General features: G+C 66.6%; 5 protein-coding genes across 5 annotated transcripts in view; 2 read left to right on the top strand and 3 right to left on the bottom strand.

Moving 5' to 3' along the window:
- Sin3a (SIN3 transcription regulator family member A) overlaps positions 1–23,981 on the top strand; it is a 39,372-nt gene extending 15,391 nt beyond the window's left edge. Inside the window, 18 exon segments of the mRNA XM_048369357.1 lie at positions 367–649; positions 2,656–2,907; positions 4,385–4,537; positions 4,658–4,816; positions 5,895–5,984; positions 7,490–7,608; positions 8,127–8,337; positions 9,747–9,863; positions 11,210–11,448; positions 12,417–12,600; positions 13,463–13,676; positions 13,679–14,035; positions 16,307–16,476; positions 18,993–19,166; positions 20,885–20,977; positions 21,418–21,512; positions 23,005–23,212; positions 23,468–23,981. Of these exon segments, the coding sequence (XP_048225314.1) occupies positions 367–649; positions 2,656–2,907; positions 4,385–4,537; positions 4,658–4,816; positions 5,895–5,984; positions 7,490–7,608; positions 8,127–8,337; positions 9,747–9,863; positions 11,210–11,448; positions 12,417–12,600; positions 13,463–13,676; positions 13,679–14,035; positions 16,307–16,476; positions 18,993–19,166; positions 20,885–20,977; positions 21,418–21,512; positions 23,005–23,212; positions 23,468–23,698 (3,349 nt within the window). The 3' untranslated portion in view covers positions 23,699–23,981.
- A 1,335-nt stretch (positions 23,982–25,316) lies between these two features.
- On the top strand, positions 25,317–35,904 carry Man2c1 (mannosidase alpha class 2C member 1). The gene is given in 27 exon segments (XM_048369306.1): positions 25,317–25,447; positions 25,522–25,647; positions 26,183–26,306; positions 27,896–27,966; positions 28,181–28,358; positions 28,444–28,633; positions 28,896–29,002; positions 29,114–29,224; positions 29,473–29,565; positions 29,663–29,779; positions 30,077–30,172; positions 30,328–30,473; positions 32,261–32,384; positions 32,470–32,591; positions 32,860–32,945; positions 33,027–33,182; positions 33,272–33,363; positions 33,449–33,543; positions 33,629–33,693; positions 33,696–33,732; positions 33,813–33,969; positions 34,048–34,191; positions 34,412–34,521; positions 34,635–34,714; positions 34,944–35,089; positions 35,506–35,612; positions 35,694–35,904. Coding segments are annotated over 27 exon segments (3,168 nt in total). The 5' UTR covers positions 25,317–25,346; the 3' UTR covers positions 35,881–35,904.
- A 400-nt stretch (positions 35,905–36,304) lies between these two features.
- On the bottom strand, positions 36,305–40,667 carry Neil1 (nei like DNA glycosylase 1). Its single transcript, XM_048369307.1, has 10 exons — positions 40,644–40,667; positions 38,856–39,290; positions 38,153–38,272; positions 38,010–38,073; positions 37,802–37,901; positions 37,488–37,615; positions 37,139–37,166; positions 36,937–36,995; positions 36,666–36,846; positions 36,305–36,565 (listed from the first exon to the last, which is right to left on the bottom strand). The coding sequence occupies exons 2-10, from the start codon at positions 39,287–39,289 to the stop codon at positions 36,471–36,473; spliced, it is 1,209 nt and encodes a 402-aa protein (XP_048225264.1). The 5' UTR covers position 39,290; positions 40,644–40,667; the 3' UTR covers positions 36,305–36,470.
- A 3,111-nt stretch (positions 40,668–43,778) lies between these two features.
- Positions 43,779–46,938, bottom strand: Commd4 (COMM domain containing 4). Its single transcript, XM_048369308.1, has 8 exons — positions 46,838–46,938; positions 45,495–45,566; positions 45,337–45,402; positions 45,183–45,222; positions 44,926–45,045; positions 44,678–44,758; positions 44,098–44,274; positions 43,779–43,997 (listed from the first exon to the last, which is right to left on the bottom strand). The coding sequence occupies exons 1-8, from the start codon at positions 46,838–46,840 to the stop codon at positions 43,957–43,959; spliced, it is 600 nt and encodes a 199-aa protein (XP_048225265.1). The 5' UTR covers positions 46,841–46,938; the 3' UTR covers positions 43,779–43,956.
- Positions 46,939–53,805: 6,867 nt separating this feature from the next.
- C20H15orf39 (chromosome 20 C15orf39 homolog) lies at positions 53,806–61,154 on the bottom strand. Its single transcript, XM_048369074.1, is given in 7 exon segments — positions 53,806–54,179; positions 56,171–56,700; positions 56,702–57,185; positions 57,188–58,037; positions 58,039–58,578; positions 58,580–58,734; positions 61,100–61,154. Coding segments are annotated over 6 exon segments (2,886 nt in total). The 5' UTR covers positions 58,688–58,734; positions 61,100–61,154.
- Positions 61,155–65,869: the final 4,715 nt, after the last annotated feature.

Raw genomic sequence — 65,869 nt, 5'->3', positions numbered from 1 at the left:
AAAGCAAACATGCTAAGATGCGTGTTAAGTTAAAAGAAATAATAACAGCTCCCTGTATTCTGGCATGGTTCGCCAGTGTAGACCATGAACTAATTTGAACCATGTAAGCCCATGCCAGCAAATGATTTATGCTGGTGGATGGAAGATGGGTCTCGTTTGAGAATCGCACCTTTAGCCTCACGGTTGGTATGGGTTTCATGGCATAGTGGCTGTGAATGTATATCCTGTTCAAAATAGTGACTAAGCCTGTGGCTCTAAAGCTGAGTAACTTTGATGTGGTGTTAATTATAACAATAGGCAGGTGGTCCTTGGAGGACCTTGTTCTTGTTAAGCCTGCCACTTCTCACTTCTCTCCCTGCTCGTCAGCATCGACACTCCGGGCGTGATCAGTCGCGTGTCACAGCTGTTCAAAGGCCATCCTGACCTGATCATGGGCTTCAACACCTTCCTGCCTCCTGGCTATAAAATCGAGGTGCAGACCAACGACATGGTGAACGTGACAACTCCCGGGCAGGTGCACCAGATCCCCACCCACGGCCTGCAGCCCCAGCCCCCGCCGCCGCCCCAGCACCCCTCCCAGGCTTCCGCACAGGCCGCCCCGGCCCCGGCCCAGCCGAGCCCTCAGCCCCCGGCCACCAAGGTCAGCAAGGTGAGCACGCATGCGGGCACGCACACACACACGCGCATGCGCATGCGCGCGGAGCGAATCCCCAAGAAAGCCACCCTGTACACCCCGCTTGGTAACGGGTCACAGGGCAGAAGGCTTCACAGAGAAGGTGCAGACACGGCGGGATCACGTGGCGCACACGCACTGCATATATATGGATACCCACGAGAGCTTTACCCACCAAGCGCCATCTGCGGTCCCCAGCTCTCCTGTCGTTACTAGTTCACACACATCCCAGCAGGTGGCGATGGGCCTGGTGTGTAGTGCTTTGACACCACAGCCAGGTTTTGTTCTTGTCCATTTAAAACAGGAAAGATTTACTTAGCTTGTGTTTCAGCCTAAGGTCTGGTCCACAGTCTTTGGGCCTGAAACAAACAAGGCATGACATCATAGTGAGGAGGGATGGCGTGTGTGTGTGTGTGTGTGTGTGTGTGTGTGTGTGTGTGTGTGTGTGTGCACGCAGGCACGTGTGTCCTTTTGTGTATGTATATGTGCTGGTCCTGGTGCTAGAGCTCGGGCCCTGACCATTTAGCTTTCTCCGCTCCAAACACTCTACCACTTGAGCTACGGTTCCCTCCACTCCGGCTCTACCCGAAGGTAGTTATTGAGAGAAAAGACTCTCATGGGCTTTCCAGCCCCGGCCTCACCCACGACCTGCAGATAGAATCTTAGCCAGCAGCCAAGGTTTCTTACCTATTATTCTCCTCAGGAAATTTGAGAATTATGGTTCCCAACCTGCCTCTAGGCAGACAAATGTGAGATTCTTATCTCCAATTAATCAACAAAAAGCCAGAAATAGAGCTGTGGCTCTGGTAGTAGGGTACCAGGTGAGCAGAAAAACTTGAATGAGTGCTTAAGGCCTGATCTTATCATGGTCCAATTAGGCTACTACCCATGTGACCTTCGTTTTTATATAAAAGTTATTCCATTTGTCGGGTCGGGACATACCAAATAAAGTAGAAAATGTGACGATGGGATGTTCTTAACTAAGAACTACGTTATGTGGTGTGGTAGGTACGAGAAGGATTAGGTTCTTTGAGTGCACTGTCTCATTGGCTCTGCATTTTGTGTGCTGGGCCCCAGCCGCTGGCGGCCGTGGCCCGATTGGCCGGTGGAGGAGCGCGCCTCCAGCCGCATTGCAGGAGCCGGCCTAGAGCTCCTAACACGAAGGGACTGCAACCATGGAGGTGTCCTCACCTTTGGCATTAAAAACCTCTGTAGAATATGACTGTTCCTGTTGAGCTAGTGAGCTCAAAAAGTGAACGTGAAAAATTCTTGCCTATTGTTAGAGGTGGTACTAGTTTTAAGGTGTTATATGGACTTTTTTTTTTTTTGGTCAGTCGTGGGCCTTGAACTCAGGGTCTGGGTGCTGTCCCTGAGTTCTTTTGCTCAAGGCTAGCCCTCTACCAATTGAGCCACAGCTCCACTTGTAGCTTTTTGAGTCGTTAATTGGAAATAAGAGTCTCAGGGGGCCTTTTTTCCCCCGGGCTGGCTTCAAACTGCAGTCCTCAGATCTCAGCCATCTGAGTAGCTAGGATGACACATGTGAGCCACTGGTACCCGGCAGTATTTTGACATTTTAACACTGAGATTTTCCTGTCAATGGCTGGGCCTTCTACATCTGCTCTCAGGCAATGTGATTTGAATTGGGCTAAAATTGTAGGCCTTCCAGGTGCCGGTGGCTCACACCTGTAATTCTCACTACGCAGGAGGCTTAGGTTTGAGAATCGTGGTTTGAAGCCAGCCTGGGCAGAGAAGACCAAGACCCTGAGACCCTTAGCTCCAGTGGTAGAACACTAGCCTTGAGCGGGGGAGAAATCTTGGACAGAGCCCAAGCCCTGAGTTCAAGCCCGGGAATGACAAGGAAAAAAAAACAAAAACGTGGGATTCCCTCAGTGAATAAAGGGAATCAGTTCAGCAGACACCCTGTTCCTTTTTAGTGTGAATTTTCTGTGCTTTGGAAGAAAATAAGACTTTTTCCTTCTTAGCCTTCCCAACTCCAAGCTCATCCTCCAGCCAGCCAGCAGACGCCCCCACTGCCGCCGTACGCCTCCCCCCGCTCCCCGCCCGTCCAGCCCCACACACCAGTGACAATCTCCCTGGGCTCGGCGCCATCCTTGCAGAACAATCAGCCTGTGGAGTTTAATCACGCCATCAACTATGTCAATAAGATTAAGAACCGATTCCAGGGCCAGCCAGACATCTACAAAGCCTTCCTGGAGATTCTGCACACGTACCAGGTAAGCGCGGTGCCGCTTCCGCCTCTCTCCAACCGTGCCACCCCTGAGCACAGCTGGCCCGAGAACGTGACCGTCCACGGAGATGAGCCGCGGTCTGGCCAGCGAGGCCGGCGGGACATGCACCCCTTGTGGCAGTCGGGAAGGATTCTTTTGGTGTGAGCATGCCCGTCTTGGGGCTGGGGCCGAAGGCCTGTGCTCCTGGCGTTGTCCTTCTGAAGGCTCAACCACTTGATCCACGCCTTCACGCAGAGCTTCTGCTGGATAACTGGAGATTGTGTCTTCAGTTTGTGTGTCCAGGCTGGCTTTGAACTGAGAACCTTTGGAGCACAGCTTCCTGAGTCGAAGGATCGCAGGTGTCAGCCAGCAGCCCCCAGCTTCCAGTTCTGTGACACGAAGGCCTTGTCTTATCTAGGAAGTTAAAGGACAATTTGTGTACTTGGGTTGTTTTACAGTTGAGAAATTTTCCTAATTTCATTTTATCAGTTGAGGTTCTCATATTCTATAGGGTTTTGTTTTTGCCAGTCCTAGGGCTTGAACTCAGAGCCTGGGCACTGTCCTTAAGCTTCTTTGGTCAAGGCTATAGCACTCTTACCACTTGAGCCACAGCGCCACTTCGGGCTTTTGTGGTAGTTTGTTGGTGATAAGAGTCTCATGGACTTGCCCTTCCTGGCTGGCTTCGAACCGTGATCCTCATGTCTCAGCCTGCTCCATTAGCTAAGAGTACAGGTGTGATGGGCCACCAGCACCTGGCCATTTCTGTAGTTTCAAAAGGAGTTAATTGTCCCCTGTCGTCTTCTTTTTCAACTTAAAAGTGGGATTTGGGGGGTGTGGTCCTCCTTAGGGTCTGGGGGTGCGTGGCTCAGGGGAAGCGAGTTTTGGGGGGTGTGGTCCTCCTTAGGGTCTGGGGGTGCGTGGCTCAGGGGAAGCAAGTTTTGGGGAGTGTGGTCCTCCTTAGGGTCTGGGGGTGCGTGGCTCGGGTGTGAGGTCCTGAGTTCCATCCCGGGCAGAAAAGAAGAATAAAAGAGAGAGAAGGTTAGCCTTCCCTTTTTGTGTTGGTTTTGTTTCGCTGTGTGCACTGACCCCTTGGTGGTGGCTGGGGACACCTCGCCGTGGCGCCTCTGCTGGTTCCTCCGTTCCCGCCGTCTCAATGGCAGGTGCGACTGGAGTGGCGCTGCGTCCACGCAGCGACCACAGCGCCACGTGCCCACAGCCCGCCTCTCCATCCTGGTCTTGCCACAGACATACATGGCGGGTGGGCTGGCTGACTTCAGCTTTTTCTCCGTCTTCCGGAGTGAGGCACCGTAACCAGTGCCAGATTTACCAGCCACGCCGACCTTCGTGGTGTGTTTGGCCATTGCCACAACTTGGGTCCAGGCCCAGAGGGTAGACTTGGTTAGTGCAGCCCAAGTAGGTAGCAGCCCCCGGGGCGTCTGCCCCGGTGCCCGCTGACGCCGTCTTCCTGTGTGTGGCTCCCCAGAAGGAGCAGCGGAACGCCAAGGAGGCGGGCGGGGGCTACACGCCAGCCCTGACCGAGCAGGAGGTCTACGCCCAGGTGGCCCGGCTCTTCAAGAACCAGGAAGACCTGCTGTCCGAGTTCGGACAGTTCCTTCCCGACGCCAACAGCTCGGTGGTAAGTCCGCCCCGCAGCGAGAGCTGTGGTCCCGCTGGGCCGGAGGCCGGGCGCGCGGGGCCGCTGGGGGCCGCTGGGGGCCACGCGCTGCTCAGAGCTCCCCCCCGCACGTCTCCGCAGCTTCTGAGCAAAACCACGGCTGAGAAGGTGGACTCGGTGAGGAACGACCACGGGGGCACCGTGAAGAAGCCCCAGCTGAACAACAAGCCCCAGAGGCCCAGCCAGAACGGCTGCCAGATTCGCAGGCACTCCGGGACGGGCGCCACCCCTCCCGTGAAGGTGAGGGGGCCCTGGGTGACCCTGGGTGTGGACGCCCGGCGCGGGCCAGCTTCTCGGCATCCCAAAGACTCGGCCAAAGCTGCTCACGTAGCTGCCTCCCAGGAGAGCGGCCGCCCAAGCCCCCACTCCTGCCAACGCCTCCCGCCACTTGCCTGACTGGGTTTCTCTCCTTGCCAACAGGTCATCTTACTGTGTCCACTTACCAAAGCGCTCTGGCTTGGTAATTTTTCCCTCCTTGTTTGCTGGAATTTTCTTTTTCTGTTTTTTTTTGTTTTGTTTTGTTTTGTTTTGTTTGGCCATTCATGGGCCTTGGACTCAGGGCCTGAGCACTGTCCCTGGCTTCTTTATGCTCAAGGCTAGCACTCTGCCACTTGAGCCACAGCGCCCCTTCCGGCCTTTTCTGTCGATGTGGTGCTGAGGACCCAGGGCTTCATGTATGCAAGGCGCTCTAGCACTAAGCCACATTCCCAGCCGTGTCTGCTGGATTTTTAAAGTTCTTGCCTGCTGGAGTCATACCATGGACCCTATTTCATCCCCTTTTCAAAGCAGTACCTAGTCTGTTTGGATATGCTAATAATAACATAGTTATTTTGTATATTAGGAAAATAATACTTCTTTTTTTTTTGGCCAGTCCTGGGCCTTGGACTCAGGGCCTGAGCACTGTCCCTGGCTTCTTCCCGCTCAAGGCTAGCACTCTGCCACTTGAGCCACAGCGCCGCTTCTGGCCGTTTTCTGTATATGTGGTGCTGGGGAATTGAACCTAGGGCCTCGTGTATCCGAGGCAGGCACTCTTGCCGCTAGGCTATATCCCCAGCCCTAGGAAAATAATACTTCTTTGAATGTTTCTGAATGAAAATGTTATTAAAGGCTCAAGGGTGGGGGAATGGAGTGATCCGTGAGCGTCGGGTGAGGAAAAATGGGGAGGAAAGCTTAAGTAGAGGGGAAAGTAGGAATTGTGTGGGGCGTGAGGTGGGCGGGTGGCTTGGATTCTCATCGGTGGTGGGCTCCCCCAGCTGCAGAATAAAAGCCAGGGAAAGCCATTCTCCGACGCTCACGTGCTTATACCTCTCCTTTGCAGAAGAAACCCAAACTCCTCAGTCTGAAGGATTCCTCCATGGTGGACGCCAGCAAGCACGGGGTTGGAACAGAGTCGTTGTTTTTTGATAAGGTGAGTAATGGATGGAGATTGCTGTTGATGTAAATGACAGAAACAAAGAAAAGCTCCAAACCTCCTCCAAGAAGGGTTTGTTTCAACAAGATCAAGCTGCTTACGTACGTGTGTGTGTGCGTGCGTGTGTGTGTGCGTGCGTGTGTGTGTGCGTGTGTACGTGTGTGCACGCGTGCTGGCCCTGGGGCTTGAACTCAGGGCCTGAGCTCTGTCCCATTGCTTTTTTGCTCAAGGCCAGTGCTCTACTGCTTGAGTCATCACTTCAGCTTTTTGGTGGTGAAGTGGAGTTAGTCTCATGGACTTTCTGGGTTGGCTTTGGACCTTAAACTATTAGACCAGTCGAAACCCCTTGTGACATGCTGGCATTTTCCATGGTGGGACAGAAGATGTTTCCCGCTGTGCTTATCTGGACGAGCTGAGTGCTGATTTACTTCTGCACACTGTGGAGGCTCCGTGGTGTTGTTTTTTGTCGTTCTTTTGAGTAGGTGTGGGGTGTGTATCTGGTACTGTGGTTTGAATGCTGGACCTCGTGGTTGCCAGGCAGAGGCTCCACCATTTGCGTCACTCTGCCAGCCCTTTTGGCCTTGGTAGTTTTCAAGATGGCGTCTCTCCGGTGCGCAGGCTGGCTGGACTGCAGTCCTCGGGGGCCGCGCCTTCCCGCGTGGCCAAGGTGGCCGGCGAGGGCCGCTCTGCCTGGTCTGTCCACTAAGCTGAGCTCGCCTCCCAAGCCGCCAGGATGCAGGTTCGCACCACCGTTGTGGAAGAAATGTTGCTTTTCGTGCTCTATCAGGACTTGAACTCAGTTCTGTCTACCACTTGAGCCATGGCCTCCAGTCTGCTGCTTTGCCGGTTAGTTGGAGATAGGAGTCTCTTGGGTTTTTCTGCCTCCAACTGTGATCTTTACCTCTCAGCCTCCTGAGTAGCTAGGATGTGGGTGCAGCGCTCAGGTCCATTTTCCTGATGTTTAAAAGTTACCTAGGGGCTGGGGATATAGCCTAGTGGCAAGAGTGCCTGCCTCGGATACACGAGGCCCTAGGTTCGATTCCCCAGCACCACATATACAGAAAACGGCCAGAAGCGGTGCTGTGGCTCAAGTGGCAGAGTGCTAGCCTTGAGCGGGAAGAAGCCAGGGACAGCGCTCAGGCCCTGAGTCCAAGGCCCAGGACTGGCCAAAAAAAAAAAAAGTTACCTAGGTCGGGCACCAGTGGCTTACACCTGTCATCCTAGCTTCTCAGGAGGCTCCGACCGGAGGATCACAGTTCAAAGCCGGCCCAGGCAGGAAAGTCCATGAGACTGTCATCTCCAATGAGTCACCAGAAAACCAGAAGCAGCACTGTGGCTCGAAGTGACAGAACACTAGCCTTGAGCTGAAGAGCTCAGGGACAGCACCCAGGCCCTGACTTCAAGCCCCACGACTGATGGGGGAGGTGGGGGGAGAGAGAGAGAGAGAGAAAAGGACCTCAGTTAGTTTTCCATGAAACCATTTTCCTGTGTTGTCTCCGAAGGTCCGAAAAGCTCTGCGCAGCGCCGAGGCCTACGAGAACTTCCTGCGCTGCCTCGTCATCTTCAACCAGGAGGTCATCTCCCGAGCTGAACTCGTGCAGCTGGTCTCTCCGTTCCTGGGGTACGTGAACTGCGGGCCTCGGACCTAGTTCTCCTGTGGACATGAGGTAGTCGCCGATGTGTAACAACATGTAATAGGCAACTTTAATTGAGATAACGTCAGCTGACTCAGAGCCAGAGTAAATAGAAACTAGTCTTAACTCTGGAAGACGGAAACGGTTGGCCCAGTGTAGGTATTGCAGTGTCACGGTTGACTGATGGCCAGGAATAATGGTCTTTTGATCATCTGGCCAGTTCTGGATGGTTTGAGACAAATCTCTCCCAGGGTTCTAGAATCTTGACTGTGCTTGACAACCTGAGAATTAGGTCGGCACAGAAGCGATTCTCTAGATCCAAAGAAGGGCTGGTTCCCCCTAATCTGCGGACGGGGCTCATCACCCCTTGACTGAGCCTTGTGCAGGGAGCGGGACCCAGACGCCGCGGTCCAGGCCCCAGTGCCCAGCGGCGTGGCGCCCGCACGCGGACATACCGAGCCGCATCCCACCACGCCGCTCACGTGGTTTTCGCTTGATTCTTCAGGAAATTCCCCGAATTGTTTAATTGGTTTAAAAACTTCCTGGGCTACAAGGAGTCTGTCCACCTGGAGAGCTACCCAAAGGAGCGCGCCACCGAGGGCATCGCCATGGAGATCGACTACGCGTCCTGCAAGCGCCTGGGCTCCAGCTACCGCGCCCTGCCCAAGAGCTACCAGCAGCCCAAGTGCACGGGCCGCACGCCGCTCTGCAAAGAGGTGGGTGGGGCGGCGCAGGCCGGGGCCCAGTGTGAGCCGTGGCGTCAGGCCGGGGCCCTGTGTGAGCCGTGGCGTCAGGCCGGGGCCCTGTGTGAGCGGTGGCGTCAGGCCGGGGCACAGTGTGAGCAGCACCATCAGGCCGGGGCCCTGTGTGAGCGGTGGCGTCAGGCTGGGGCCCTGTGTGAGCGGTGGCGTCAGGCCGGGGCCCAATGTGAGCCGTGGCGTCAGGCCGGGGCCCTGTGTGAGCAGCACCATCAGGCCGGGGCCCTGTGTGAGCGGCACCATCAGGCCGGGGCCCTGTGTGAGCAGCACCATCAGGCCGGGGCCCTGTGTGAGCAGCACCATCAGGCCGGGGCCCTGTGTGAGCAGCACCATCAGGCCGGGGCCCTGTGTGAGCGGCACCATCAGGCCGGGGCCCTGTGTGAGCCGTGGCGTCAGGCCGGGGCCCTGTGTGAGCAGCACCATCAGGCCGGGGCCCAGTGTGAGCCGTGGCGTCAGGCCGGGGCCCAGTGTGAGCCGTGGCGTCAGGCCGGGGCCCCAGTGTGAGCCGTGGCGTCAGGCCGGGGCCCAGTGTGAGCCGTGGCATCAGGCCGGGGCCCCAGTGTGAGCCGTGGTGTCAGGCCGGGGCCCCAGTGTGAGCCGTGGCGTCAGGCCGGGGCCCCAGTGTGAGCCATGGCGTCAGGCCGGGGCCCCAGTGTGAGCCGTGGCGTCAGGCCGGGGCCCCAGTGTGAGCCGTGGCGTCAGGCCGGGGCCCCAGTGTGAGCCGTGGCGTCAGGCCGGGGCCCAGTGTGAGCCGTGGCGTCAGGCCGGGGCCCAGTGTGAGCCGTGGCGTCAGGCCGGGGCCCAGTGTGAGCCGTGGCGTCAGGCCGGGGCCCCAGTGTGAGCCGTGGTGTCAGGCCGGGGCCCCAGTGTGAGCCGTGGCGTCAGGCCGGGGCCCCAGTGTGAGCCATGGCGTCAGGCCGGGGCCCCAGTGTGAGCCGTGGCGTCAGGCCGGGGCCCCAGTGTGAGCCGTGGCGTCAGGCCGGGGCCCCAGTGTGAGCCGTGGCGTCAGGACCCAGCCTCTGTTCTTCCAGAGAAAGGGTTTTCAGCCTATGGTGGAAACCTTTGCTTCCTGGCATCCTTTAAAGTAGTCAGCGCCTGGGCGCTGTCCCCTGAGCTCTTGCGCTCGAGGCTAGCAGTCTACCACTGTGGGCCGCAGCTCCACCTCCGACGTGGGATTAATTGGGGCTAAGGGGCTTGAGCACTTTCCTGCCTGGGCTGGCTTTGAACTGTGATCCTCAGTTCTCAGCCTCCTGAGTAGCTCGGATGGCAGGTGTGAGCCACCGGTGCCCAGTTTCTTGTTTATCTCTCTAGTGAGAGCTGATGAAGCATTTGTAGGCTTTCAGTTCAGTCTCTTTTTCTACCCCAAGGTTTTGAACGATACCTGGGTTTCCTTCCCCTCCTGGTCTGAGGACTCCACCTTTGTCAGCTCTAAGAAGACGCAGTACGAGGAGCACATTTACCGGTGCGAAGACGAGCGCTTTGAGGTGGGGCTCCTGGGTCCTTTGAGGTTGGGAGAATGGGAGGTGATGCCATGAAGGAAAGGGGATCTTAATACAGTTTGTGAGCGGGGCCCGTGGAAGATTAACGAACCAAAGGCTCACGTTCTAGTGTTCTTCTTTTATTTATTTTTATTTTATTTTATTTTTTTGCCAGTCCTGGGTCTTGAACTCGGGGCCTGAGCACTGTCCCTGGCTTCTTTTGCTCAAGTCTAGCACTCTGCCACTTGAGCCACAGTGCCACTTCTGGCCATTTTCTGTATATGTGGTGCTGAGGAATTGAACCCAGGGCCTCATGTATACGAGGCAACCACTCTTGCCACTAGGCCATATTCCCAGCCCTGTTCTTCTTTTATATATCCATCAAACATGTTACCAAAATATTTCATAGCAAATATCCCTTGTCTAGGCCGCGTTAGCCCCTTTCCTCCTCTTACTGGTGGTACTGGGGGTTGAACAGAAGGCCTAACACTTGCTCCGCTGGCACTTCTCCACTTGCCCATGGGGCCAGCTTCTACACCTTTGTTTTTTGGGGGGATTTTTTTGCCATCCTGGGGCTTGAACTCAGGGCCTTGGCACTGTCCTTGAGCTCTTTTTGCTGAAGGCTAGCACTACCACGTGAGCCACAGCACCACTTCTAACTTTTCCTGTGTGTATTGTACCAAGGAATCGAACCCAGGGCGTTGTGCATGCTAGGCAAGCACTCTACCGCCAGGCCACCCTCCTGGCCGCTGTTGCCTTTTGAGTCAGGTCTTGTGTGTACGCCGGCTGGCTTGGCCTGCCCTCTGCTGTTGGTGGGTGAGGCTGGGTCCGGCCACCCTCGTGTCTGCCTGATTCTCCTCATGTCCCTCGAGCAGCTAGAAGACAGGCGTGAGCTCTCACGCTTGCTAGAACAAGCACGTCACTCAGGATAGAGTAATACTCCTTGGGGTTTCCATTGGTTTTTGTTTGTCTGTGTATCTGAGCTGGTGTAGCTCTACCAGTTTTGTCCCTTTGGCTGTTCCTGTGTGTGTTGGAGGGAGAATCCTCGGTTGCTTGTTCGGCCACTGTGGGTGCTTAGCTGTGGCTGCCCACCACATCCACGAGCGTTTCAGCCCCGTCATAAGAAGCCACCCCCACCCCCCAGCTTAGCCCTGCTGGCTGGGCTCATCGTCCTAGCTGCTCGCCTGCCTTCCGTGGCGGTTCTCCCGTCGCGGTTCTCCCGTCGCGTGGCCTCCCCAGCGGGACTGCTAAGTCTTCCCTGGCCTCTGTGGCCAAGCTGGGTCCCTACCTTGTTCTAAGTGCTGCTCTCTTCTGGTCTGGGTCCCAAGTGCTGTTCTTTTCTTCCTCCCTAGCTTGACGTCGTCTTAGAGACCAATCTGGCAACAATCCGAGTTCTGGAAGCAATACAGAAAAAGCTCTCGCGCCTGTCTGCTGAGGAGCAAGCCAAGTTCCGCCTGGATAACACCCTCGGGGGCACGTCGGAGGTCATCCACCGCAAAGCGCTGCAGAGGATATACGCCGACAAGGCGGCCGACATCATCGACGGGCTGAGGAAGAACCCCTCCATCGCGGTTCCGATTGTTCTGAAAAGGTGCGTGAGCGGTGTGAGCTCCGGCGGCGGCGTGCCGTGCTGCGGTCTCAGGCGGGCCCGGCCCTTCGCTGCCTCTTGCTCCCGTCAGCACTCTTAACCGCTGCACCACAACGGAGATCCTCCGAGCTCAGCCTCCTGAGTGGCGGGGTGAGAGGCGCCTGGCTGGTGTTGGTTTTTTAGTGTGGTCTTCGGAGCATCGGCATCAGCTGTGATCAAAGCCTCTTGGGAGGGAGGCTAAGAGGCGACTCGTTCATGCTCTCGGACTTTGCGCTTCCAGAGTGCTTTTTTTTTTTCTTTCTTTTGGTCAGTCCTGGGGCTTGAGCTCAGGGCCTGAGTACTGTTCCCGAGCTTCTTTTGCTTAAGGTTAGTGCTCTATCACAGCGCCACTTCCGGTTTTTCTGTGTATGTGGTGCTGAGGAATGAAACCCAGGGCCTCAGGCATGCCAGGCAGGCACTGTACCGCTAAGCCACCTTCCCAGCCCTTAACTGCAGCTTTTAAAATGAGTCACTCTAAGCCTAGCACTTACAATCATAGTCCTCACTGCTCAAGTAGCTACTAAGACTTGCGGATTGCCGTTTGAAGCCAGCCCAGGCAGATAAACCTGAGACTCTTACCTCTACTTCACCAATAGGCCAAGAGTGGAGGTGTGGCTGACGCCATAGAGTGCCAGCCTTGAGCAAAACTGCTAGTGATGGCTGGAGGTCTTTAGTGTAAGCTCCAGGACTGGAACTGCACCCCACCCCCGAAAAAGTAATTCTAAATAAGATGTCTGACTTAAGGCTGGATTATTTCCCCGCTCCGTGTCATCAGAGTGTTTTATTTGGGACTCTTGATCTTGGGTGAAGACATTCTCACCAGACCTCGCATATCCTTAAGTTCCGAAACCAACTCCTCAGTGTAGGTGTCTCGTTGCTGGTCTCTGATCTGAGGGGAGGTGTTCACGTCTTCCCCCCCCCCCTCCCCGCAGGTTGAAGATGAAAGAGGAAGAGTGGCGAGAAGCGCAGCGAGGCTTTAATAAGGTGTGGCGAGAACAAAACGAGAAGTACTACTTGAAGTCTCTAGACCACCAAGGCATCAACTTCAAGCAGAATGACACGAAGGTCCTGCGGTCCAAGAGCTTGCTCAACGAGATCGAGAGCATATACGACGAGGTGAGCCGCAGCTGGCCTGGGCGCGCTCGGCAGAGCTGCCTCCTGGAGGTCCTCGGCTGAGAGGCGCTAAGACCGCCAGGCCTGCCGCCTCTGGCTTTGTGCCTGTTTGCCGTGGCCTTTTCTGTACAGCTACCGCCCAAGCCTGAGCCTCCACTCGGCCAGATCCCCACCTTGCCCTGCTGGTTCCCCTATATACTGGTGCTTCCTTCCGTCTCTTCCTGAAGACGATGGTGCTAAAACTTGCCATTGACTCAAACGCTTCCTAAACCTTGTGGACGGGGACCCTTGGCAGGACTAGAAATAGCCTTGGAGCTAAAGATGAATGAGATGAGTCCTGTTTCCTGTTAGCCCCCAGTCTTAGGAGATGAGGGTTCTGTGAATACAGCAAAGGAGCTCACACATAAACTTAGCCACCAGTCTCTGTCAGTTTTGTCACACTGTCACCTAACCCCTCTACCCTGGAAGTGTTTTAAACTGGACTCCCACTCTTGGGCGACTCCCTCCAGCCGTGCAGATCCAGAATTTTAATTTTAGAAGTGGCTGCAGTTGTCTCTCATTGTTGGTATAAGTATTCCAAGTCTCTCTGAGGTACCAATCTTTCTGCATCAAGTTAACTCTCTCGCTTTACCTAAGTGTCTAGAAGAGCCTAGTAGCGACGGATAGGTCAGGCTTGGGTGCTTCTGTGGTTTCCGTCCTCCTGCCTCACCTGTGTGCTGCGATTGCAGGTGTGTACACACACACCCACACCCACACACGTACAGGCGGCTCTGGGGTTCACACTAGAATGTGCTGCTCGTGTGGTCTTGTGGATTCGTTGTTGCTGTAGCCATGTCACACACGACTTTTGTGTCTGTCCCCTTAGAGGCAAGAGCAAGCCACAGAAGAGAACGCCAACGTCCCCGCTGGGCCGCACCTCTCCCTCGCCTACGAGGACAAGCAGATCCTGGAGGACGCTGCCGCGCTCATCATCCATCACGTCAAGAGGCAGACAGGGATCCAAAAGGAGGACAAGTACAAAATCAAGCAAATCATGCACCATTTCATTCCAGATCTGCTGTTTGCTCAGAGAGGTGATCTCTCGACGTGGAGGAGGAGGAAGAGGAAGAAATGGATGTAGATGAAGCCACAGGGGCAGCCAAGAAGCACAACGGTGTCGGGGGCAGTCCCCCTAAATCCAAGCTCCTGTTCAGTAACACGGGCGCTCAGAAGCTGCGAGGGATGGACGAAGTGTACAACCTCTTCTATGTCAATAACAACTGGTATATCTTTATGCGGCTGCACCAGATCCTCTGCTTGCGGCTGCTGCGGATTTGTTCCCAAGCGGAACGGCAAATTGAGGAGGAAAACCGAGAGAGAGAATGGGAGCGGGAAGTGCTGGGCGTCAAGCGGGACAAGAGCGACAGCCCTGCCATCCAGCTGCGGCTCAAGGAGCCCAGTAAGTGCTGGGCTGCGGGCGCAGGGCTCCCGCTCACGGGGGCGGCCGCACGCTGCTGTTGTGTGCCCCTGCCCGCGCCAGCGACCCGGCGGCTTGGGCATGGAGGTGGTAGTTACTACCTTAGGGGTGGGGGGTATGAGAGCGGGCGCACCTTGTGCCATGCGTGGATTGGGGACACGGAACGCTGGTCGTCGGTACTGAAGACACGGGCGTGGGACCTCAGTCGCCCAACTGCCAGTACTACGGAGTGCTTCAAAGGGCAGAGATAGTAGATTCTGCTCCGCGACAGCATACATTTCTAGCTGTTCATGTCCAAGACCAGCGGCTGTGTTAGTGCAGCTATTTTCTGAATGGGCGGTTGGAGTCGTGGCTGGGGGACTCGAGGGCAGGTAGAGGAAGCCCCGGTAGTGCTCTGCTGCCGCGTCCACATCACGCTTGAGCGCATGCGCTGGGGACTGGCCCTCAGCCAGAAGCTTCTCCACCTCGCCTGTGTTCTTCAGGAGGCAGCAAATCTGAGCCGTGAGGTTTCATTTTCTGTAAATCTATTTTTGTGCCCATCCTGGCATTTGAACTTGAGGCCTGTGTCCCTGAGCTCCTTTTGCTCAAGGCTAGCACTCCGTCACTTGAACCATAGTGCCACTTCCAGCTGTTTCTGAGTAGTCTATTGGAGATAAAAGTTTCACAGACATTTCTGCCCAGACGCGCTTCGACCTGAGATCCTCAGATCTCAGCCTCGCGCGTAGCTAGGGTTGCAGTGTGAGTCACCGTGTCTAGCTTCGTTTTGTTTTTATGGGTTGCTCTTACAGCAATGGCATGTGCAGCCCGGGCTTTCTGTCTAATGACACTGGCCATTCATTCTCAGAGCCTTTGCGTGCATCCGTGCGAGCTTGAGAGAAATGATGGCCTTCAACTGTGGTGAGTCCTGTTGCTTAGGGAAGGATTCAGATGGCTCCCCCCTGGCCTGAGCTGGTGGGAGGCTCCCTCTGTGTTGAGGCGTTAAGCCAGAGGCGCCCGTCTGCTGGACAGTGCTGGCGAGGACCGGCGTGCTTTCGGCAGCTTGGTGCCTGCGTGGAGGCGGAGTCCTCCTTCCTCGCCGGCACGGCGTGCTCCCGAGGCTGTGCTCCGTGCGTGCCCGTGGGTTTGTACGCCGGTGATGGTCTGCGTTGAACTCAAGCCACTGGGTGGTTTTCCACCGTCACCGTCTTGTTTGGCCTATCTAGGAACTTTCCACCGCACGACATGAATTTGCATTCTGGTTTGCTCGTTAGATGGGTTTTTTGGTGTTGTTATTGTTGTTTTTGGTGGTGGTGGGGCTTGAACTCCCGGCCTGTGCCCTGCCCTGGCTGTTCCTGAGCTTTCCAGCTCTAGGCTAGCCCTCTACCCCTTGAGCCACAGCACCACTTCCTGTTTTCTGGTGTTTCATTGGAGATAAGAGTCTCACCTGCCCAGACTGGCTTTGAACCGGGATCCTTGGCTCTCATCCTCCTGCGTAGCTAGGATGGCAGGCGGGAGCTGGCGCCCTGCTCGCTCCTTAGATTTTCCTCTTTGTGCATATGCTGCATTCAGGCCAATTAGTGAAGCTTCTTTCTGTAATTTGTTTTTTTCTAGTCAAGGTTTCCCCCCTTTTTTGGCAGTATGGGGGTGTCTGAAGGCAGGACAGGTCTCTCTTTGGAGCCGTGCTTTCCCGCCCTTTTGTGAGCTTCGTTCTTGCCTGTGACTGGCGCCTGCGGGGACCCTGACTCCCGTCCTCGCTGGGATGTGGCAAGCAGGTGCCACCGAGCCACGCCACAGAGCCCAGCGGAGCTGCAGGGCTTCCCCGCCCTTCTGCTGCAGTCCCCCCAACACCAGCCTCCCGCCCTCCCCCGGGTCGCGGTCCTGAGTGCAAATCCTAGTGCAGGCACAAAATGTAAAAACAACCACCAAGGTTGATGCGGGGTGCCAGAGGAGGTGACCGCAGCGCGTGCGTGCAGCAGGTGCAGGCCAGTGCATGCGGCTCCCGAGGTGTAGGTGGCGTCGTAGCTCGCGGGGGATTTACGCGTGCCCTCGTGGTGGCGACAGTTGGCGTCTCGTGGGCGGTGCGAGTCTCGCTCCACTGGCGGGCGGGGGTGGGGGCCCTCTGCCTTGGCGATGGCTCCCCTGCAGCGCCACGGGGCGGGTGAGGTTGCAAGTCCCCCCGTGGCCTGCCCGGGGCGGCAGCCCGGGGGACGGTGGGGTCGGCCCTGCCTTCTCCTAGCCAGCTCACGCCCCTCCCGTCCCTTCTCCCCTCCCCAGTGGACGTTGACGTGGAGGACTACTACCCGGCCTTCCTGGACATGGTGCGCAGCCTGCTGGACGGCAACATCGACTCGTCTCAGTATGAAGACTCGCTGCGGGAGATGTTCACCATCCACGCCTACATCGCCTTCACCATGGACAAGCTGATCCAGAGCATCGTCAGACAGGTGCGGGGGGGGGGGCAGGGTCACTGCTCCATCCACGCCGCCCAAGGAGGGCACCCCAGCCCTAGCTGCCATCTCTTCCCGAGGCTGACGCGAGCACCCCAAGTCGCATCGGCTCTTAGGTCGACCCTGGTCCCGTGCACGCGCCCCGTGGCAGGCTGTCGGGACGGCCTCGTCCTGCAAGGCAGAGGCGCGGCCTCCCTCGCGTAAAGCGCCGGTCCGTCTGCGTCCGTCTGCGCCCCTGGGGCCCGCCTGGGGCAGGAGCGGGGTCGCAGCCCCGTCCCGCGGCCTGGAAACGCGGCAGAAGCCGAGGCCGCCCATGCCTGGCGCCCGCACACCAAGACCTGTCGGCGCGCAGAGAGGTCTTAGCTCCCGAGATTTATCGGAACGCTGGGCTCGCGGTGTGGCTCAGGCGGTAGAGCGCCCACCGCCAGCCAGCCGAGTGAGAGCAGGAGCCCCGAGCTAAGCCGGGGCTCGCACCCCACCGTGCGATCCCCCCGTTTCTTTGATTGGAAACAAGCTTCCTCCACTAAGGCCTTCATCAAGAGAGTTGTTTCCTTTTGCTTTCTTTTCTTTTTGTTTTGTTTTGCACGGCTATTGAGTCGTTGTGACTGGGACAGCGTCGCCCTCGCCGCACGTACGCCCGATCGCCCTTCGAATCCTCCACCTTCCTCCTCTCCCCACGCCACGTTGCCCGAGCGCCTTGCACACTGGCTGCCGAGCTGGGGTCCGGGTCCAGCCGGCATGCGTCTTTTCCAGACCAGTGTAAGCGATGAAATTTAAGGGCACGCCAGGCAGTGTGTGTCCAGAGCTCCTGCGGGAAGTCGCCCCGCTTCCCGCCTGGGTCCTGGCCGCCTCCGCGCGTGGATCTCACGCCAGCCCCGCCCGCCGTTCCTGACACACCCGCACACCTCTGCATTCCCGTGCTAGCAGCGGCGATTTGTGAATGGGGTGTGTGTGTGTGTGTGCACGTGTACGCGTGTGTGCGTCCAGCTCCCACCCCTCACTTGTCTGCATTTGCCTTGTCCAGGTCTCTGCAAGTACGTACGTTGTCATTTAAGAACGCGTGATGTGAAGAAATGAGTAGTTGTCATGGTTACACCTCAAAAAGAATGTGGCGTCCTAAAAATAGGTGGCTTGGTGGTTACAGGAATTTAACATAGATGCGCGGGTAGTGAGGCCTGACGCGTTGCCGCGCGCGTGGGCCTGCAGTCACGGCTTCGGCGTGGGTCATGGGAGATGAGAGTCTCTCGGGCGCGCAGACCTCGCGTCTCGGCCTCCTGAGCAGGGAGGACGGCGGCACGCGCGCCGGCGGTATTTTGCTTTCTTACCTGATTTTTACATTCTCCTATTGGGTTAAGTTTTGTTTTGCTTTTCGGTCTGTCGTGAGGCTTGAACTCGGTGTGGGCGCTGCCCCTGAGCTCTCTTCGCTTGAGGCCGGTGCCCGGCCACGTCGAGCCACGGGGCCTCCTGAGGTTTCCCGTGGGTTCATAAGCTTGTCTTCGAACCCAGGACTTGGTGCTTTTGCGCAAGGTGCCGTGACACCTAACCCGCAGCCGCGCGCTTGTATGTTCAGCTGTGGGGTAGGCATCGGTCACCTGGCCTCTCCCGCCTCTCGGTGTGGCCGGGGCAGCCACGCCCCCCGCGCAGACTCGCGCTCCTGCCACGGCCCTGCTCCTGAGTGAGAAGCAGGGGTTACAGGCGTGGAATTGGTGCCACTGCGCCTGGCTTGGGATTTATTTCAACATAGAAGTGGCCCACTTGGCACCAATGGTTCACGTCTGTATTCCCAGCAGTCAGGAGGCTGGGACTGAGGGTTACGGTTCAGAGTCAGCTGCGGCAGAGAAGTCCATGATTTCTATTTCAGAAATATTTAGCAGAGCGGCGCTAGACGCGTAGCTTGAGTGGCAGAGCACCAGCTTAGCCAGCCCAGCAAGCCCAGGCCCTGAGTTCAAATCCTGGAACTAGGTCAGGAAAAGACCTAGCAGGCTGAGGATACAGCTCTGTAGTAGAGTGCCTTGCATGGGTCAGGTTTCAATGTTCAGGACCACAACTTTATTTCATTTTATTTTTAAAAGATAGCCTGGTCCCGTGAAAATAGGATCTCTGAGGGGCTGGGAATGTGGCCTAGTGGTAACTGCTTGCCTACCCTGTATGAAGCCCTGGGTTCGATTCCTCAGCACCATATATATAGAAAAGGAGTGGCGCTGTGGCTCAAGTGGCAGAGTGCTAGCCTTGAGCACAAAGAAGCCAGGGACCGTGCTCAGGCCCTGAGTTCAAGCCCAGGACTGGCAAAACAAAAAGAATAGGATCTTTGAAAGGTTTGACTGTGGTCATGGAATGAGTGTCACTGCGGGCCCCGGGTTCGACTCCCGGCCCTGGGGAGGTGGCAGGAAGGATGTCGGGCAGTCCCCCATTGTCGTCATGCATGGCTGTCCTGGGGAGGCCCTTGCTGGTGGAATTGCGGCACCTCCTCTCACACCCGTGTCTCACCCGAGCGTGGCCTTGTGTGGTTGCAGCTGCAGCACATCGTCAGCGATGAGATCTGCGTGCAGGTGACGGACCTTTACCTGGCAGAGAACAACAACGGGGCCACGGGGGGGCAGCTGGGCACGCAGAGCGCCAGGAGCCTGCTGGAGTCGGCGTACCAGCGCAAGGCGGAGCAGCTCATGTCCGAGGAGAACTGCTTCAAGGTGAGAGCCGCTCAGGGCCGCAGCCTGCCCAGCACCGTGCGTCCAGTCCCGGGCTCCTCAGGAGGGGGACCTTCCCCCTTCTCCCTGGCAGGCCACTCTGCGGCTGTCTTTGGGGGGGCGGTAAATGCTGGGCGCCATGGCTCGTGCCAGCAACCCTGGCTACTCGGGAGGCTGCCATCTGAAGTCTGTGAGACTTGTCTTCAAGTAACTGCCAAAGAGCCGGAAGTGGAACAGCGCTTGCCTCCAGCAAGATCAGTTCAAGGACCGTGTCCAGGCCCTGAGTGCAAGTTCAAGCCCCAGGACCAGCACATGCGCGCGCACACAAATTATTCTACATTGTTTATGCAACTTGGTATTTTTTCTTTGAACCATCTTACATATTATAAGCCACTGCTTTGTAAGCATTGCTGAAAAACTGAAGCAGTAAAACCCACTGCCGTGGTTAACATAAAATAGACAGCCAAAAATAGCATTTAAAATTTTTTCTAGAAAATTATTGGAAGAGCGCTCATCCTGCACAAAATATGTTGTGACTTATTTTGCTCGGCAGTGCCCCTCACTGCTCTTCCTGTGTGTGTTTGATGGTGAATTGGTTTTTCGCTTTGTTTTTTGTGATGAAGCCTCAGACAGGATACACTTTTGTCCCAGATTTTGGGGTGGAATTCCAGGTATGTACTAGCATGCCTGACTGTCTTTCTTTTTTTTTAATTGTCGGTCACAGGGCTTGAATGCAAGGCTTGGGCGCTGTCCCTGAGCTTTTGTGCTTAAGGATCGTGTGACAGTGCTCTACCACTTGGAGTCACAGTGCGTTTCCAGCTTTTTTGGTATTTAATTGGAAAACAGAGTCTCACCTTCTTGCCTGCGCTGGCTTTGAACCATAAGTCCTCAGTTCTCAGCCTCCTGGACAGCCAGGATTGTAGGACTGAGCCGCCAGCACTCAGCTATACTTAAGGGTGTTTTTTGGGTGGTGGTGGTGGTCGTGGGGCTTGAACCCAGGGCCTGGGCACTGTCCCTCCGCTGCTTCTGTTCAAGGCTGGCTCTCTGCCACGTGAGCTGTGGCCGCCACTTCCGGGTTTTGTGGTGGTTCGTGGGAGATGAGGATCCCAGGACTCGGCGGCCCGGCAGGCGTGGGCTGCGCTCCTCAGGTCTCAGCCCCCTCAGCAGCCGTGGGCTCCGGCGTGAGCCCCCGTCCCCCAGCTACACTCACTCTCCACGACAATCTTAGTGTCATGTAGTTATTAGCCCAATTCATCTAAGAAACGCACATTGTAGCCAGGCACCGGTGACTCGTGCCTGTGACCCTAGCTACGCAGGAGGCTGAGATCTGAGAACTGTGGTTCGAAGCCAGCCCAAGCAGAAGAGTTCCCATAAGACGCTTAGCTCTGACTACTGCAATACCGAGAGCAGCGCGAGGGCTGCACGGTAGACTGCTGTCCTCGAGCACCGAGAGCTCGGGCCAGCGCCTCAGTTCAAGCCCTGCGACCGCCAAGAGAAGAAACAGACCTTCTGTTTTCACAGGCGCAAGAGTGGACTCTTTTGCCTTTGATTATCACGGGCATCCAAAGTTTTTGTTTTGAATTTTGTTATGGCAAGCTAGGCAAGCCCTCTACCTCCAGCCGCGTTCCCAGCCCCGCGTTCCACCTTTCCTGTTGGACCCGAATCCCAGCGGCCTGCGCAGCCTGAAGGCCGGGCCGCTGACTCTGCTTTCTCGCCCCCAGCTCATGTTCATTCAGAGCCAAGGGCAGGTGCAGCTGACCATCGAGCTGCTGGACACAGAGGAGGAGAACTCGGACGACCCTGTGGAGGCCGAGGTACGGCGGGAACCGCTTCTGCTGTGACGTTTTTCTTGGGCCCTCCCCACGGGGCGCCACACGCACAGGTGTCGGGTGGCACTCGCCGGGCGTGCACGCGGGTGTGCGAGGCGGTGGCTGCACACACGGGCTCCGTCCGCGGCTCCTTGTGGGGAAGCAAAGCTTGGCGGGGTTTCCATGGCAAGTAGCGAGCAGGTCATGAGGGGCGGGACGTTGGGGCCCCGCGGTGCGCGCCGCGGCAGGTGCGCCGGGCCTCCAGCCGGGCATCTGCCCCCGGGTAGCTGGGGTTACAGGCGTGAAGCACAAGCACCCGCTGGCCACGTGGGAAGTTTTCATCAAGGAGCTAAGCTGCGCGGTGGTCGCGGGGGCCGGGGAAGTCCGCATGGCGCGGTGCGGCTTAGGGTCTGTGCTTCTCCTCCATGCTGCGTGTCTCCTCCTAGCGCTGGTCGGACTACGTGGAGCGCTACATGAACTCCGACACCACCTCGCCCGAGCTGCGCGAGCACCTGGCGCAGAAACCCGTGTTTCTCCCCAGGTGAGTGTGTCGCTCACGCCCAGCGAGCCCAGGGCCCGGCAGGGCGGGGCTCCCCAGGACAGAGGCCCCGGCCTCCACTCAGGCTCACAATGAGGATCTGTTGCCGCCACCGACGCTTCCGCTCCCCCCCCCTCCCCACACAGGGGCGCTGCCTCGGGGGAGGGGGCTCCGCAGAGGCGGCTGTGAGCGCGTTCCCCGCGCTGCCCACGCGGGCCTCGCGGGCCCTCTGACTGCGGAGGGTGCCCGGCCGCCAGGGCCGTGGTGGAGCTGCGGGGTCACCTCCTCCTGCCTCCGGCCACGCTCGCTCCTGCGGTGTCCAGTCGTGGGGAAGCGGAAAGTGGCAGCAGCCGCCTTTTGTGCTAGCGCAGGATCGCAGAGGAGACGCCAGCTTTGCGGGGTAGCTCCAGGCCGCCGGCTTGGGGGTGAGCCCCGCGGCTGCCGTCCTCGGGGGACACGGACGGTGGCATCCACAGCGAGGGCCTCGGGTCGCTCGTTACATCTGTGCGGGATTCACCCCGCACGCGCCCCCGCCACTGGTGGCACATGCCTGTCATCAGGAAGCTGAGACCTGGGGGGGTTGACACCCCATCTAATACCCAGCAGGGAAGCTGCGGGGGGTGGGGCTCGAGCCACAGTCAAGCCCTCACATGGGCAATCCGAAGACAAGCACCCCCAGAGAAGGGGCTCTTTCCTTCTCAATAAGGCCAAGCAATGGACACTTGAGTTGCCAGAGAATAAATAACTGTCACGAGTGGCCTCTTGGGAGTCAGAACCCTAAAACTGGACTCTCACCTCTGCCTCGCCTGTGTCTGGTAAATTGCTCGTCCATTTGTGTTGCACGCACCGAATGTTCATTTAAGCTGCACTTAATAACTTTAGGGGATAGAAAACAGCCTTGGGACTGTGCGCTTGCGGCTCCCACCTGCAATCCCAGCTGCTCAGGAGGCTGAGACCTGAGGACTGCGGTTCAAAGCCAGCCTGGGCAGAAAGCCCGGGACACTCATGTCCAAGGAGCCACCAGAAAACTGGCAGTGACGCGGTGGCTCGAGTGGCAGAGCGCCGGCCTTGAGCTGAGGAGCTCGGGATGGCGCCCAGGCCCCCGGACCAAAAGAGGAGGCCGTAGTAATCCCCACACAGGGTGTACCCCTGTAGTCCCCGCACAGGGTGTGCCCCTGTAGTCCCCACACAGGGTGTACCCCTGTAATCCCCGCACAGGGTGTACCCTGTAATCCCCGCACAGGGTGTGCCCCTGTAATCCCCGCACAGGGTGTACCCCTGTAGTCCCCGCACAGGGTGTACCCCTGTAGTCCCCGCACTGGCTGGAGCGGGTCGGGGACTTCTTTCTGTGAAGAGCGCCTGCCCGGTGAGGGCGGGAGGGGGCTGGTGGTCGTCCCGGGCCCGCGGGCCTCGGCTGAGCAGTCTGGAGGGGGGCAGGGCCCCCCCCCCAAGGCTGCGGCTGCCCCCGGTGACCTCCCAGGCCCTCCGCCCCCAGGAACCTGCGGCGGATCCGGAAGTGCCAGCGCGGGCGGGAGCAGCAGGAGAAGGAGGGGAAGGAGGGGAACAGCAAGAAGCCGGCCGAGAGCGTGGACAGCCTGGACAAGCTGGAGTGCAGGTTCAAGCTCAACTCGTACAAGATGGTGTACGTCATCAAGTCCGAGGACTACATGTACCGCCGCACGGCGCTGCTGCGCGCGCACCAGGTGAGCCGCCCCGCCGGGGACCGTGGGGGGGGAGGAGGGGGCGCCTCGGGCGCTGGGGTGGAGCTGAGCCGCGCCCCCCACGCGCCCATGCCGCCCGCCCTCGCCGCCAGCCTGTGCCTTCTCTCATGGCGGCTGCGCGGCCCCGACGCCCCGCCCCCGGCGCCTGACGCCCCGCCCCCTGCCTGACGCCCCGCCCCCGGTGCCCGCCCCCGCCTGACGCCCCCCCCCCCCCCCCCCCCCCGCGCTGTCTCGCAGTCCCACGAGCGCGTGAGCAAGCGCCTGCACCAGCGGTTCCAGGCCTGGGTGGACAAGTGGACCAAGGAGCACGTGCCGCGCGAGATGGCGGCCGAGACCACCAAGTGGCTGATGGGCGAGGGGCTGGAGGGCCTGGTGCCCTGCACCACCACCTGCGACTCGGAGACGCTGCACTTCGTCAGCGTCAACAAGTACCGCGTCAAGTACGGCCCGGCGCCCAAGGCGCCCTAGGGGGTGGGGGACCCCCCCCCCCGCCCGGAGCACGGCGCCCCGCGAGGAGAGCCTGCCGGGCCTCGGGCCTGGGGCGCGCGCCCGTCCCCGCCTGGCCTCGGGCCCCGCGCCCGGCTCCCCTCCGGCGCCGTGGAACTGTTTTCTACCTGCTTCTTTACGAGTCCGCCCCGTCCACCCACCAGCTTTACTCTCACACACACACAATTTTAACGTGGGTTTCTTTTGTAAATATTGTACATAGTGTCAATTTTTTATTAAAAGAACTATGCTTTGATGTGCTAGCGTAGCCGCCGTAGCGCCTCGTGTACCGTGGGACTGTGGCTCCGGGTTCAGGACCAGGACGGGTGGACAAGGCATTTACTACACTTTCTACCAAAGGGACTGACCATTGTAGTACTTTTGTGTAAAACTTGTCTTCCCCTTGGCCCCAATTTTTTTTTTGTAAATAAATAAAGCTTGGTTCTTAAGGAATAAACTCAATCGAAGTCCCTTGTGCTCCCGGCAGCCGGGGAGGGCTGCTCCGCGGGGGCCGGGCACGCGGGGAACACTGAGGACGCGGCCCGCGCTCCCCGCTTCGCCGTGCAGGAGGCGCGGCATCGGGCCGCCCGTGTCCACGCCCATCGGTGCCCGCACATCGGCGGCTCGCGGGCCGCCCGTGTCCACGCCCATCGGTGCCCGCACATCGGCAGCCCGTGTCCACGCCCATCGGTGCCCGCACATCGGCGGCCCGCGGGCCGCCCGTGTCCACGCCCATCGGTGCCCGCACATCGGCAGCCCGTGTCCACGCCCATCGGTGCCCGCACATCGGCGGCCCGCGGGCCGCCCGTGTCCACGGCCATGGTCGCCCGCGCTGGGAGCGAGGTCAGCTGCCACCATCACGGGGCCAGGCGCGCTCAGTGCACACCGTGTGCCATTGCCGCGGAAATGCGTGTGGACTCGCGCGCCCCGGGACGCGCACCGACCTCGCCCAGGCCTCCACGGGAACGACGCCCTTCCTGGGGCCCTGCGCGTTTCCCAGCCACCGCCCCCACCACCAAAGATAAACAGCTTGATGGGCTGGGAAGGTGGCCTGGTGGCAGAGCGCTCGCCTACCCTGCATGAAGCTGGGTTCGATTCCCCAGCACCACATAGACAGAAAATGACCAGAAGTGGCGCTGTGGCTCAGGTGGCAGAGTGCTAGCCTTGAGCGAAAGGAAGCCAGGGACAGGGCTCAGGCCCTGAGTTCAAGGCCCAGGACTGGAAAAAGAAATGCCAGGGCTAGGGGGGCCACTGGGAGGCGCGGGAAGCGGGGGCTGAGACGGGAGGGTCACGGTTCGAAGCCAGCCCGGCAGGGGCGTCCCCGAGGCGTCATCTCCACCAGCCGGCCACCCCCTGACGTGCAGCTGTTGCCAGAAGTGCTAGAGCCGCGGGCCCGGAGCTCGAGGCCCCGGGGGCGGGGGCGGGGCCGGCATGTGCGCGCGCACGCGCCTGCTTCCAATGGCCACGAACAAGCAGTCAGCCGCGATGGGAGGCTAAGCTGCCGGTCGGAGTACCGGGGAGCAACTCGGGAGGCCCGCCGGGGCGCGTGCGTGCGCGCATGCGCGCCGCCCGGATCGCCGGCCCATCCGGTTCCGGGCCGTGGACGGCGCCGGGCAGAGGAAGCCCCGCGATGGCGGCGGCGCCGGCTCTGAAGCACTGGCGAGCCACGCTGGAGCGGGTGGAGAAGTTCGTGTCGCCGCGCTACTTCACCGACTGCAACCTCCGCGGCAGGTGCGGCCTCGCGGCGGGCGGGGCGGGCGGGGGGGCGGGCGGCCGCGGCGCGCCCACCGCCTCCTCTCGCCCAGGCTCTTCGGCGACAGCTGCCCGGTGGCGGCGCTCTCGAGCTTCCTGACGCCCGAGAGACTTCCGTACCACGAGGCGATCCAGCGGGACTTCCGCCCCGCGCGGGTCGGCGACAGCTTCGGGCCCACGTGGGTAACGCCCCGCCCCTCCGCCTGGTCCGTCACCACCCAGGCCGCGCCCCCGTCCCGCCCTCGCGGTGGCCGGAAGCCCCGCCCCGGGCCTGCTCGTCATCGCCATGGCTACGCCCCTCGTTCCGCTCCCGGGCCCCTGCTCGTCACCGCTATGGCCACGCCCCCTCCCTTTGCCTGCTCGTCACCGCCGTGGCCACGCCCCTCGTTCCGCTCCCGGGCCCCTGCTCGTCACCGCCCTGGCCACGCCCCTCGTTCCGCCCCCCCGGGCCCCAGCTCGTCACCGCTATGGCCACGCCCCCTCCCCGGGCCTGCTCGTCATCGCCATGGCCCCGCCCCTGGCCTACTCGTCACCGCCGTGGCCACGCCCCCTCGGCCCGCTCCGGACGGCGATGGAGGGCAGCGCCCTCTGCTGGAGGCTCCGGGGACGGCTCTCACCGCTTTCCCCTGGCAGAAAGCGGGGGGGGGGGGGGGGGGACGGGGGGCGGGATCTGCGCGCCTCGTGCACCCCTCCTCACCCGAGGCTCTCCGCCAGGTGGTGGACCTGCTGGTTCCGCGTGGAGCTGAGCATTCCAGAAGCATGGGTGGGCCAGGAGGTTCACCTCTGCTGGGAGAGCGATGGAGAGGGCCTGGTGTGGCGCGATGGCGAGCCCGTCCAGGTGAGGGCCCGCCCCAGCGCAGCTCAGCCCGCCCCCCTCCCCCCCCCGGGGCAGGAGAGCAAGCCGCCGCCGGGACCCCTGGGTGCTGCGCTCCGTGCCGGTCCTGCGGCTGGGACTCGGGGCCGGGCGCCCTCCCCCACTTCCGGCTTTCTGGGGGTTCATCGGCGTCTCATGGACTTTCCTTGCAAGGCTGCTTTCCACCGCCCCCCTCAGATCTCCCTCCCGAGCGGCCGCCCTTGCAGGCCGCGCCATGGCCCGGCGTGACCTGGAGGCCTTGTGCTGGAGGCCGCGGCCCTGCGCTGGAGCCGTAGCTCCCCGTCTGACCTCTTGCTGCTCTGTAAGAGTTTCGGGGGCTCTTCACCCCCAGGCTGGCTTCCCAGTGCGACCCTCCGCTCTCAGCCTCCTGACAGCCACAGAGCTGAGCCGTTGCCCTTTCCACTAATGGCGTAGAGTAGGTATGCATGGGGGCGCTTTCCCGACACTTCTAGATCACATAGGTATGACACGAAGGTCCCTGCACCTGGAGGGAGAGGAATATTGGAACGAAGATGACATGACTCTCACTGCAAACTGTTCGACGATAGGGATGGGGGAAGGGAAGAAGCGTAGATCGCCCTCCCCCGAAGTGGGGGAGGCCCTCCTGCCCTGCCCCCCAAAGTTGAGCGCCATGCAGGCTTCGTGTTGGCAGTCCCGCATGTCCACTTACAGATTAGGCAACACCAGGCCCTGGCAGCTCACGCCCATCGTCCCGGCTGCTCGGGGCGCTGAGAGCTGAGGATCGGGGATCGGGGCCACGCAGGACAGAAAATTCTGAGGATTTTTATCTCTAACCAGCACAAAGCTGGAAATAGAGCTGTGGCTCAAGTGGAAGAGTCATAGCTTGAGCAGAAAAGGCTCAGGGACAGCACCCCAGCCCTGAGTTCAAGTCCCAGTACTAGCACGAGAAAAAAAGAGAAAGAAGCAGCTGAGCTATATAGAAATTTATTCATTGATCTACACGGTCTTCACTCCAGATTGAGCAAAAGAAGCTCAGGGACAGTGTGTGGGCCCTGGGTTCAAGCCCTGGGACTGACAAAAAAAAATAAGAAAATGGAAGGAGGAGGCTCTGTCCCTCTCCTCCTCCCCACGGGCCCCCAGGCAGCGCCTGGCCCACGTCAGAAAGCAGGAAAAGGAAGGAGAGCTGTCTGGCTTGACTTCCCTCCTCTCAGTACTGAGCTCAGTGCCTTGCCCATGCAGGGCAAGTGCCGACGTCCTCAGCCCTCACCGCCCTTTTTGCAAGGGAAGGAAAAGGCCCCCCTCGGTGGTCCAGGCTGGCTCCCGGCATGCCGTCCTCCTGCCCCGGCTCCTGAGCGGCTGGGATTGCAGTCAGGTGCCACCGTGCCGGGCCACCTCAGTATTTCCCACTCCCGGGCCTTCTGACCCCGTCCAGGTCACTTCTCAGGAGGTCGCCTTGACGGACACTGGGCGATGGAGGCCCGGGCCGGCCCGGGAGATGGGGGCACACCCAGGGCTGCGCGCTGAGGGCCCCGCCCGCCCTCTGCTTCCGCCTCCCCGAGGCTCAGGCCCTGTCTCTCCTCCTCTCCCCCCAGGGTTTGACCAAAGAGGGTGAGAAGACCAGCTACGTCCTGACGGAGAAGCTGGGGGACCAGGATCCCCGCAAGTGAGTCCCTGGGCCTGCTGGGTGGGCCTCGGCGGAGCTGACCTCGAGTGACCTCGGAGGCACGGGCCATCCCTCCCCACAGGGAGCGGGAACTTCAGCCCCGAGTGAATGTGTGTGTGCACACGCGTGTGCCCACGTGCATGCGCGTGTGCCCACGTGCATGCGCGTGTGCGTGCACGCCATGGGCACGCGCCCCACCCCGTGCCGCCCGCAGCCTCACGCTCCACGTGGAAGTGGCCTGCAACGCGCTGCTGGGGGCGGGGAAGGGCAGCCTGATCGCACCCCCAGACCCCGACAGGACCTTCCGGCTGAGCCGCGCCGAGCTCGCCGTGTTCCGCCGCGACGTCCACGGGCTCCTGGTGGACCTGGAGCTGCTGCTGGGCATCGCCAAGGTACCGGGGCCCCCGCGGGGTGCGGGGGGGGGGCGGGGGAGGGGCCGCAGAGAGAGGGGCAGGGGGTGACGGGCCGCGCGCGCAGGGCCTCGGGCAGGACAACCAGCGCAGCTTCCAGGCCCTGCACACGGCCAACCACATGGTGAACGCGTGCGACCCCGCGCGGCCCGAGACCTTCCCCGCCGCGCGCGCCCTGGCGTCCCGGTTCTTCAGCCAGCGCGGGGGAGAGAGCCAGCACACGGTGCACGCCACGGGGCACTGCCACATCGACACGGGTGGGCGCGGGGGCCGGGGGCGGGGGGGGGGGCTGGGGTCGGGCCCCGGCTCTCCCCGTCTGTGAGTGGGGCGGGGGCCGGGGGCGGGGGGAAGGGGGCTGGGGTCGGGCCTCGGCTCTCCCCGTCTGTGAGTGGGGGGGGGCCGGGGGCGGGGGGGGGCTGGGGGTCGGGCCCCGGCTCTCCCCGTCTGTGAGTGGGGCGGGGGGGGGGGGGGCCGGGCGCGGGCTCAGTGCCCCCCGCCCCGCCCCGCCCCGCCCCGCAGCCTGGCTGTGGCCGCTGGAGGAGACGGTGCGCAAGTGCGCGCGGAGCTGGGCCTCGGCCGCGCGGCTCATGGAGGACAACGCCGACTTCATCTTCGCCTGCTCGCAGGTCAGCGCGCGGCCGAGGCCCAGACGCCGGGCGGGGGTGGGGGGGGGCGGGGGGCGGGGTCCCGGTGCGCCCGGTGACCGACCCCCACCCCGCGCGCCCCGCGCCCCGCAGGCCCAGCAGCTCGAGTGGGTGAGGAGCCGCTACCCCGGGCTGTACGCGCGGCTCCGGGAGTGCGCGGGCCGCGGGCAGTTCGTGCCCGTGGGGGGCACCTGGGTGGAGATGGTGAGTGGCCCGGCCGGGACGCCCGGGGCGGGGCGGGCGGGGCCCCAGGAGGGGCGGGGCCCCAGGAGGGGCGGGGCGGGCGGGGCCCCAGGAGGGGCGGGGCGGGCGGGGCCCCAGGAGGGGCGGGGCCCGCGGGTGGGCGGGGCCCTGGCGGGGCGGGCGTGGTCCGCGGGTGGGCGTGGCCCGGGCGGGCGGAGCCCCCAGGGCCCCCCTGAGCGCTGCCCTCTCCCCCCCCCCCCCCGCCCCAGGACGGGAACCTGCCGAGCGGGGAGGCCCTGGTGCGGCAGTTCCTGCTCGGGCAGGCCTTCTTCCTGCAGGAGTTCGGGGCCACGTGCTCGGAGGTAGTGGGGCGCGCGGCGGGCGGGCGGGCCGGTGGGCGGGCGGGGGGCCGGGCCGCCGCCCGCAGCTCCGGAGCCGCCCTGCCCTCTCCCCCCGCAGTTCTGGCTGCCGGACACCTTCGGGTACTCGGCGCAGCTCCCCCAGATCATGCGGGGCTGCGGCATCGCGCGCTTCCTCACCCAGAAGCTGAGCTGGAGCCTGGTGAACGCCTTCCCGGTGAGCGGGGGACCCCCACCCCGCCATGGAGGAGCCCCGGAAGGCCCCCCCTCCCCCCGGGTCCCAGCGCCTCGCTTGGCTGGGAGCCGGCCCGGGCCGGCGAGGCCCCCGGACTCATCCCCAGGGAACCCGCCAAGAGCCGGACGCGGCGCTGGGGCCCAGGCGGCAGAGCGCTCGGGGCCCCGAGTTCAAACCCCCAGGACCCGCGAAAACAAGCATGGGCCTCTGCGGGGAGGAAGGGGGCAGGAGCCCGCGCCCCGCCTGACGGGCCTCCCGGCCTCGGTTTCCCTCCGGCAGCACCACACCTTCTTCTGGGAGGGGCTGGACGGCTCTCGGGTGCTGGTCCACTTTCCCCCGGGGGACTCGTACAGCATGCAGGGCAGCGTGGAGGAGGTGAGGGGCGGGCCGGGGCGGAGGGCGGGCCAGAGAGGGGGCGGAGGGCGGGCCAGAGAGGGGGCGGAGGGCGGGCCAGAGAGGGGGCGGAGGGCGGGCCAGAGAGGGCCGGGCGCCCCCGCGGGCTGACGGGCCGGGCTGCCCGCCCCCGCCAGGTCCTGAAGACGGTGACCAACAACCGCGACAAGGGGCGCGCCAACCACAGCGCCTTCCTCTTCGGCTTCGGGGACGGGGGCGGCGGCCCCACGCAGGCCATGCTGGACCGCCTGACGCGGCTGCGCAACACCGACGGGCTGCCCAGGTCAGGCCGGGGGACACGAGGCGGCCCAGAGCGCGGCCCTCGCGGGGGGACACGAGGCGGGGGGGACACGAGGCGGGGGGACACGAGGCGGCCCAGAGCGCGGCCCTCGCGGGGGGACACGAGGCGGGGGGACACGAGGCGGGGGGACACGAGGCGGCCCAGAGCGCGGCCCTCGCGGGGGGACACGAGACGGGGGGACACGAGGCGGGGGACACGAGGCGGGGGACACGAGGCGGGGGACACGAGGCGGGGGACACGAGGCGGGGGGGACACGAGGCGGCCCAGAGCGCGGCCCTCGCGGGGGACACGAGGCAGGGGGACACGAGGCGGGGGGACACGAGGCGGCCCAGAGCGCGGCCCTCGCGGGGGGACACGAGGCGGGGGGACACGAGGCGGGGGGACACGAGGCGGCCCAGAGCGCGGCCCTCGCGGGGGGACACGAGGCGGGGGACACGAGGCGGGGGACACGAGGCGGCCCAGAGCGCGGCCCTCGCGGGGGGACACGAGACGGGGGGACACGAGGCGGGGGACACGAGGCGGGGGGACACGAGGCGGGGGGACATGAGGCCGGGGGACACGAGGCGGCCCAGAGAGCGGCCCTCGCGGGGGGACACGAGGCGGGGGGACACGAGGCGGGGGACATGAGGCGGGGGGACACGAGGCGGGGGGACACGAGGCGGGGGACATGAGGCGGGGGACACGAGGCAGGGGGACACGAGGCCGGGGGACACGAGGCGGCCCAGAGCGCGGCCCTCGCGGGGGGGACACGAGGCGGGGGGGACACGAGGCCGGCCCAGAACGCGGCCCTCCCGGGGGGACACGAGGCGGGGGACACGAGGCCGGGGGACACGAGGCCGGCCCAGAGCGCGGCCCTCCCGGGGGGGACACGAGGCGGGGGACACGAGGTCGGCCCAGAGCGCGGCCCTCCCGGGGGGGACACGAGATGGGGGGGACACGAGGCGGGGGTACACAAGGCGGCCCAGAGCGCGGCCCTCGCGGGGGGACACGAGACGGGGGGACACGAGGCGGGGGACACGAGGCGGGGGGACACGAGGCCGGCCCAGAACGCGGCCCTCCCGGGGGGGACACGAGGCGGGGGACACGAGGCCGGGGGACACGAGGCCGGCCCAGAGCGCGGCCCTCCCGGGGGGGACACGAGGCGGGGGACACGAGGTCGGCCCAGAGCGCGGCCCTCCCGGGGGGGGACACGAGATGGGGGGGACACGAGGCGGGGGTACACAAGGCGGCCCAGAGCGCGGCCCTCGCGGGGGGACACGAGACGGGGGGGACACGAGGCGGGGGACACGAGGCGGGGGGACACGAGGCCGGGGGACACGAGGCGGCCCAGAGCACGGCCCTCGCGGGGGGACACGAGGCGGCCCAGAGCGCGGCCCTCGCGGGGGGACACGAGGCGGCCCAGAGCACGTCCCTCGCGGGGGGACACGAGGCGGGGGGACACGAGGCGGGGGGACACGAGGCGGCCCAGAGCGCGGCCCTCGCGGGGGGACACGAGGCGGCCCAGAGCACGTCCCTCGCGGGGGCCCAGCCGGCCCTGGGTGCACAGAGCCCTCTGGGTTGGCTGCAGTGCTGGAGCCGGCTCTGCTCTGAGGAGGAAGGGCGAGCCGCGGGCGGGAGGGAGGCCCCGGCTGAGGCCCGGCGGGAGGGAGGGAGGCCCCGGCTGAGGCCCGGCGGGAGGGAGGGAGGCCCCGGCTGAGGCCCGGCGGGAGGGAGGGAGGCCCCGGCCGAGGCCCCGCGGGAGGGAGGCCCAGGCCGCGTGGTCCTCGCAGGGTGCGGCTCTCCTCCCCGGCCCAGCTCTTCTCGGCCCTGGAGCGAGACGCGGGGCAGCTGTGCACGTGGGTCGGGGAGCTGTTCCTGGAGCTTCACAACGGCACCTACACCACCCACGCCCAGGTCAGAGCCCGGGGAGCCCGGGAGGGGCGGGGGGCGGCGGGCGCGGGGCCGGGGCGGTCGAGGCACCGGCCCGCTCCCCGCGCAGCTCAAGAAGGGGAACCGGGAGTGCGAGCGGACCCTGCACGACGCGGAGCTGCTCAGCAGCCTGGCCCTGGCCCGCCGCGCGCGCTTCCTCTACCCGGCCGCCCAGCTGCAGGCGCTGTGGAGGTCAGCCCGCCCCTCAGCCCACCACGGGGGGGGGGGGGGGGGGGGGGGGGCGCCGGCCGGGGCTGCCCCTCCCATCCCTGCCACGCCCCTCCCATCCCTGCCCCGCCCCCTCCCTGCCCCGCCCCTCCCATCCCTGCCGCGCCCCCTCCCATCCCTGCCGCGCCCCCTCCCATCCCTGCCACGCCCCCAGGAGCATGCCCCTCCCATCCCTGCCACGCCCCCAGGAACATGCCACGCCCCCTCCCATCCCTGCCACGCCCCCCCCCAGGAACCTGCTCCTCAACCAGTTCCACGACGTGCTGACCGGAAGCTGCATCCAGCTGGTGGCCGAGGAGGCCCTGCGCCTCTATGACGGTGAGGGGTGCTGAGGGCGCCGGGGACCCCCTTATCCCCCCCCGCGGCCCCCCCCCCCGTGACCCCTCCATCTCTCCCCAGACATCCGTTCCCAGGGCGCCGCGCTGCTGGGCGCAGCGGCCGCAGCCCTGAGCGCCGGGGAGCCGGGCCCCGAGGGCGTCCTCGTGGTCAACACGCTGCCCTGGCCGCGCACCGAGGTGCTGTCGCTGCCCAGGCCCGGGGGGGCCCACAGCCTCGGTAGGGGGCCGTCCCGGAGGTCCCGGGGCTCTGGGTGGGGGTCCCCGGCCCTCAGCACCCCGAGCAAGGACTCTGGGCCTCATCCTCAGCCCTGGTGACGGTGCCCGGCGTGGGCTACGCCCCGGCGCCCGGACCCGCCCCGCCGCCGCCCGAGCAGCCGCCCGTGTGTGTGGTGCAGGAGGTGAGTCCCGGGGGCCCCGGGCGGGCGGGCGGGCGGGCGTGGGAAGACCCCGCAGACTCAGCCCCGGCCGCTCCCCCCTCCCCAGGCCGACGGCTCAGTGACCCTGGACAACGGCCTCGTCCGCGTGACGCTGGATCCCACGGGCAGAGTCGCCTCCCTGGTCCTGGTGACCTCCGGCAGGTGCCGAGCCCTCCCGGCCCGCCGCGGGGTGGGCTGGGCGGAGTCCCCTGTCCCCAGTGTGCAGACCAGGTGTCCCTGTCCCCAGGGAGGCCATGGCCCGGGGCGCCCTGGGGAACCAGTTTGTGGTGTTTGACGACGTCCCCCTGTACTGGACGCGTGGGACGTCATGGACTACCACCTGGAGACCCGGTACGCGCAGGGTGGGCGGGGGCGGGGGCGGGGGGGCTGCCCTGGCTCAGTGCCCCCCCCACCCCGCCTCCACCCCGCAGGAGGCCCGTGCCGGGCCAGGCGGGGACCCTCACGGTGGGCGCGCAGGGCGGGCTCCGCGGCAGCGCCTGGTTCGTGCTGCAGCTCAGCGGGGACAGCCGGCTGCGGCAGGAGGTCGTGCTGGACATGGGCTGCCCCTACGTCCGCTTCCACACCGAGGTAGTGGGGCGCGGGGGGGGGGGGCGTCCTGCCCCGGGAGGGGCTGGCCTAACCCGAGGGGCGGGGGTCTGCCCCCAGGTGCACTGGCACGAGGCCCACAAGTTCCTGAAGGTGGAGTTCCCCGCGCGCGTGCGCAGCCCCCAGGCCACCTACGAGATCCAGTTCGGACACCTGCAGCGGCCCACCCACTACAACACCTCCTGGGACTGGGCCCGATTTGAGGTCTGACCTGGGAAGTGGGGGTGCGGGGGGGGGGGGCTCGACGCCGCATAGGAGAGAAAGGGAGGAGGCCCCGCAGGTGGTCTTTGCCAACCCAACATCAGGCCGGTGTGGTTTGGTGCCGGGGGGATGGCATGGCCCCAGGCTTCCCGGCCGCCGTGGCCGGGGCGGGGGGCGGGGGGGCGCGGGGAGGGGGACGGGCGCCAGCGGTCTCGGCTTGCAGGTGTGGGCGCACCGCTGGGTGGACCTGTCGGAGCACGGCTTCGGCCTGGCGCTGCTCAACGACTGCAAGTACGGCGCGTCCGTGCGGGGCGGCGTGCTCAGCCTCTCGCTGTAAGCGGGCCGGGGGCGCGGGCACGGGGGGGGGGGGGAGGAGGGGGGGCGGAGACAAGGGGCTGCGGGGCTGGGGCCGGGCCCCTGCAGATCTCCCCGCCCTCCCTCGCCAGCCTGCGGGCCCCGAAGGCCCCCGACGCCACGGCGGACATGGGGCGCCACGAGTTCACCTACGCCCTGATGCCGCACCAGGGTGAGTGGGGCCCGGCCGGGACGCAGGCCCTGTGGGAGAGCCCCGGTTCCCCGCCCCGTTCCCCGCCCGCTCCGCTCCCCGCCCCGCTGCCCGCCCCGCTCCCCGCCCCGCTCCCCGCCCCGTTCCCCGCCCCGCTCCCCGCCCCGTTCCCCGCCCCGCTCCCCACCCCGTTCCCCGCGCCCCGCCCCGCCCCGCTCCCCCCCTGCCAGCCCTTCTGGTCGCGCCCCAGGCACCTTCCAGGAAGCCGGTGTCATCCAAGCTGCCTACAGCCTCAACTTCCCCCTGCTGGCCCTGCCGGTCCCGGGGCCCGCGCCCGCCGCCTGGAGCGCCTTCTCCGTGTCCTCGCCCGCCGTGGTGCTGGAGACGGTCAAGCAGGTCTGGGGCGGGGCTGGGGGCGGGGCCACCCGCGGGTGGGGGTCTCTGGCCCCGCCCCCACCCAAGGGACACGCCCCTCGGGCCCTCCCCACGCCTCCACACCTACCAGGCCAGGTGCCTCACCTCGCGGCCCCCGCCCCGACCCGCGGGACACGCCCCTCCCTGTCACGGCCCTCACACCCCCAGGCCACGCCCCTAGCCTCCAGGCCACGCCCCTTGCCTCCCCAGCCCCGCTCTTCGTCCTGCCCGCTCACCTCCCAGGCCACGCCCCTAGCCTCCAGGCCACGCCCCTCGCCTCCCCAGCCACGCCCCTCGCCTCCCCAGACCCGCTCTTCGTCCTGCCCGCTCACCTCCCAGGCCACGCCCCTCACCTTCCGGCCACGCCCCCTCACCTCCCCTCCCCCACGCCCCCGCAGGCCGAGAAGCCCCAGGGCCTCGCGCTGGTCCTGCGTCTGTACGAGGCCCACGGCAGCCACGTGGACTGCTGGCTGCGCAGCTCGCTGCCCGTGCAGGAGGCCTTCGCGTGAGTGGGGCCCGGCGGGCGGCCTGGGGGGGGTGGCGTGGGGAACCCCGCGGGACTCACCACCCACCCCTCCTCCCCCAGCTGCGACCTCCTGGAGCGGCCCGACCCCGCCGGCCCCCTGCCCCTGCGGGACGCCGGCCTGAAGCTCAGCTTCGCGCCCTTCCAAGTGCGCTCCCTGCTGCTGCTGCTGCGGCCGCCGCCGGCCGAGGCCCCGCCGAGTCCCGGGCGAGGCCCCCGAGGCCCCGCCGGGGTCCCGCCCCCCACCTGAGTGCAATAAAGCCGGGCCGCAGCCCGCCCCACCCCGCCGCCGCCTGGAGTGTTATCGCCCCGGGCCCGGGACCCGCACCGACGCGGTCAGCCCGCGCCATCGGCCCTCGGGCGGCGGGCAGGACCCGGGTCCCAGCCCTGCTCAGCCGTGGAAAAGACAGAGGCCGCCTTCCCAGCAGAGAAGCCGGGGACCCCCGTGACCCCCGTGACCCTGAGCTAAGGGACCGAGAGGCCGGTGGGGCGCTGCGGCGGGGCGCTGGGGCCAGGAAGGAGGCTGGAGGATGGGGCCCCCCGAAAGCTGTACATGGGGAAGGCCAGCCACAGACCCCAGGAGCCCACCCTGAGAGGCAGGTCCCCCCAAGAGCCAGGGCCTCGGCGGCTGGGGGTGGGGCAGGCCACTCTCCCGGACCCCAAAACATCCCGTCCAAACGTATTCGTTTATTTAAAATAGCATTCCTAAGGGCTTTAAAAACACGGAAGCGGGGTGCCATGTCAACCTCCTCGGTGGTGCAGGGAACAGGCTCAGGGTCTCCCCCCTGCATACTGCTCCTGGGCATCCAGACAGCAACAGCCAGAAAGCGGGAAGGGGGTTCAGGCAAGGAGGCCTTCCTGCCGAGAGGCCGGGGTCCCCCCTGACGCCCGGGACGGGGTCCCGGCTTTGGTCTTCGGGGGTCTGCGGCGGCGTCCTGGAGAAGCAGCAGCAGAGGCAGCTGGCCAGGGTCCCCCACGGCCTCGCTCCTGCCCCCCCCCCAGCCCCTCAGTCCGGGGAGGACAGGGACAGCCCACCTGCGCTCGGGCGGCCACGCCCCTTCCTCTTTCGGTTCTCGGGGCCCAGGGGGGCCTCTGGGGCCTGCGGGAGGCGGGTCTCCGACCCAGGGGGGCCTTGGGGGCTTGTGGGAGGCGGGTCCCCTCCAGCTGTCTTCCTGGAGTGTCTTGGGGTTCTTCCCCTCCTGGGTGCTGGGGGGGCCTGGGTGGAGGAGACAGAGCCTGGTGGGTGGCCCACGGGGGGGGGGCCCTCACACCCCTCAGAAGGGCGCTGGACAGGGCTTGGCCCTACCTCTCCATCCTCAGGCACCTGCCGGGCTTTCTGGGCCTTCTTCGTGCGGGACTTGCCACCTGCAGGCGCCATGCTGGGCTGAGCACCTCGCGCCCCGGGCGGCCCTCCCTCTGGGAGTGACCCCAGGACCGGGGGGTGGGGCTGAGCCCTTGGAGGCCTGGCACCCTTTCCCTCTGGGCCCCTTCAGTGAGTGGCTGCTTACCCTTCGGTGCCATGGGGCCGGGGTCCCCCTGAAATGGAGCGAGGACAAGGCTGGCAAGGCCCGGGCTGCGGCCGGCAGCTCTGGGGGCGCAGGACCGCACCCTGGTCCCCGAAGCCAGCTGGGACAGCGGGGTGTGTGAGGCTCACCCCGTGAGCCCGACACGGGGAGCTTCGCATGGCGCCCACTCCGGCCCACGCACGGGTGGGGGCATCCACCAGGCTGGGCTCCCCGTCACTGGGACCCTGGGGCTCCGAGGAGGGGGGGCCCCCGGGGAGATGGGCCCCACTCCGGGCTGGGCGTCGGCCCGCCAGCCCCCCAGGGAGTGCCCACCTGGGCAGCGGCACCGCACCTGGAACCAGATGGTGCGGCCATGGCTGTCGCGCAGCGTGCTCATGCCCGCCACGCCGTAGCACCGCAGCCAGGCCCGGAACACCGCGAAGTCGTCCTCCCCGGCCGCCGGCCCGTAGCCTTTCCCCCCTGCGGGAGAAGGAACGGGGTGATCGGGGGCCAGACCCGCCCCCCGCTGCACCAGGTGCTCCCTCCGAGTGAGCGGGGCACCGGGCGCCCAGGAGGCAGAGCTTGCGGGGTGGGGGGGTCCCCAGCTCTCCCCCTCGGTGGGGAGCCAGGCCGGTGCCCCGGTTCTAGGGTGGGCACGGGCCTCACCCAGCCGAACCACTTCCTGGGGCAGCGCGTGGCAGAGCTCCAGCAGGTCCGGGTTCCGCAGCCGGGCCCCGATCTTCTGGCTCAGGGTCAGCTCGGGGCTCTGAGGGAGGGTGGGCAGGGCCTGGCTGTCAGCACGGGGGGGGGGGTTGGAGGGGGCTCCCCTGCTGCCCTCAGCCCCAGGTTCAAGATGGTTCACAACCACCCTCACCGGCCGGCGCTGCTTCAGGGCCTCGAGAACGGTGCGGGCCTTCTCAAAGGGGGGGATCTTCAGCCTGGGGGCGGGGGGGGGGCGTGGTGAGGGCGCAGGCGCGGGCCGCCCGGCCCCCCCCTGCCCGGCGCCCGTCCACCCACCGGTGCAGGATCTCCGCCCGCAGGTAGTTGCCGATGCCATTGAAGAACCGCTGGTCCAGGAGGGCCTCGCAGATGGGCCGGTCGAAGGCCTTGTGCGACAGGTTGCGGAGCACGTTCTCCCTGCGGGAGCACAGCTGTGGGTGCGAGGCCTGGCCCCCAAACTCAGAAAAGGAAGAGAGGCTGCGGGGCGGGGGGGCAGAAGGAGCCAGAATCCCAGCCCCGTGTGCCACAGATCCGCTGTCAGGCAGGAGCGGCTTTCTGGCGTTAGGTGGGAGCAACCCGGGCCTGGCACGCGTGGTGTGCGGGTGCGTGGTGCGCGGGTGCGTGGTGCGCGGGCGCCTTGCGCGCGTGCGCGGGGTGGGCCTGGCGCCCGCCGGGGCCGGAGGCTCCGCCCCTGCAGCGGCGAGCGGCCGTGCTCCCCGGGCTGCGGGTCTCCAGCCCCGGCCCCGCGCCTGGCAGGGTGCGGGGACCCCCGCCGGGCGCCCCGGCTGCTCGGGAGGCTGAGGTCTGAGGATCGCAGTTCGAGGCCAGACTCTCACCTCCAATGAACTCAGAAAAACCCGAAGTGGAGCTGGGGCTCGAGTGGGACAGCTGGGGGGCAGCGTGGGGTCCGGGGGCTCAGCCATCCTCCCTGGCTTACCCTCCCCCCCCGTCGGGGCGGGGCTCCCCGAGGGGGCGGGGGGGGGGGCGGACCCCGCCCTACCTGAACTGCTGGTACTCGAGCAGGACGCAGGGCCCGCGGCCCGGCTGCCAGCGCCCGCCGGGGTCCCAGCGGCCGAAGCGGCGGGCGTCCACGAAGCAGAGGGCGCGCGGCGGCCCCGGCGGGGCGGTGTAGAAGCGCAGGTGCGCGTGGCGGGGCAGCTCGCCCGCCGGGGCCAGCCGGAAGCAGCCCGACATGCCGAGGCGGAAGACGACGGCCAGCGGCGGCCGCGGCGGCCGCGCCCCGGGCAGCGGGCTCAGCGTCAGGCGCAGCTCCTTGCCCCGGGCGGCGGCGGCCACGCGGTAGGCGCTGCTCTCGAAGGGCACCTCGGGGTTGCGGCTGACCGCGGACTTCTCCACGCGCCCGCCGAACACCAGCGCCCCGCAGGCCTCGTTCACGTAGCGCGCGGCCAGGCGCAGCTCGGGGCCCTCGGGCATCCTGCGGGGGGCGGCGCGGTGACCCGGGGGCCGATTGCAGACAGGGCCTCGGAACCCAGCCGGTCCTGGGCGGAGACCCTCCCTCCCTCCCTGCCCCCCTCCCTCCCTCCCTGCCCCCCTCCCTCCCTCCCTGCCCCCCTCCCTGCCCGGCTGGGGTGGCAGGTGCGTCCCGCCGCGCCCCCCCTCACGGACCGAAGGAGAATCGTGAGCACCTGGGCTTCAGGCTGGCCTTGCACCGGGGTGACGGGGGTGAGCCCGGCCCCTGCCCCCGCCCGGGGTGACGGGGTGAGCCCCGGCCCCTGCCCCCGCCCGGGGTGACGGGGGTGAGCCCGGCCCCTGCCCCCGCCCGGGGTGACGGGGGTGAGCCCCGGCCCCTGCCCCCGCCCGGGGGTGACGGGGGTGAGCCCCGGCCCCTGCCCCCGCCCGGGGTGACGGGGGTGAGCCCCGGCCCCTGCCCCCGCCCGGGGTGACGGGGGTGAGCCCGGCCCCTGCCCCTGCCGGGGTGACGGGGGTGAGCCCCGGCCCCTGCCCCTGCCCACGCCCAGGGTGACGGGGGTGAGCCCGGCCCCTGCCCCCGCCCGGGGTGACGGGGGTGAGCCCCGGCCCCTGCCCCTGCCCACCGCCCGGGGTGACGGGGGTGAGCCCGGCCCCTGCCCCCGCCCGGGGTGACGGGGGTGAGCCCCGGCCCCTGCCCCTGCCCACGCCGGGGTGACGGGGGTGAGCCCGGCCCCTGCCCCCGCCCGGGGTGACGGGGGTGAGCCCCGGCCCCTGCCCCTGCCCACGCCCGGGGTGACGGGGGTGAGCCCGGCCCCTGCCCCCGCCCGGGGTGACGGGGGTGAGCCCGGCCCCTGCCCCCGCCCGGGGTGACGGGGGTGAGCCCGGCCCCTGCCGCCGCCCCTGGCCACCGCTTCTGTTTTAAAGAGGAAAGCTGTGGCTGGCTGCAACATGCTGGCCCGCCCTCCACCCCCAGTCCCCCCCTTCCACCCCCCAATCTTGCCTGTGACCCCCAAACCTGCCCCCCACCCCCCAATCCTGCCTGTGCCATTCCCTCCACCCCAGTCCTGCCCTGGGTGGGGGGGCCTGAGTCACACACACAGTGCCACCACAGCCCTTGCTGGCCCGGTCGCCTGTCCCTCTCCACCCCCCTCCGTCCCTCCCCCCCCCAGCCGAGTCCCCTCGGAGCCAGTTCGCAAAGCCAGGCCAAAGCTCCGCCTGCGGCCACAGAGCGGCAAACCGCGCGCGGGGCGGGGGAAGGGGCGCGGGGCGGAGGGGGTCCAGGCCGGGGCCCGGGGGGGGGGCGGGGCGGAGGGGGGTCCAGGCCGGGGAGGGGGCGGGGCGGAGGCCGCGCGGTCACCTGCGGGGCGTCGGTGGGGTCGGGCGGCCGCCGCGCAGTCGCCGCTGTCACCCGGCGGGCACTTCCGCCCGGGCCGCCGCGGGAGCGGGGCGGAGTCAGGGGGAGGGAGGGGCGGACCCGGAGGGGGGAGGGTGCGGGTCAGGCTCACCGGAGGCCTCACCCGGTGCGCAGGAGGCCGCCTGGCCCGCGCCTGCGCCGCTCCGGGCCCTCTAGTCCGGGCCCTGGGGGCTGAGGTCAGCGCCCCCCCCCCGCTGTGGCGCCCCCGGCTGGCGCTCCGGCCCCTGCCCTGCTCCACCGCCGGCGTTCCCGGAGGGGATCGGGGTGGGGGTCCGGGCTGGGAGGGCGCCTCCGTGGTGGGCACCCGCCTGGCGGGCACGGAGCCCTGGGTTCCCGCTCAGCACCGCGCACGCACAGGCCAGCTCAGGGACGGCGCCCAGACCCCCCCACCCCAACCCCCGTCACAGGTGCCCAGACCCCCCCACCCCAACTCCCATCACAGGTGCCCAGAGCCCAGACCCCCCCCCACCCCAACCCCCATCACAGTTCCCCAGAGCCCAGACTCCCCCCACCCCAACTCCCATCACAGGTGCCCAGAGCCCAGACCCCCCCCAACCCCCGTCACAGGTGCCCAGAGCCCAGACCCCCCCCACCCCAACCCCCGTCACAGGTGCCCAGAGCCCAGACCCCCCCCACCCCAACCCCCGTCACAGGTGCCCAGACCCCCCCACCCCAACTCCCATCACAGGTGCCCAGAGCCCAGACTCCCCCCACCCCAACCCCCATCACAGGTGCCCAGAGCCCAGACCCCCCCACCCCAACCCCCGTCACAGGTGCCCAGAGCCCAGACCCCCCCCCAACTCCCATCACAGGTGCCCAGAGCCCAGACCCCCCCCCACCCAACCCCATCACAGGTGCCCAGACCCCCCCCACCCCAACTCCCATCACAGGTGCCCAGACCCCCCCCACCCCAACCCCCATCACAGGTGCCCAGAGCCAGACCCCCCCACCCCAACCCCCATCACAGGTGCCCAGAGCCCAGACCCCCCCAACCCCCGTCACAGGTGCCCAGAGCCCAGACTCCCCCCACCCCAACCCCCGTCACAGGTGCCCAGAGCCCAGACTGCTTTGGTTTTTGTTGCCAGTCCTGGGGCTTGAACTCAGGGCCTGCACCACTTCTGGCTTTTTCTGTGTATGTGGTGCTGGGGACTCAAACCCAGGGCTTCATGTATACGGGGCAAGCACTCCACCACTACTTTCCCAGCCCCCGTTGTTTTTTTTAACCTCCACTCTGACCTCTGGGGCTCCAGCGGGTCGCCCTCTAAGTTTCCGTGGGCATCCCTGACTCGGGTCTCCAGAGTGCGTTCCTTACATGCTGGCACTGAGGGGTACATACTGGGGCCGCTCTGCACCCCAGGCTGCGTCACACCGGGGGGCACCCCCCCCTCTTGTCCCCGTCAGCGAGGGTTGGTCAGAGCAGAGGTTGTGCCGGGCAAGGCGCCCGGGTGGACGGCTAAGCCACAGGTGGGTGGTTTCTTGTTCTTTTTTGGAGGTGTAATTTACATATGGAGCCATTTATCCTCTAAATAACCAGAGAGCCGTGCAGCTGCAGGTCAGTCCCCAGTGGGGCGCCCAGGCACAGGTCAAGGGCAGGGGTGGGGGGCGGGGTGAGGAGGCACCAGCCGGGGAGTTATTTGGGGGGGCGGGGAAGTAGTGGGGTTTGCACTCTAGCCCCCAGAGGCACTCTACCACTGGAGCCGCTGCTCAGCCCTTTCTGCTTTTGTCTTCCTTAGACGCTCTGGACTGAGCCCTTCCTGCCTCCGCCCCAGCAGAAGCGGGGACTGCAGCAAAGGAGACCATGCTTCCTGAGAAGTAACGTGCACTTCCATTTTTGTGTCAGTCCTGGGGCTTAAACTTGGCGCCTGGGTGCTGGCTTTTTCTGGTAGCTATTGAAGGCTCACGCTTTCTTACCTAGGCTGGCTCTGAACCCGCGCTCTTCGGATCTCAGGTAGCTGGGATCACAAGCTTGAGCCACCACAGCCCAGCTGTTAACACTGTTTTGTACAGCAAAACCTCCGGAGGCAGATGTCAGGTTCCTTACACAACACGGAGTTACACATGTGTCCTGAGCGCATGGCTGTGGCGGTTTCCTGTCTTTTAGCACAAAGCACGAGGCTGGCAGCTCACTCTTGTCAGAACTCCGCACACAGCTGATTCGCTTCACCAGCTCACCAGCCGGGATTTCTCTGGGGGCTTCTTTAACGCCATGCAAATACCTGGTTTCACACCTGTCTTTCATCCAAGTTTTGGCAGTCTTTGGCAGTCTCATCAAGCATTTAATTGGGAGTTAGAAAATCATTTATTTAAAAAAACTGGTAGGGGCTGGGAACGTGGCCTAGTGGTAGAGCGCTCGCCTCGTATCCATGAAGCCCTGGGTTCGATTCCCCAGCACCACATATATAGAAAAAGCCAGAAGTGGTGCTGTGGCTCAAGTGGTAGAGTGCCAGCCTTGAGCAAAAAGAAGCCAGGGACAGTGCTCAGGCCCTGAGTCCAAGCCCCAGGACTGGCAAAAAAAATTGGTATTCTTTGTGAACTCGATGAAATTCTTCTATAAAGAAGTTTTATCTAGGGCCAGGTACCAGTGGCTCACACCTGTCACTCTGGCTACTCAGGAGGATCACGTTCAAAGCCAGCTGAGGCAGGAAGGTCTCTGAGACTCCAATCACCAAAGAGCCAGAAGTGGTGCTGTGGCTCAAAAGCACCAGACTTGAGTGAAAAACCTAAGCAAGACCTCAAGTCCCAACTGGGCACGGGCGGCTCACGCCTGTAATCCTCGCTACTCAGGAGGCTGAGATCGCACGTGGTTGCAGTTCAAAGCCAGCCCAGGCAGAAAAGTCCCTGTGAGACTCTTATCCCCAATTAACCACCAGAAACCAGAAGTGGTGCTGAGGCTCAAGTGGTAGAGCGCTAGCCTTGGGCACAAAGCTCAAGGACAGTGCCCAGGCTCTGAGTTCAAGCCCCGCAACCGACCAAAGGGAAAAAAAAAAAAGTGCAAGGCCCCAAGTTCAAGTTCCAGTGCCAGCACCCAAAGAAAAAAACAAAAACCCCTCGACCAGAACCCAAAAAGAAACCTCCACACCCCTTTATACTCATTTATTCTTGCTGCCGGGGAGAAGGGGTGACCAGTGCCTGTTCAAGGGAGGGGGCAATGCTGGGCCCCCCCCCCCCGAGTTCCTCTCCTCAAGTTCCCAGGGGAAAGGCAGCCAGCCGGAGCCCCTCGGGGAGGGCGGAGAGCCGGGGCCAGCCCGCAGCCCGCTCAGCCCAAGTTGCTCATCAGGGCCTGGACTTGCTTCAGTTCTGCAGGGAAGGAAGAAGGCGGGGCAGCCATGGGGGACTCCCCCCAGCCCCCCCCGGGGGACCCCAGGAGCCCTGCCCTGGGCTCGGGCTGACCCCTCACCTGCCAGGAGAACCTGGAACTTGTCTGCAGAGAGCGTCATGAGCAGGGGCTGCGCGGGGCCCCCGGGGGCGGGCGCCACCTCCAGCCGCAGGTGCACCAGCGGCTCGTGCACGGAGCGCAGCAGGCTGGAGCTCAGGGTGTAGTCCACGCGCCAGCCCACGGCCTCCAGCCTGCTCACTGTGGGGGGGCGGGCGGCGCTCAGGGGCCAGCCGGCCCGTCAGCCCCCCCACCAGGCCCCCGGCCCAGACCAGGTGCTGGAGCACCTCTGTGCGGCTCACACCCATCACCCCAGCTACTCGGGAGGCTGAGACCCGAGGGGCCAAAGTCCATGAGCTGCTGATGTCCCGTGAACCACAAGAAAAACCAGAAACAGAGCCGAGCCAGGAGCACCATAATCTCGAGTAATAAAGCTCGGGCCCCGAGTTCAAGCCCCAGTGCCAGCACCAAAGGAAAGAAGAGCTGAAATAAATATCCAGCAGAAGGCCCGCGGGCTGCACGTGGGGCTGCTCCAGGCCCTGGCTCTGGACTGGCAGTGCCCCGCCCGCCCGCCGCCCAGCCCCGGCCCCGCTCACGCACGCACCGCGCAGGCTGCAGCCCCGCAGGTGCTCCTGCAGGGGGCGCTGCGTCTCCTCGTAACAGCGGCACAGGCTGGCGGCGTGCTCTGGGGACCGAGGGGCTCGCGCTGAGGACGGGCCGGCCCCGCCCCGCCCCCGGCCCCGCCCCGCCCTCCCGGCCCCGCCCTCCCGCCCCGCCCCGCCCCCCCCGGCCCCGCCCCGCCCTCCCGGCCGCCCCGCCCTCCCGGCCCCCCTCCCGGCCCGCCCGCGGTACCTCGGGGCAGCCCCAGCTGCTGAAGCTCGTTGGACAGCGACTCGCCGTCCACCCCGTGCTTGGCCGCACTGGACAGGATGAAGCTGAGCACGGCCACCGTGGCCTTCACGTCGCCCGACTCTGCAGATCCAAGCGGGAGATGGGGGAGGGGGAGGGTGCGGGGTGTCACCTCCCAGCTCCCCCACCCATGATCCTCAGCTCCGGGCCCCCGGGGCCGAGGCAGGTCGGGGGAGCCCGCCGGTGCCATGGAGACTCACCGAACTTGGCGTCCGCTGTGAGCTTCAGGATCTTCTCATACTACTGGGAAAGGAGGGCCTCAGCGGGGGGAGGGGGCTGGGGGGAGGGCCGGGGGCTGCCTCCCCACCTCCCGGGGGTCACCGCCATGCACAGGGGGGCTGGGCCGGCACTCACATCGATGCCCTGCCCCAGGAGCTCCTTCAGCACCTGGCCGCACAGCAGACGCAGCTTCACGGAGGACTGGAAGGAAGGGTCCCCGAGTCAGCCCCTCAGGCCGAGCGCTGCGTGCGCAAGGTCCCCCCCACACCCCCAGGGGACCCCATGCACTCAACAATCTTGGCCAGCGTGCTGATCTCCGCTAGGACCCAGTCCGGGCAGTCGAGGTCTCCACAGAACCGGAACCTCTGTCGGGGAACGAGGTGGCCGTTCAGACTGCAGAGTGGCCAGGGCTCACGTCCGAGACGGCCACCGGCTGGCCACGACTCCATCCGCCACCAGAACCCTCCCGACGCCGTCTGTCCGTCCAGCAGCCTCTTACACAGCGCGCATCAACGTGCTGGGTTTGTTAATTGGGCGCCGGGTGTTTAGGAGGCGTCGCTCTGACCCGGCCTCCAGCCCCCCACAAGCACCGTCCAGGGCCGGGGCGGAGGGCCGCTCCCGCCGGTGCTGGGGACACCGCAGAGGCAAGGGGGGGGGGTCCCTGCGCCCTGGGCGCCCCTTCCCCACCACGGGCCCGGCGACGACCACGTCCAGCGGCTGCAGCCCGCGGGCGCCGGGCTCCCCTCTCCCTCCCCTCCCCCCCGCCCTCTCATCGCCCCCCCCATGAGCCCCTGATCCAGCGGGCGCTCCGCGATGCCGCCGTCCAAAGCGAGGCCCGCTGGAGCCGGCCATCCTCGCCACTCGGGAGGCGGAGATGTGAGGACTCGAGTTCAAGGCGTGCTGGGCGGGAGAAGCTCGAGCGAGGGCCACCTCCCGTGCACCAGCCGGAAGCCAGACGCGGGGCGCACGCCGGGGCTCAGCCCCCCCCTCGTGCGGGCCGTCGTGGGGCTTGGACGCGGGGCCCGGGCCCTGGCTTCCTGGCCCCCGGGGCCACAGCGCCGCTCGTGATTGGTTCTTTCTCCCCCGTTCACGTCCGCCCTGGCGCTGGGGATCCGGGCCCGGGGTCCCTGCGGCCGGGCTCGGAAAAGCGCGGGGCCCGGGCTCCCTGCGGCCGGGCTCGGAAAAGCGCGGGGCCCGGGCTCCCTGCGGCCGGGCTCGGAGGAGCGCGGGGCCCGGGGTCCCTGCGGCCGGGCTCGGAGGAGCGCGGGGCCCGGGGTCCCTGCGGCCGGGCTCGGAAGAGCGCGGGGCCCGGGCTCCCTGCGGCCGGGCTCGGAAGAGCGCGGGGCCCGGGGCTCCCTGCGGCCGGGCTCGGAAGAGCGCGGGGCCCGGGCTCCCTGCGGCCGGGCTCGGAAGAGCGCGGGGCCCGGGGCTCCCTGCGGCCGGGCTCGGAAGAGCGCGGGGCCCGGGCTCCCTGCGGCCGGGCTCGGAAGAGCGCGGGGCCCGGGGGCGGAGCGCGCGCTCACCGGCTCGGGCCTCGGCCCGCTCCGCTCGTGTTCCCCAAGGCTCCCCACAGTGCTCCGGCCCGGTGGGGGCCCGTCACCCCCCCACCGCCCCCACCCGCCCCTCCGGCTCTCACCATCCTGCCGGGAGGCCCGGCCCACGGGGACCTCCTTCCGGCCGGTCGCACGGAGCCGCGGCACGGGCGGTCACGTGACACGGACGCACGGCGTCGGGGGCGGGGCGACGAGAGGGCAGAGAACGGGGGACTGAGCGAGCCGGGGGGCGGGACTGGCCGGGGGCGGGGCTAGAGGCGCGCGGGGGCGGGGCCGCTCCGGGGGCGGGGCTGGCCGGGGCGGGGCTAGAAGCGCGGGGGCGGGGCCGCTCCGGGGGCGGGGCTGGCCGGGGCGGGGCTAGAGGCGCGCGGGGGCGGGGGCGGGGCTGGCCGGGCGGGGCTAGAGGCGCGCGGGGGCGGGGCCTCTCCCGGGGGCGGGGCCGGCGCCGGCGGGCGGACGTCGTGGCGCCGGCGGGCGGACGTCGTCCCGCCGGAGATGACGGCCCCTTCCCGGCGTCCGCAGCTCCGCCGTGGGAGCGCTCGGCTGCTGCCGGCCCCGCCTCCACGGGGGCCGAGCCGCGGCCGGGAAGGGGGCGCGGCTCAGGCGGCTGCGACCTGGGGAGGAGCCCGGGCTCGAAGCCCGCCGGGCGGGCTCGCGTCCCCGGTGAGCCACCGAGAGCCACGCCGGCCTCCGTGACGGAGCGCGGGGCGGCGCCGGGCCCGGCGCAGCCCCGCCCGAGGCCCCGAGGCCCGGAGGCCGCAGGCTGGCCTCGCGGCGGATCCCCTCCCCAGGAAAACGCGTGAGCAGCTGCTTTCCCACCAAGTGGAATCCAAGTGTCTGTGCGCGCGCAGCTCTGTGCGCACACGCGTCCCAACTGGGGTGTGAGCTGGGGACCCGGTGCGTGCCTCGACCAGCCCCGCGCCCCGCCACGCGAGACCCCCCCCGCGACGTGAGCCCCCCCCGCGACGCGAGCCCCCTCCCCCGCGACGTGAGCCCCCTCCCGCCACGCGAGCCCCCCCCCCCGCCACGTGAGCCCCCCTCCCCCGCGACGTGAGCCCCGCGCCCCGCCACGCGAGCCCCCCCGCGATGTGAGCCCCGCACCCCGCCACGTGAGCCCCCCCCCGCGACGTGAGCCCCGCGCGCCCCACCACGTGAGTCCCCCCCCCCCCCGCGACGTGAGCCCCGCACCTGCCCTCGTCCCGCGTGCCCCAGCCACGCTCCCCTGGCCCGTCCACCACACCTGGCTCCGGAAACAGACTTATATACACAGGAGATTAAGAAGGGTAATTGGACGGGTGGACTTGAAGCCGCCTTGAGCTGATAGGATGGCGTGCAGAGCAAAGCGGCACACACCAGACAGGCAAACGATTTCAATTTGGAAGGCAAAAGGGTGGCGCACCGCGGCCTTTTCGCGCGTCTCGCAGGTATTTGCTTCACAAATAGAGATGATTTGATTATTTAGAGCAGCAGTTCTCAAACGTTGGCGAGGAGCACAGCACCTGCCAGCCTGTCCACACACCCTCGGCCAGACCCCCACCCAGAGGTCGGGTTCCATCCGTGCAGGTCCCGTCAATGTACTCTTAGGTGGGGTTTTGTTGATGGTGGTATTTGATGTTGATCCTGGGACTTGAACTCAGGACCTGGACACTGTCCCTTATCTTCCCCGGGAAAGTGAGACTGTTCCTTCTCAGTTCTGGAACTACCGTCCAGGGAACAGGCCAGGAAAAGCCTCCCCCGCCCCCATTCCTGGGGCTTGAATTCAGGGCCTGGGCACTGTCGCCGAGTTTCTTTCACTCAAGGCTAATGCTCTACCACTTGAGCCACAGCGCCACTCCAGCTTTCTCTATGTGGTGCTGAGGAATCGAACCCAGGGCTTCATGCATGCTAGGCGAGCACTCAACCGCTTAGCCACATTCCCAGCCCAAAGGGCCTTTTCTCTGTGTGTGTATGTGTCAGTACTGGGGCTTGAACTTGGGACCTAGGCACTATCCCTGAGCTTTTTCCTTCGTTTCTGGTGCTTTACCACTTGAGCCACACCTCCACCTCCGGCTTTTTGCTGGTTAATTGGAGATAAGAGTCACACAGACTTTCTTTCCCAGGCTGGCTCTGGGCCACGGTCCTCAGGCTCCTGAGTAGCCAGGATGACCACCGGCGAGGGCCACGGTGCAGGTCGAGACGCGCATATTTGCGCCTCTCCTCCAGGGGGTGCTCTGACTCCGTCTGTGGCCACTGGTCCAGTCCCCCCCTCTTTAACTTGTTTCTTCTTACAACTCACTGAGGGCCTTCAATGCGGGAAAGACCAAGAGAGAGCAAAACCACGGGGACTGCCCGCCTGGGGGGATCTCCTGGGGAGACAGAATCAGACGCCGGGCCAATCCAGACAGACAAGGGCAGAGTCAGGGTTCGGTCACTGAGCTACCTCCCCAGCCGCCTTTCATTGAGACAGGATCTCCCAGTGTAGCCCAGGCTGGCCTTCAACTCAGGGTCCTCCCTCCTCAGCCTCCTCTGAGCCGCCACGCCTGGCAGGTGTGGAGTGTTAACTGGAGCGGAGCGGAAGTGGCCGGATGAAGTGGGAAGCAGTGCGACACTGGCGGCGGCGGTGGCGGCACGCCTGTCATCCCAGCTACTCCGGAGGCTGAGATCTGAGGATCGTGGTTCAAAGCCAGGCTGAGCAGGAGACCCATGGGACTCTTGTCTGCAGTGAACCACCAGAAGACCGGAAAGTGGCGCTGTGGCTCAAAGCGGTAGAGCGCTTGCTTGTCTTGAGCAAAACTGCTCAGACCCTGAGGTCAAGGCCCACAACGGACACCCCCCCCCCAGCCCACACAAATGAGCGAACAAACAGAAAGCGGCTTCCTGAGCAGACCAGACCGTGTGCTGGGGCGGTCAGAGGGCTGGGGCGGGGGGCGGACGGGAGGAACCGAGCGGAACCTCCGCACTGCGGGGCCATTGTCGGCAGGGAGGAAAAGCAAAGGCAGGGGCAGCTCCGAGAGGTGGCCGCCGCCTCTGGCTTTAGCTAGCGTGACCTCAAATCTGAGGCTGCTTGTGGAGAAAGTAGCTTGGGCCAGCACCGCACCGGTAGCTCACGCCTGGAATCTTAGCTATACAGGAGGCCGAGACCTGAAGATCACGGTTCAAAGCCAGCCCGGGCAGGAAAGTCCGTGAGCCTCTCATCTCCAATGAACCACCAGACAACTGGAAGTGGCGCGGTGGCTCAAGTGGTAGAGCACCTGGAGCTGAAGAGCTCAGGGACAGCGCCCAGGCCCAGAGTTCAAGCCCCACAACCATCAAAAAATGAACAAATAAAAATAATACAGGAGGTTGGGCAGAGCCCGGCCACTGCGTTGTGCAAGCTGGGACCCATGGCAGGGAACAGAAATGCCTGTCTGCCTGTCTGTCTGTCTGTCCTCTGCTCCAGTCTATCACTTGGACTTTCCCAGCTTCATGAGCATTGGCGTCCTGGTGTTGGGGTGAGTGCCTGGTTTTGGGGTCCCCTGCCCCACCACCCCAGGCTGCCCGCCCTGCCTGAGCGCTCTGCCTGCCAGGGCCCCCCCCCCCCCCGTAGGCCGAGCGGGGAGGAGGGAGCGGGCCTGACCTCAGCCGCCCTCCCCCTCGCCCGGCCCCGGTCTCAGCCGCCTGCGGGATGCGGCACTGCGGCCGAGGCCCGCACACCCGGCCAGCCCTGTGCCGGCTACTCAGAAGGCTGAAAGCCGGAGGGCCGCTGTTCAAGGCCAGCCCACGCAGAAAAGTCCTCGAGACCCCGTCTCCCATTAACCAGCCACAAAGCGGGGCTGGCGGCGGGGCTCAACTGGAAGCTCAGGGGCCGCGCCCAGGCCCCCCCTCCTCCCAAAGACGCCGACTGGTGTGCCGGCCAGGACCCCTCCCCTGCCTGGCCCCCAAGTCCTCTGGACTTGGTACCATCGAGTCAAGACCACCCTGTGCATGCTGGGAAGTCTGTCGCTGGCTGAGGACAGCCGGGCCTTGGATGGGGAGTCTCCAAGTGCTTGCCCCGAGGGGCTCCCCACTCCCCCTGTGACTGCAGGGTCCAGCCTGCCCCGTCAGCGTCCGCTTCACCCCCCCCCCAGCCCCTTCCTGCCCCCGCCGCACCTGTCGGCTCCAAGCCCTCCGTCCTGCTAGAGAAGCAGATTCTCCCGTGGGTGAGATGGCCCGGCCCCCCTCCACAGCGAGCGGGGGTGGGGTGGGGGGGAGGCAGGCTTGAACTCCTGGCCTGGGTGCGGCCCCTGAGCTTCCAGTTCTTGCATGGTTCATGGGAGATCAGAGCCTCGGGAGCTTCCCTGCCCAGGTTGGCTTTGAACCGTGGTCCTCAGGTCTCGGCCTCCCGAGCGGCTGGGATGGCAGGCGTGTGCCCCCCGCCCCCCCAGCCTGGAGAGGCAGCCCCGGAGCCCGGCCTCCCGCAGCTCACCCCCGGCTGTCCAGGTTCTGTAGGAAGCCCCCCCTCCCCCGCCACCTGGGTGCCGGCTCCTCTTCAGGCCGGTGGCATGATCCCATCCGCCTGCCGGCTGGGGCAAAGCCAGAGCCAGGACCCGGAGGCAGGGGTTTGGGGGCACTCGGGATGGCTCTCTGCCCTAGGAAATGGGGAGTCCCCCCTGCCCCCCCTCCGGTTAGCACCTGCTAACCTTTGACCCCACCCTTCTCTAGTGAGGTGGACCAATGGGCCAGTGCCTGGACTTGGAATACACATTCCACAGCCTTGTCCCCACCCACCCCCGCATCCCAGCCAATCAGCTGGCGCACAGTGGCACAGGCCCCGCCCTCCTGCAGTCCAGCCCGGGCCGCAGCCAGTGGGGCTGGGAGCCAGGCTGGGAGCCCGGCTGGGCCAGCAGCCTCTCACCTCCTCCGGAATGCACTGTGCCCTCCGGAATACGGGTGAACTGGCACGCCTGTGTGCACGTGCACACGCATGTTTGTGGTGTGGCCTGGCGTGAAAAGCTCAGGGACGGCACCCATGCCCCGAGCGCAAGCCCCAGCACACACAATAAAATAAATGCACACACAAACACACCATGCTCTGGGCGCAGTGCGGCTGAGACATGCACTCTGCCCCAGGTTTCTGGGTCCTGGAGGCTGTACCCCTCATTTTTTTTGCCAGTCCTGGTCCTTGAACTCAGGGCCTGAGCACTGTCCCTGCCTTCTCTTTGCTCAAGGCTAGCACTCTACCACTTGAGCCACAGCTCCACTTCTGGTCTTTTCTATATATGTGGTGCTGGGGAATCGAACCCAGGACTTCAAGCACTTTACTACTAGGCCATATTCTCAGCCCCTCTAAGACGTTTTTGAGTCTGTCCGTGTGTGTGCACCGGCTCTGAGATTTGCACTGAGCCTGTGTGTGTGCACCGGCACTGAGATTTGCACTGAGCCTGTGTGTGTGCACCAGCACTGAGATTTGCACTGAGCCTGTCTGTGTGTGTGTGCACCAGCATTGAGATTTGCACTGAGTCTGTCCGTGTGTGTGCACCGGCACTGAGATTTGCACTGAGCCTGTGTGTGTGTGCACCAGCTGAGATTTGCATTGAGCCTGTGTGTGTGTGCACCAGCTGAGATTTGCACTGAGCCTGTCTGTGTGTGCGCACTGGCTCTGAGATTTGCACTGAGCCTGTCTGTGTGTGCGCACTGGCTCTGAGATTTGCACTGAGCCTGTGTGTGTGCGCACCGGCACTGAGATTTGCACTGAGCCTGTGTGTGTGTGCACACCAGCACTGAGATTTGCACTGAGCCTGTCTTTGTGTACTGGCAATGAGATTTGCACTGAGCCTGTGTGCACCGGCACTGAGATTTGAACGCAAGGCTTGGACACTGCCTCTTATTAGCTGTTTCGTTCAAGGCTGGCACTCTACCACTTGAGCCACACTTCCACCTTTTTTTTTCTTTTGGTGATTAAGGTCTCATGGACTTTCCTTCCCGGGCTGGCTCCGAACCGTGATCCTCAGACCTCAGCCTCCTGAGTAGCTGGGATGGGGTGTGAGCCACCAGCGGCACCCCTCCCCCCCCCGCCCCCCCCCCTCCCCCGCTTCCTTAAACAGGAGCACGGGAGGCTTTTCCCAAGCGGCTCCCCTGGAGAAGCCCTGCCTGGCCGGACCCTGCCTAGAACCCCAATGGGCTGCAGGGAAACGGGGGGACTTGCGGGTCACTCCACAGCCCCGGGAGTAGGCCCTGGTTTTGGGGGTGCAGCCGCCTCTGCCCCCTCAGCTCCCCGCGCTTAGCGACAGGTCGCGTTTTGTGGCTGGTGACTGGCGCTGAACTTGGGGCGCTCGGCTGGCTTTCACCCCGTGAGCCTCTCCTCGGCCCCTGCTCGTTTGTTGGCTATTGGGGAGACGGACACATTTCCACTCAGGCTGGCCTTGAACTGCCATCCTTGGGGCCTCAGTCTCCTCAGGAGCTGGGACACAGGCGTGAGCCAGAAGCTGGGCTGCAACAACATCGGCACGCGTAGAACTAGAAGGATCTGGAGGGCTCCAGGTTCTCTGTGACCTCGGGGCTGCGAGGGGGAGGGCGGGGCGGGGCCCGGGGCAATTAAAGATGAGCTCACGCCACACACACAGCCAGGTACACACACACACACACACACACACACAGGTCCCAGCTACACACACACACACACACACACACACACACACACACACAGGTCCCAGCTCCAAAACACAACGCAAAGGCTTTAATAGCCCAGGCTCCCCCTGGAGAGCCCCAGGGCCCCCAGCCAGCGCTGGGAGACCTCGAGGACAGAGCCACCCCCCCAACGTCCCCCCCCACACACGTGGGCACCAGTCCCCGAGCCCCTGGGGCTTGCTGGCTTCCCGCGAGCCAGCCCCCCACCCCCGCAGGGCGAGGGTCTGGGGGGGGGGGAGTCGCCGTCGCCGAGGGCGCAAGTGAGGCCATCACCCCGCAGACACCCCAGTGAGGTAGGCTGTTGTCCTATTTTTACAGACGGGGACCGAGCGCTCAGGGGGGCGGCGGCGGCGGCCGGGACTCGAGGCCGGGCCTGGGGAGCCCCGGCACCCGCGGGGTCCTCCGGGGACGGAGAGGGCGTCCTTCCTCAGAGTCCACGGTGGGGGGCTCTCGGTGGTCCCGGCCCCGCGTCCGTTCCCGGCTCCAGGCGGCCGGGCGCAGGCTCCGGGCGCTGGCCGGGGTGGGGCGGCGGGGCCCGGTGGCCCCAGGTGGGCAGGGCGGCGCCGTTGAGCCAGGCGGTTTCCAGGAGGCTTCGGAAGCGGGCCCGCAGCGCGGGGCCCGGCGGGCCGGGAGAGGGGCCCTCCTCGCTCTCGGGGCCCGGGGTGGGGGGCTTTCTCCCCGGCTTCCGGACCTTGGGGGCCGGCGCCTTCTGCGCCTGCGCGGGGGGCGGGCCGTCTCCGTCTTCTCGGGGCAGAGCGGGCTGGGCGGGGGACGCGGCGCGGGGCTCCACCTCCAGGTCACCTGCGGAAGGGGGGCGGTCAGACCCCGGCCCCCCCACCCCGGCCCCCCACGCTCGCTCCACCGCCAGCTTTGTCGCTGGCGTCTTGGATTGATCCGGCTTTGAACCATGAACCTCGAGACAACCAGGAACCCCAAAGGAAGCCAAGTGGCAGTCATTTCCTAGGGGTCCCCACAGCTCAGGGGGCGGGGGCGGGCACACACACACACACGCACGCACGCGCGCGCACACACACGTCTAGCCAGCGGCCGGGCCGACACTTCCAGCCAGCCCCAAGCCGGCAGACCCCCAGGGCTCAGAGAACGGGGTGCGGCGGCACGCGGCTCACCCCTCACTCGCCCCCACCCCACCCAGAACCCCGCTAATGTTCATCTCCCCTTGGTGTGCGCCAGGCTTGAACTCGGGGTCTCGGCGCCGTCCGTCCCTGTAACTCTGAGGCTGCTTTGCTCCAATGCCACTGAGCCACAGCACCACGTGGGCACTTGTTTCGTTTGTTCCTTTGCCAGTCCTGGGCCTTGAACTCGGGGCCTGAGCACTGTCCCTGAGCTTCCTTTTGCTCAAGGCTAGCACTCTGCCACTTGAGCCACAGCGCCCCTTCTGGACTTTTCTAGGTATGTGGTGCTGGGGAATCGAACCCGGGGCCTCGTGCGTGCTAGGCGAGCGCTCTACCGCTAGGCCACGTCCCCAGCCCTCCCACTTCTGGCTCTTTGATGGTTCACGAGAGAGAAAGTCTCACTGGGATTTTCCTACCTGGGCTGGTTTTGAACCATGCACGGTGGGCGCTCACCTCCTGAGCGGCCGGGGGCCGGCTCCCTCAGCGTGGAGGACAGCAGGGGGGCCAGCACTGCCTGGGGCCCTGTCTCTGCCTTGACCGGCCTCAGGGGAGAAAGCCCCGGGCCAGGAGGCCCGCACACTCAAACTCAAACAGGTTCTTCAAGGAAACGGCTTGGACAGAGGGGGTAGGAAGGTGGGGTGCAGGGAGAAGGGGCTCAGAAGGTGCAGGGGCCTTGTGGGCAGGGTGCCGACTCAGGAGAGGCAACGCCACCCCTGGCTGAAGAAGCCTAGGTGTCCCCCACCCCCACCCCCACACCACACTGTGCACCTCTAAGAACCAGGAGAATCCCAGCCACTCTGAAGGCAGAAGGCGGATTACAAATTTGAGCCCGGAGGGAGGGTGGGAGGGTGGGTGTTGCTAATGGGAAGCTCACAGGGTAGAGAATTGCTCCAGCTGGCACATGAAAGGCCCTGGGTTCAATTCCCAGCACCACGGGAGGAGATAGGGAGAATCAATCAAATGAAATAATTTAGAGCAAGGGCTGGCAATGTGGCCTAGTGGCAGAGTGCTCGCCTCGTACACATGAAGCCCTGGGTTCGATTCCTCAGCACCACATATATAGAAATTGGCCAGAGGTGGCGCCGTGGCTCAAGTGACAGAGTGCTAACCTTGAGCAAAAAGAAGCCAGGGACAGTGCTCAGGCCCTGAGTTCAAGGCCCAGGACTGGCAAAAACAAAGACAAACAAAACAAAAAGAATTTAGAGCAAGCCGCACAACATGCAAACCGACCATGGAGTGGAGAGAAAGAGCAAGCCGACAGTGTGCCGTGTTAAGGGACACGCGGGCGCTTCTCAGTGCCTGCAGGCGCCGAAGAAGCCACGACACCCAAAAGCAACGACAGAACGGGTGCCAGGAAGGCCCGCGGCTCGAGGCCGGGCCGCCCGTGGGGGGGGGGGGCCTCTCCCCTCCAACGAACCCCAGCTGCCAGGGCGGAGCTGCGGCCCGAGGGGCGAGCGCCAGCCCTGAGCAGAAAGAGCTAGGCCAGAGCACGAGGCCGCGAGTTCAAGGCCGGGCACCTGCACACACCCGTCACTGGGAACACACGCACACACCCCCGTCACGCCCGCCCCGCGCACACACGCGCACCCCCGTCACGCCCGCCCCATGCACACATGCCCGCCCCGTGCACACAACACACCCCCCCCCCCCCGCGCTCACCCAGCTGGCGCCGCACGCAGTCGTGCCACTGGAGGCCCAGCAGGTCCGGGTAGATGTCGGGGAGCTGGCGCAGCGCCAGCAGCTTGAGCATGCGGGAGGTGCAGCCGTGCGGGGCCCGCTCCCGCAGCACGCGCTCCTCCGACAGCGTGGTGGGCCGCAGCTCCACGCGGTGCTCCTGCAGCACGTGGTCCACCGAGGCCGGCGGCAGCCGCGGGAACAGCCGCTCCTTCACCAGGTGGATGGGCACGAAGATGGCGCCGGCGCGCACCACGTGCGGGAACGGGCACTGCTGCGTGTACAGGAACCGCTGCAGCTGCGACAGCAGCCGCCCCAGCAGCCCCTGCACGCCCTGGCCCTCCTGCCACGCCGCCCGGCCCCACGGCCCCGCCGACGCCAGCCACTCGCGCAGCTTCTCGGGCGGGGAGCGCGCCACGGAGCCCGAGATGGCGTCGCACAGGGACGCGTGCAGCCCGGTGAAGTGCTGCTCCGGGGAGACGCCGCCGGCGGCGGGGGCCGGGCGCGGCGGGCGGCGGGGCCGGGGCGGCGCGGGGGGCCGGCCCCGGGGCGGGCGGGCCGGGCAGGGCCAGGCTGAAGCAGGCCACGGGCAGGGGCTGCGCGAGGATCTGCAGCGCGCCGGGCGCGGCGGCGGGGGGCGTGGCCGCGGCGGGGGGCGTGGCCGCGCTCGTGGGCGTGGCCGCGGCGGGGGGCGTGGCCGGCGGCGTGGGCCCCGCGGCCGCGGGGCGGAGGATCTTGAACTTGCGGAACATGAAAGCCACCGAGCTGTGGAAGTTGGTCCTGGGGGGCTCTTCGGGGGCCCCCGGGGGCGCGGGCGCGTCCGCGGACGGCGTTTCCGCGGCCGGGAGCCGGGGCGGCGCGGCCGGTGGGCTCCGCCGCTCGGGGCCCGGGGCAGCCTCCTCGCCCGCGGGCCTCTTCACGCTCAGGTCCAAGGCCACCTCTTCCCGCGCGGGGCGGGGAGCCCCGGGGGGCCCCGGCCGGGCAGGTGGGGTCCCCCGCCGCCCGCCTCTCGGCCGTCCCCGGCGGCGGGGGCCTCGGGCGCCCGCCCGCTCAGGTAGTCCCGGTAGGGTGCCAGGCTGAAGACGTTGTCAATGACGGGCATGGGCGGGGAGCCGGGGGGCGGCGGGCGGTCCCGGGCGCAGGGGCGCAGGGCCGGCGAGGCGCGGGGTCCCGGGCTGTCGGGGATGACGATGGGCACCCCGGGGGGCTCGTTCCCGGCGCCCCGGGCGGGCTCGTCCGCCGGCGTCTCGGGCTCCGCGCGGGGCTGGCCGGCCGGCCGGGCCTGGCGCGTGCGCGGGAGGGCGCCGGGCTGCGGGACGGGCGGCGGGCCGCTCTGGGAAGGCGGGGTGCTCCCCAGCCCGGGGGACGCGCCGTAGAGAGACAGGTCGTCCCGGGCGTAGGGGAACCCCAGCGTCTGCGGGGCGAAGTCCAGCGGGCACCGCGGCGCGAGCGGAGGCTCCAGCTTGAGGCCCGGCGAGCGGGGCGGGAGGGGGGCGGAGGGGTAGGCGTAGGCGTCCAGCCCCGCGGGGGGCACGCAGGGGGCCAGCCCCGCCGGCTGCCTCAGGTAGGGGCCGCCCAGAGCCCCGGCGGGGTACCCGGCGCCCTTGTGCGCCCCCAGGGGCGGCAGGGCCAGCACCGGGCTGCAGCCGTCGGGCGTGTCGGGGTGGCGGCAGGCGGGCGGGCAGGGCGGGGGCAGCGCGTAGTGGGCGGGCAGGGCCTCGGGGCAGGGCGGCCCCAGGGGCTGGGTCAGGCGAGTCCAGGGGCCGGGAGGGCCCTCGGCCAGGGCCTGCTTGGGGTCCCCGTAGGGGGGGCCCGCCGCCTGGGCGGGCAGGAAGCCGGCGGCGGGGGGCTGGCAGCGGGCGGTACTTCTCCAGGAAGGCCTGGCACAGGGAGAAACCGGCCGGGGCGTCTTTGCCGGGTCCCCCGACGGGCGCGCCCCGCAGGAAGGTGCCGTCCAGGGCCTGCGCCTTGGCGGGGGCCAGCGGGGGGCAGGGCGGGTCGGCCGGGGGCAGCGGGGGGCCGGGGACCGAGGCCCAGTCCGCGGCGTCCAGGGGCCTCTTGGCCGCCCCCTCCTCCAGGCCCGCGGGGAGCCCGTAGCACAGGGGGCTCCGGTAGACGGGCTTGGGCGCCGCCAGCGGGGGCGCCGGGTACAGGTGAGCCTGGGGGGCGAAGGGCAGGAGCTCGGCGGGGGCCGGCACTTTTCCGGAACCTTCCGCGGGCGGGCGGTAGAGCAGGCAGTTGGTCAGCAGGCCGTCGGTGCGGAGTGGGGACCTGACCACGCTGGCGGGGTACAGGGGCGGGTACGGGGCCCACGGCGCCAGCGGCTCGGCCTTGGGCGGGCCCCCCACGGGGCAGGAGAAGTAGGCGCCCTTGTAGCCGCAGGGGTCGGGGCTTGCCGACGGAGAGGGGCAGGCCGTGTCCCGGGCCCGGGTCCGCGTCCAGCCGGGGCAGCTTCCCGTAGATCACCGGCCCCAGCGTCCCCAGCGGCCGCTTCTCCGCCATGGCGGCCGGGCGCCCGACGCGCGGGGGGTCTCTACCGCACCGCGGACCTAGGAGAGAGACGGGGGGGGGGGGCTGGGGCGCTCAGGAGCCCGGGCTGCACCCCGGCCCAGCGCCCCGGGGACTCGGGGTCCACCCTGCACTGGAGGCCTGAGCCACACCGGCAGCGGACTCCCGGGGGGGGGGTGCACGCATGGGTGTGAGCATTCACAATCAGGGCTCCAACTCAGCGCCCGGGTGCCACCCCTTGGCTTTGTGGGGGGTCGGTTACATGGAGATGAGGATGCGCAGAGGCGTTCCCGCCCAGGCTGGCTTTGAACTCTGATCCTCGGAGCTCAGCCTCCTGAGATCTCCTCAGGATGACAAGGCCGGGCCTCCCGCGCCCCGCTTCTGGCGTCTGTTTAAGCCGCAGATGCTCTGCTGTGCGAATCCCGGGGCGTGGGCCCCCTGTGGTCTCCACCCCACCGTCCATCCAGCCGGGGCTGCCCCGACGGCCCGACCTGCCCACCCTTCTTCCTCCGCCACCCAGATGGCACCCAGAGTCCCTGGGGATGGGAGGGAGACTCCTGGGCCGTCGCCGTCCCGGGTCCTGGGCACCCCCTCTCCCCCGCCCCCCCGCCCGACCCTGGGCATTGTTTACAAACTCAGATTTCTCCCGACACTCCCTCGACGCCCGCCCGCTCCTATCAAAAATGACAGAACGGGGGCCTGGCAGCCAGGTCGAGGCCCAGAGCCAGCGCTGATAAGACCAGGCCGGGCCGGGGGCCAGGGAGGGCAGGCCCCTGGGAGACACAGCTGGGGCTCTGTCTTCAGCCCCCCCGCCCCCCTCCCGTCAAGGCTGCCCACCAGATGGTGCTGTAGTGCAGGAGGAAGGTCCCAGATTTGGGGGGGGGGCGCCCCAGGGCGCTCACGACAGCCCAAGCCGGCCTTCCCGTCCAGCATTCGGTGACTCCCACCACCACTGAGGGGAAGGCAAGGCCAAGGCGGGGGGGGGGGGGGGCCTGGGACGCAGAGGGGTCAGAGGTCAGGGCTGGGGGTCCTGGGGGAGGCCTGGCCGACCCGCCCCTCTTTCCCAGCCAGCACCCAGTGCCTCCTTTGCACGCGGACTCAGAAAGGATGAATCAGCTCAACCCGCCAAGACCAGGCCATAGGCCACAGTGTCACAGGCCGGGGTCACCAACAAACAAGAACCGCCCCCTGGGGGGCCCCGGGCCAATGACAGTCAAGGCAAGACCAAGCCAGGGGTGGGGGGCTCACGCCACCGGGCCCCCCCCCCCAGCCACACAGCAGGCTGGGATCTGAGGATCCCAAGTTCAAAGCCGGCCGGGGCCAGGAGAGACGGGGACGCTTATCGCAGGCGTCCTTATCTCCCGTGAGCCAGCAAAAAAACAGCTGGAACTGGGGCGCCCAGCTCAGGCGGGAAGAGCCCCAGCGGGAGCAGCATGCAGGCCCCAAGTTCGAACCCCCGAACCCCCGATCTGACACACACAAGGCAAGCAGAAGCACCGTGTGGGGTAGGGGGGTGTCCACCCGCCTTCCCTCACTGGCAGTCACAAGGCCTGGATGCCAGGCTGGCCCGGTGCCCCATGACGCGGGCCCCGGTGCGGGGTGCGGGGTGCGCGCTGCCCCCGGGGAGCCGCGGGTTAACGAGGTGCTGGCTCGGGGCCGGCTCCCTCCCCGCCCCACCCCCAGCCCTTCTCCCCCGGGCTCAGCCCAACCCCAGGCCCTGAGCTCGGGAGACTCCCAGGGACCCCTGGGGACCCAGACAATGGACGGCGCCCACGGGGGGGGGGCCGGGGGGGGGGCGCGGGCTCCCGGGAGCCGGCAGAGGGCTTGAAAGCCGGGGTAGTGGAGAGCCCCCCGCCCGGGCCGCGGCCACGGGGCCTCCCTCCCCGGACGCAAACCCGGGGAGGCCTCGGGGCTCAGGGAGGGCGGAGCCCCAGGGCGCCCCGGGGCCAGGCAGGGCCCAGGCCGAGCCCCCGCCCGCCCGCCCGCGAGCCGGCCCGGCCCGGGCGCCCTCCGGGCGGAGCCTCCGCGGGGCCGCGGTCCCAGGCCCGGGGCGGCCTCCACCTCGGGTCCCCTCGGCCCGCCCCGGCCCCGCGGGCTTCCGGGCGTCCGCACCCCGCCCGTCCCGGGGCGCGGGGCGCACGTGCACCCGGCGGGCTGACACCCCGCGGCCCGCACGTGCGCGCCCGGCCCGGGCCCCGCGCCCCGCCCGGGGCCCACGTGAGCCCGCGAGCGCGGGGGAGGAAGTCGGGACGGCGGCCTCGCCGGGCCCCGCGGCCGCCGGAAGCCCCGGGCTCGGGGCCCCGCGCGCTCCGCCCCGCGCCCGCCGGCAGGGGCGCCCTGGGCGCAGCCCGCGAACTCGGCCCAACTTCCCGCGCCCGCCCGCCCGCCGCCCGCCCGCGACCCTACCTGCGGGCCTCGCGGGGGCCGCGGCCGCATCCTCCGGAGCCGCGGGCTCCGCTCCCGCCCGGCCCCGACCGGCCGAGCCCCGCGCCCTCCGCGCCCCGCGCCCTCCGCGCCCGCGCTGCTGCCGCTCGCGCCGCCGCCGGGCGCCGTCTGCGGTCCCGGGCGGGGCGGGGCGGGCCGGGGGGCGGGCCGGGGGCGGGGCGGGGCCGAGCCGGCGCTCCCCCGGGTCCGCGGGCGCCGGGGGCCCGCGGGGCCCGAGCCCCGCCGGCTCGCCGAGCTCCGCGCCCGCCCTCGGCCCGGGCCCGGCGTCGGGCGGCGCCCACCGGGCGCCCACCGCCGCGCAGCCCCGGGGCCTCCGGGTGGAGGCCGAGCCCTGGGGTGCAGGGTGGGCGCCCCCGGGGGGAGGCCCCCGGGTGGAGGGTGGGCGCCCCCTGGGGGGGAGGCCCTGAGTGGAGGCCCAGCCCTGGGGTGGGGGGTGGGCGCCCCCGGGTGGAGGCCCCGGGTGGAGGGTGGGCGCCCCCCGGGGGAGGCCCCGGGGGGAGGGTGGGCGCGGGGGGTTGGGGGGAGAGGCCCCCCGTGGAGGCCCCCGCCCCAGGATGGAGGCCAGGCCTGGGGGCACACAGTAGGCGCCTCGCCCCCAGCCTGGGCCGGCCCGGCGGGGCCTGGCTGGGCGGCTGCGGGGCGCCCTCCGCAGACCGGGCCTGAGCGGGTGAAGCCCGGCCTGGACGCCCCCGGCCCAGGAGGGCGGGTGGGAGGGGGGGCAAGGGCCCGGCCAGGCCCAGCTGCCGGAGGGCGAGCGCACACCCTCCTCTCTCCCTCCGCTTTCTCTGAAGGGGGGGGGGGAGCAGGTGCAGAAAGTGAGGAGAGGACAGGTGGACAGGGCAAAGGTCAAAGCGAGTTCATGGGGGTCAGAAAGCACCCAGGCCACCTGGTCAAACGGGAGGTCAGGAGGAGGCCGGGGCAAAGCAGGGCAGCCCGGAGGCCGCCACACGGTGCGGGGGGGGGGGGGGGGGAGCTGGTACCGAGGGGGAGGGGGAGGGAGGGGGGGCTGGGCTCCATGGGGCGAGGGGAGGAGGGGCTCGTTTGATTTAGGGCTCGGCCGGGGCGCTGCGGCCCCCGCCTGTCATCCCAGCCACTCAGGAGGCTGAGCCCCGAGGATCACGGTTCAAAGCCAGCCCGGGCAGGCTGGCCTTACGTCACCGAAACAGCCTGGAGCTGGGGGGGTGGCCCAGGGGGTAGAGCACCGGCCTTGAGGAGGCAAAAGGAGCCCCCAGTTCGAGTCCCCGGAATGGCAGTAATGAATTAATCACCACGGCGCCTGGGCCGAGCGGGGAGGAAGCGACGGGGCGGGCCGGGGCTTCCCCAGGCCCGGCCACAGGTGTTTCTGCGGCCACACCCTCGCGCCCCAGAGGCTCACCCCTGCCCGACAGCTCGGGGTCACGGTCGCCCGGAAGCCTCCAGCTGCCCCGGGGCTGTGCGGCTCGCACCAAGCCCGCTGTCCACCAGAGAAAGGGGGGGGCGTGCTACCCAGGGACTGGCTGAACCCCAACAGAGCAAAAGTGGGAGGGAACTGAAAGAGAAGGCCGCGCCCATCTTGGAAAGCGCTTCGGTTCCCCCCCCCCCCTTAAGATCAGGACTGGAACTCACTACCCGCCCCCTGGCGCTCGCGGGCTAGCGCTCCCCACGGAGCCACGCCCCCGCCCTGGGCAGAGCTTCCGGAGGCCCAGGCCTGGGCACTGCGGCCGAGCCGCCCCGGCGGGCACGCTGGACCCGCACTCGCTTCCCGTTAACCAGCGCGAAGCCAGGCGGGGGCGCGGGCCGAGCGGTGGAGCGACAGCCTCGGGCAGAGGAAGAGGAAAAACGCCGAGAGAGAGAGAGAGAGAGAGAGAGAGGAGAGAGAGAGAGAGAGAGAGAGAGAGAGAGAGAGAGAGAGAGAGAGAGAGAGAGAGAGAGAGAGAGAGAGAGAGAGAGAGAGAGACAGAGAGACAGAGAGACAGAGAGACAGAGAGACAGAGAGACAGAGAGAGAGGGAACCCAGGCCTCCGAGTTCAAGTCCCAGTATGGGCCTCGTACACACACCACGCACACACGCACACCGCATGCACACACACGCACACACACACGCACACACACACGCACGCACACACGCACGCACACGTACACACGCACACTGTGCGGCGTTTGGTCTGGGGCAGAGTGCAGAGCAGGCTGACCTTCGCGGTGCTCCCGGGGTGGCGGGAGCCAGTAGGGAGTCGGGGTCAAGGGAGGGGACACACGCGGCACCCCGACGGCACGGAGGACTCCCCCTGCCGAAGGCGAGGTCAAAGGTCAGCTCACCCTCCGCTCAGGCTCATCATAATGCCCCCCAGTCATGAGGTCGCCCCCCTTCCCCCCCCCCGCCTGCTGTCCACAGCACCTTCCTGATCCCGCCCCCCCTCCAGCCCGCCCGCCCCCCCCTCCAGCCCGCCCGCCCCCCCTCCAGCCCACCCACCCCCCCAGGCCCGTGCCAGCCACACAGGAGAGCTAGCTTACCTCATACCATTCTCACCACCGGGTGCAGCAAGAGCTGAACAACACGAAACACAACAGAAACAGGAGCTCAGCCCAGATCATGGGCTCCTGACCGCCACCCCAGCAGCGCTTGCGAGGCGGAGGCAGGAAGATCATGAGTTCGAGGCCAGTCTCCGCCACACAGAGGGGCTTCTATCCCGAAAAGAAACCAAGGCAGAAGGGAAACGGAGGCCTGGAAGGACGAGGAGGAGGGGGGAGGGGAGGAGGAGGAGGGAAGGAGGGAGGAGGAGGGGGGAGGACGGGGAAAGGAGACCCTCTGTGACTCAAGCCAGCCCGGCCGCCTGCCCCAGCGGCGCCATTATGACATCACAGGGCCCCGATGTCGGGAGGCCCGCGGGGGGGTGGGGGGGGGTGGGGGGGAGGCGCCCCATGGGCCCCTGGGGCGGTGGGACCCCCTCACTTGGCCGCGGCCGGCCTCCCCCAGCTGGGGCCGAGTAGCCGAGTTCGGGGGGCTCCGGCCGGGGCTGCGGAGCCTGCGGGGGCGCAGCAGGACTCCGTCCGTCTTCAAGCGAAGGAAGCCAGAGGCGGCCAGATCCAGGCTGAGATCCCAGGAGCCGGGTTCGGAACCGCGGGGCAGGAGAGCCCGTGAGGCTCGCGTCGGCCGCGGGAGCGGGAAGCGGGGGCTGCGGCTCGAGCGGCAGAGCGCCGGCCTGAGCCCAACGGCGCTGGGTCCTGAGTTCGAGCCCCAGGACAGGTGCGAAACGCAATCATGAATTCTCTGAAATTATAAAAAGAAAACACAACACAACCCAGAAACCAAAAATGTCCATCTGGGCTCAGAGAGGAGGAGGGGCCCAGAAACTCTGCCGCCTGAAGCCCCCCTAAAATCCCCCTCGGCCTCTCGAACCCCGACGAAGCCTGGGCCAGGACCCCGCCTGGTACCATCCCGGGCAACCGAGGCCCAGAGAGGCCCCGCCACCACCCGGAGGCTCGGGCAGGCACAGCTCTAGAAGCTTCCTCAGCCTGGGGTGGGGTTAGGGAGATGGGCAGGACCCCCCCCAGAGGAGGGGAGAGACTGTCACCCGCTCCCCCATCTCTGTCTGGGGACCCCCCCCCTCCCCGGGCAGAGTGGGCACAGCGGCTCCCAGCGTGGCAGGGGGTGTCGGGTCCCCACTCCAGCCCACGGTCCACCCCCGGTTTCGATCAGGCCCTGGCCTCCAGCCCCCCACCCCCACCCCCCGGCCCCAGGACAAAGGTCTGAGGGGCTGCCAACCCCGCGGCTCCCCTCTCCCGGGCTGGACTCCGGCCCTCCCGCGCGGGCGGGCGGGGCGATGTCTCCCGGCGGCGGGCAGGGTCTGGCCGCTGCCCTTCCTCGGCCGGCCGCCCCGGGAGGGCTGGTTGCCGGGCAACGGCGTCCCCCGGCCGGGCTCCGGGCTGACGCTCCAGCAGGGGGGTGGAGAGCGAGGCGCCGGGCCCAGTGGGCCAAGGTCATGGCCAGGAGGGGGAGGAGGGGGCCGGGCTTGGGTCACCGCCCCTGGGGGCCTGGGACACTCCCTCAGAGCCCCACCTTCCCCAGAGGCTCAGCCCGGGCTGAAGGGGGGCCGCGGGGGTGGGGGTTCCCCCTTTCGCCCCGTGCTGGTCCCGGGACTTGAACCCGGGGGCTTTCGAGTTTGCGCGGGGCTCGCACTCGACTGCTCGAGTCTCAGCTCCGCGTCTGGCTTCTTTCTGCGGCTCACAGGAGATGGGAGTCACCGACGTTCCTGTCTGGGCTGGCCTTGAACCTCCATCCTCAGACCTCGGCCCCCGAGATGGCTGGGATGAGGGGGGGGCAGGAGCTCCCGAAGCCCGGTTTGCGCCCCGGTTCTGTCCGGGGAGCCTGGGGGTGGTGGGATGGATGGATCATCACCCGAGCTGACTTTCCCAATGCCCCGGCTCGGGCTTCGAGTCCCAGTCCTGTCCTGGGATCTGGGACGCACGGTTCCCAGCCCCAAGACCACTGGCTAGAGGCCCGCGGGCCACCGAAGCCTCCGGGGTGCCCGCGGGCAGCGGCTGCCCCCCCCCCCCCCGCCCGGCTGCTCAGGAGGCTGAAATCCCAGCGTCGGGACTCCAAGCCCCCCACCAGGCAGGAGGATCTTTGAGACACTCATGAAACCCCCAAAAGCTAGAAGTGGAAGCGTGGCTCAAAGGGTAGCGCCCCGGCCTTGAGTGACGAAAGCCACGTCAGAACTCGGGGGCCTGTGAGTTTAAACCCCCAGTACTGGT

Source organism: Perognathus longimembris, chromosome 20, assembly GCF_023159225.1.
Source record: "Perognathus longimembris pacificus isolate PPM17 chromosome 20, ASM2315922v1, whole genome shotgun sequence".
In the NCBI taxonomy this organism is placed as follows: Eukaryota; Metazoa; Chordata; class Mammalia; order Rodentia; family Heteromyidae; genus Perognathus; species Perognathus longimembris.
Note: the sequence above shows the minus strand (reverse complement) of the source record. Positions and strands in the feature narration are given on the sequence as shown.

Coding starts and splice junctions, on each gene's coding strand:
- Neil1 (XM_048369307.1), bottom strand. CDS start 39,289: ATGCCCGAGGGCCCCGAGCTGCGCCTGGCCGCGCGCTACGTGAACGAG. Junction 37,167..37,487: donor GCCGCACCATCTGGTTCCAG/GTGCGGTGCCGC, acceptor GCTCCATTTCAG/GGGGACCCCGGCCCCATGGC. Junction 36,566..36,665: donor GCGTGGCCGCCCGAGCGCAG/GTGGGCTGTCCC, acceptor CTGCTTCTCCAG/GACGCCGCCGCAGACCCCCG.
- Commd4 (XM_048369308.1), bottom strand. Junction 45,223..45,336: donor TCCTGGGGCAGGGCATCGAT/GTGAGTGCCGGC, acceptor CTTTCCCAGTAG/TATGAGAAGATCCTGAAGCT. Junction 45,046..45,182: donor CACAGCGGACGCCAAGTTCG/GTGAGTCTCCAT, acceptor TTGGATCTGCAG/AGTCGGGCGACGTGAAGGCC.